At 47.6% G+C, this 71,115-nt stretch overlaps 2 protein-coding genes across 10 annotated transcripts in view; one reads left to right on the top strand and one right to left on the bottom strand.

Moving 5' to 3' along the window:
* Positions 1-2,498, top strand: part of COX4I2 (cytochrome c oxidase subunit 4I2) — a 5,913-nt gene extending 3,415 nt beyond the window's left edge. For all 3 annotated transcript variants that reach the window (XM_082432269.1, XM_082432271.1, XM_082432270.1), the window contains exons 4-5: positions 202-333; positions 2,263-2,498. In XM_082432269.1, the coding sequence (XP_082288395.1) occupies positions 202-333; positions 2,263-2,399 (269 nt within the window). In that variant the 3' untranslated portion in view covers positions 2,400-2,498. The remainder of the gene's footprint in view (positions 1-201; positions 334-2,262) is intronic.
* Positions 2,499-17,579: 15,081 nt separating this feature from the next.
* On the bottom strand, positions 17,580-69,435 carry BCL2L1 (BCL2 like 1). Of its 7 annotated transcripts, none has more exons than XM_082432249.1 (3): positions 69,284-69,435; positions 67,091-67,766; positions 17,580-19,233 (listed from the first exon to the last, which is right to left on the bottom strand). In XM_082432249.1, exons 2-3 carry the CDS (start codon positions 67,652-67,654, stop codon positions 19,096-19,098), a joined length of 702 nt encoding a protein of 233 aa, XP_082288375.1. In that variant the 5' UTR covers positions 67,655-67,766; positions 69,284-69,435; the 3' UTR covers positions 17,580-19,095. The 7 variants fall into 7 exon arrangements, with proteins under 7 accessions (XP_082288375.1, XP_082288377.1, XP_082288376.1 ...); XM_082432251.1 differs by having other exon boundaries at positions 69,170-69,377; XM_082432250.1 differs by having other exon boundaries at positions 67,091-67,784; positions 69,284-69,377.
* Between the last annotated feature and the right edge of the window lie 1,680 nt (positions 69,436-71,115).

Here is a 71,115-nt window from a genome sequence, read left to right as displayed (position 1 = left end):
AAGTGCCCCTGGGAGCCAGCTTTGCCATCAGCTCCTGGCCATGCTTTGCACATCATAGATGCTCAATAAGAATTTGCTGAATGAACAGCATCTGCTGCAGGGAGGGGGAGGCTGGAGGTCCCTGAGGCCAAGAGTTGGCCCAGGGCCCTCGGAATGGATGCACCTGAGGCCCCTCCTCCCCCACCCCTCACCTGCCTCCAGTGTACCGGCTCCAGTTCCATGAGACCTTCACAGAGATGAACCGTCGTTCCAACGAGTGGAAGACAGTGATGGGCTGTGTCTTCTTCTTCTTTGGATTCACAGGTCTGCTGATTTGGTGGCAGCGGGTCTATGGTGAGTGGCAGTGTCTCACCTGGCCGCAGCCCTCGGCCATGCCCTTGTGGCCACAGCCACCAGCCAAGCTTTGATAAGGGAACTATGCTGGCATTCATCTGAAGAGTTTTGAAAAGTCCCCCAAAGAGGTGTATGGGGAAGGGCAGAGCACGGCTGCCTGGGTTGGAATGTAGGGACCCTACCTCTCTGGGCCTCAATTCTCTCATCTGTAAAATGGGAATAATAGTGCCCACATCTCAGGGTTCTTGTGAGGATTTAATGAGAAAACTGTTGGCTAGTGCCTGGCACATAGTTATGAATGATGTTGTTACTGATTGCTGTTATTAACCATGAACATTTCAGTATATTGTTTTGGCTGCTGTAACAAAGAGTCTCCAATGTACAAGAGCTTAAACAAGATAGAAGTTTTTTTCCTCTCTCACAAAAAAGGCCAGGGGGAGTATGGGGATTCCACAATATCAGACTCCTTCTGTCTTGTTGCTCTGCCATCCTTAACATGCAGCTTCCTTCTTGACATACAAAATGGCTGCTCCAGCTCCAGCCATAAAGCCTACATTCCAGCCAAGAAGAGGGAAAGGGAGGACACACTCTCTTTAAGGTCCAGAAGTTGCACCACCACTTCTGCTCACATCCTATTGGCTAGAAGTGATCATATGACCATGCATAGCCACAAGGGAAGCTGGGAGATATAGTCTTTAGCTGAGTGGTCATGTACCCAACCGACCATTTATTACTACAGAAGAGTGATTCTCAAAGTGGGGTCTCTGGACCAACAGCTTCACTTGGGAACTTGTTAGAAATACAAATTCTCAGCCCCACTCTGGATCTACTGACTCAGACACTCTGAGGCTGGAGCCCAGCAATCTATGTTTTAATATCCCTATGGGTGATTCTGATGCACATTCAGGTTTGAGAAGCACTGCTCTGGAAGTAGAGGGGAGGATGTTGGGGATGAGGTGGCAGTCTCTGCCTCAATTGACTTCACCTCCAGGGGCCTCACTTTGTTTCTTCTTCTGTAAAAATGTGATGGGAATTCCTACCTTGCATGAGGATGAAATGAGAGAACCTTTGGGAAAAATTCTATTCTAGCCCAATGTTTGGTACTAATAGGTGCCCATAAAGATCTTTCCCTTCTTTCACACCCACTGGAATAGAAAGTACCAGGCACAAAGGTCAGGCAGGTTAAGTTGGCCTCAGGGGCAGATGGACCAGGAAGTAGGATGTGAGCGGGGCTGGGAGCTCTGGTCCCCAGGCCTTTCTTGATCCACACATCAAGGCACCTAAAATGCCTCTGTGAGTTCACCCTTTGGGTCCCCATAGTTTTAAAGTGAACACCCCTATCCTACCTCCCACTCCCAACCCCTTCAGGAAGCATAAGAAACTATCTCATCCTGGACCCTTCCCAATAAGTGGGAGCAAACTCAGTAATTATAGTTATAGTAGCTATCATGTATTAGGGGTTTTCATATCTTCCCTCATTCTGCCAATTGCATTATAAATACTAACACATTCAATCCCCACAACCCTAGTGGACAGGACCTGTTTTTGACAGGTAAGGAAACTGGGGCTCAGAGATGAAGTGACTTGTTCAAGGTCACACAGCAAGGGAGTGCTGGAGCTGGGATTTGGACCCAGAAAGACTTCAAACCAGTGCTCCTCTTACCCTTGGGTCACAGAGTAGGTGAGGAAACTGAGGCTCAGAAAGGGGAAGGACCTTGGCCCAGTTCCCACAGCAAGTCTAAGGCAGAGCGGGGATCATAACTCAAAGGTCCCCGGAGTGCAGCTTTAGTGGGGAGTCTGGTGGGGGGTGGCGAGGGGTCCTCGTGCAGGGCACCCTGGCCCTGTGCCTGGAGACCCTGGCTCAGCGGGAGGGCGTGGGCCTGGCAGGGTCCCGCATGCCCCTGTCCCTACCCGGTTCCTTCCCTGCAGTGTTCCCTAAGAAACCCATCACCCTGATGGATGAGTGGAAGGCCCAGCAGCTCCAGCGCATCCTGGACATGAAGGGCAACGCTGTGCAAGGCCTGGCCTCCCGGTGGGACTATGAGAGGAAGGAGTGGAAGAAGTGACGTGGCGTCCCAGCTGCTCACGCTGCAGCTCTGCCCTGGCCCGGAGCCTACGGAGGCCCCTCCCCGCCACTTAACCCCAATAAAGCTGGCCTGCTCTCATCTGCCTTTAGTCTCCTCCACAGTCTCTACCTGCCATAAAGCCTACGTTATACCTAAAATTGGGCAGGACAGTAGGTGAGAGGCAGTAAGCCACTTTCCAGGGCCCCACTTATCAGGGAGGGCTTCCTGGAGGAGTAGAGTTTGGGGTTGAGCCTTAAATGATAGGTGGGATTAGGAAAGGCAGGAAGGATAGGGAAGGCATTCCAGGTGGAGGGAATGGCTTGAGCAAAGGTAAGGACACTCCTATATTCGGTCAACTAACAAATACTTATTGAGTGTCTGCTGTGTGCCAGGTACTAATCTAGGCCCTGGGGATGCAGCAGTGAACAAGACACACAAAGTGTCTGGCCTCATGGAGGAGGTGTTTCTTTATGTGTGTGTGTGGGGTGGGGGGGTGGGGAGACAGAAAAAGGAATAAGTAAATATAATATACAATATGTTACACAGTAATCAGTGCTATGAAGGAACAAAACAGAGCAGGATAAAGGGACAGAGCTAAAAGGGGTTTGGGGGTGGTAGGTGAAGCCTCTTAGAAGAGGTGGCATATGAGAAGACAAAACAGCAAGTACAAAGATCCTGAGATAGGATTTTAGTTTGTCAGTTTGTGGAACATCAAGGAGGCCACAGTGACTGGAGTAGAATGACTTGGAGAATAGTAGGAAGGTGTGTGTTGTGGGAGAGGGTTGGTCTTGGGGCAGAAAGCAGATTATATAGGAATACACACACAGACACCCCAGAACCAAAGAGAGAAGCCTCCTTTCCTCTTGGGATGTCTCCTCCAGCACCCTCTACTGGAGAAGTTTAGCATCTCACTGTAAAGGGGGCGATGCTCAGCGTCCTGCTCATTCATTACCTTAGAGCAGGCACTGAGCGGGGAATTTGGGGTGGAGGGGCAATACATTGATAACTGGCACAGCATCTTTGAGAAAGTCTTGGCCAGGCCAATGGGGAGCCTTAGAGCAAAAAAAGCCCATTAGATGAGTCCTGTGTTGGGCAAAATTGACCCATCCCTAGAGTCCCCCTGTGCTCAATCCTTTGTAGTCCTTGGTTTCCTAGGGGGCTGTGGCCTTGGCATGAACACTGCAGCAGCTCTGAAAGCGCAGCAGCTGGAGGTGGTCATACACCTATCCTCTTCATAGCAGGTCCTCTTGAAGAGACATCTGAGCGGCACACCTCCAAGGACACCCTGGATGCCAATGGAGGGATTCAGCAGAGCAATTGGGACAATATTCATTCAATCAACAAATATTTATTGTGCATCCACTATGTACCAGACTCTGGGGACAGAGTGAATGAGACCTCATTCCAGTGTCGTGATTTCCAGTCCTCATGAATCTGAAAGTCTGTAATGGTCACCCTAATAAATTATAGAACAGATGAGTGCTAAGAAGGGGAGATACATGGTACTTGGACTGACCTAATCTAGAGAAGTCAGGGTGGGCTTCCCTGAAGAAGTGTCTTCATATCTGAGATATTGTTGCCGAAATTCATCCTCTGTACACTGGTGCCAGATTAAACCTCAGAGACAGAATTTTGAGTGAAGTAGAAAGAAACAGCTCTATTGCTTTGCCAGGCAAAGGGGGCCCCAGTGGGCTAATTCCCTCAAGAATGTGTGTTCCGCCCTGGAGGGGGTAGTGAGGAGTCTTATAGTATTCAAGGATCAGGGTGTGATCAGCTTGTGGACATTGTTCTGATAGGTTGGTGGGGAGGTAATCAGGAGTCAGCATCATCAGCCTCCTGGTTCCAAGTGGACTGGGGTCTACATGCTTGCGGGCAGCCTACAGTTAACTTCTCCCACCTGGTGGGGGTTTCAGTATCTGCAAAACAGCTCAAAGGACATGGCTCAGAATGTTATCTATATTCCTCGAGGAAGAACTAAAGGTCCTTGACTTTGTTTAATGGCTAAAGTATTATTATTTTGTCTTGCTTGACTGTTTTCCTTTCTTTCTGCATTTTCTCACTTCTCTGATTAACTTTATTCTTTAACACTTTGACTAAAGTTTTTCTACAGACAAAAAGCAGGTGGAGGACATGGGTGGGGATCTATTCAGGGAAGGCCTCATAGGGTCCTGCTTGGTTACAATATGAAGGATGACTGGGTGTAAACTAGATGAAAGGGGTGGTGGAACAGCATTTTAGGCAAAGAAAAGCATGTGCAAAGGCCCTGTGGTAGTGAGGACCATGGCATGAAAGAGGAAATAAAGGAAGCCAGTGGGTTGTCAGAGGAGAAGGAAGAGATGAACAAGGGGAGACGGGGAAGTGGGAGACTCATACAGGGCCTTGGAGTCTCTGCTGCCTCTACTGAAGACACAAGTCTGGGGGAAAACAGGGAAAGATGGAACTGAGGGAGTATGTGGCGGTCAGAGGATGGGGAGCCTTGAACATCCATTTTATTTTTTTTTTCTATTTTTAAAATAAATTTATTTATTTATTTATTTTTGGCTGTGTTGGGTCTTTGTTGCTGTGCGTGGGCTTTCTCTAGTTGCGGCGAGCGGGGGCCACTCTTGACTGCAGTGCACGGGCCTCTCATTGCGGTGGCTTCTCCTGTTGCAGAACACAGGCTCTAGGCGCGCAGGCTTCAGCAGCTGTGGCGCGTGGGCTCAGCAGTTGCAGCTCGCGGGCTCTAGGGTGCAGGCTCAGTAGTTGTGGCGCACAGGCTTAGTTGCCCTGCGGCATGTGAGATCTTCCCAGACCAGGGCTCAAACCCGTGCCCCCTGCATTGGCAGGCAGATTCTTAACCACTGCACCACCAGGGAAGTCCCCATTTAATTTTTATTTGAGAAAGACAGCTGCCTTAGTGCTAGGTTCTGTCTGGCCTGAGGGATCCATTTCACTGCCTTAGCATGAAAGATGCTGGGGATGCAGACATGGAGCAGAAAGGAGCCCTGGCCTTCGGGTCTCCTGGCCTGTGGGCAGGACTGGCATGAACATGGCCAGTCGGAGGCTGAGGGGCATAAGAGCTATAGAAATGTTTGATAGTATGTTTTGACCCCATTATTTTGACCCAGGCCCTGACGCTTTGCTAGAAGCAGGAGCAGTTTCGACATAACTGAAGATGTTGAACTATGCAGGCGATAAACTTTGCTTAGATTAATAAATTGCTAAGAAATTATGTTGTGGGTAATAAAGAAAATTGTCAAAATTGGCCTGGGGAAAATTAGATGTTGTACTAGTCATTTTTTCGCCTACAATAATGCTGTGTAACAAACAACCCCAAAACTTGGTGGCTTATAACTTTGAGCATTTATTTCTATCTTTCATGGGCTTGTGGGTTGGCTGAGGCTCTGCTGGGATCCGCCAGGTTTAGTTCCAGGCTCTGGGTTGGTATTTTGGTTTCCTAGGGCAGCCGAAACAAAATACCACAGACTGGGTGGCTTAAACAACAGAAATGTATTTTCTCACAGTTCTGGAGGTTAGAAGTCCAAGATTGAAGTGTTGGTAGGATTGGTTTCTTCTGATGCCTCTCTCCTTGGCTTGCAGATGGCCTCCTTCTCACTGTGTCCTCATGTGGTCATTCCTCTGTGTTTGTATCCCTGGTGTCTCCATGTGTGTCCAGATTTCCTCTTCTTATAAGGACACCAGGCAGATCAGGTTAGGGCCTTCCCTGATGACCTCATTTAAGTTTATCACCTTTTTAAAGGCCCTATCTCCAAATACTGTCACATTCTGAGGTATTAGGGGTTAGGACTTCAACATAGGAATTTGCAGGAGACACAATTGAGCCCATAACAGTTGGGTTCAGGGTTATTCATGTGTCTCCTTTTTCTGCGACCAGCAGGCACGTGTTTTTGTCATGACAGAAGTCAGAGACTCCTGAGGGTACAGAGAGACAGTGGGGACCCATGATGCCCTGAAAGCTCAGGCTCAGAACCACACACACAGAACCAGCACCGTGTTCCACCAGTCAAAGCAAGTCCTGTGGTGCTCTGGTTACAACTGCTACATTACAACCCCCCTTAAAATTTAAAGGCATGAAACAGCCATTTCCTTATGCTCACTGATTCTGTAGTTCAGGAATTTAGGCAGGGCACACTGGGAACTGCTTGCCTCTGCTCTAGACTGTCTGCGCCGCCAGCTGGAAACACTCAAGGCTGTGGTCAGAATCTTCTGGAGGTGTTTTCACTTACACATCTGGTGGTTAACGTTGGCTGTCAGCTGGGACCTCAGTTGGAGCCGTCAACCAGAACACCTCTTTGTGGCATTCCCCAGGTTTTCTCTCTGTGTGGGCTAGTTTGGGCTCCCTCAAAGCATGGTGGGTGGGTTCCAAGAGAGCAAGGGGGAGGTGTATTGTAGTTTTATGATCTAGCCGCAGAAGACGCATCACTTCTGAACCCTGTTGCTCAAGGCTCTCACAGAGATCCACTCAGGTTCAAGAGGGAGAGGACAGACACCTCCCCTACTTGATGGGAAGACATCAAGGTCAATGTAAGATGTGAGATGAATGAAACAACAAGGTCCTACTGTACAGCACAGGGAACTATAGTCAATATCCTGTGATAAACCAGAATGGAAAAGAATATGAAAAAGAACATATATATACATTTATATATAAAACTGAGTCACTTTGCCGTACAGCAGAAATTAACACCACATTGTAAATCAATTATACTTCAATAAAATTTTTTTTTAAATGTTGAGAGATGAATGTGAGATGGGAAATACACTGTGGTCATCTTTGGAAAATACAGACTGCCATCCACAGTCAAGTTCAACATCGATGAGTAGAGAAACGTCCTCCAGTAGAGGGTATGTGGAGAGCGTGAGGAGGGAAGGCAGAACTGTGAGCAAATTATACAAACTACCACAGATGTCTAGAAATAACCAACACAAAATCAAGTTGGCAGAAACGAAAACTGACATGTTAAATTAGATATTGACTCAAATTCAAACAGCAAATAAAATTTTGACATTTAGATAATCAAATGTGACCTGAAAAAATTGGACCAATTAAAAATAATGGACATAGTAGACAACGCACAATGGCAGGAAACTGGTGAAATCAGATATAGACTAAAAATGACTGAGAGAAGAATTAAATCTTCATGGTGGCATTTACCCCATGAAACTAAGTGATTTTCATGAAAAAATAATTTTGTAAAATTAAATTTAAAGTGGGAAACATTAGAAAGAATTTAACTTTGGTCATAAAATAACTGATGGAGGGATTAAATTTGTTTCATTCAGCTTGCCCAAGAAAACTCTTTCTTGATGTATTGGATTAGTGTAATTCTGATAAAAATAATTGAATTCAAAACTCATAGTCAAAATAGTCTTGGGGTAAACACATATACGAGGTCAAAACATTTGGGTCAAATTATCCTGTAATATTGAAATTTTCTGTAAAAAATGAGAAAGAAACTCAAGAGACAAATGAGGAACTAAAAAAGTATTTATCTGTATGACAGATAAAGGGCTGATTTCCTTTAAAAAAAGGTTTTTTTAAACCCATCTAACAAATCAGTAAGAAAAAAACAAGAATGCAGTAGAAAGTAAACAAAAGTCATGACCAGGGAGATTATAGAAAAAGAATAGAAATGCCCTAAACAGTTCTTAAGGAAAAGTTCAAACATACAAAAAAGAATAGTTTAATAAACCTCCATGTGTCTCCCAGGAGTCCACAATTATCTGCTCATGGTCCTTATTTTCCCACCCCTGCCCCTGAATTATTTTAATAAATCCCAGGCATCATATCATTTCATTCATAAATATTTCAGTATGTCAGTAAGGACTGTTTTAATATACATAACCAAAATACTATGACTAGACATAAAAAATCTTAATATTTCCTTAATATCAAATATCCATTCAATATGCAGATTTCCCTGATTGTCTCAAACATTTTTATTTATTTGAATTTTCTTGGAATGAGGATCAACCTTAAATCTAGATTGCAGGTGGTCATCTGAATCTTTGTCTGGTTTTGGTATCAGGGTAATTCCCTTCCCTCTATTTTCTGGAAAATGTTATCTAGAAAGAGTGTTACTTTTTCTTTAACCATTTGGTAGAATTCTCCAGTGAAATCATCTGGGCCTGGAGATTTGGGGGTGCGGTGGGGTAATTTTATATTGCAAATTCAATTATCTTAGCTTTTAAAAGGCTATCAAATTATCTATTTCATTTTGGGTAAGTTGCAGTAGGTTGTACTTTACAAGAAATTGGTCCATTCATCAAAGTTGCATTTATTGCTATAAATTTCCCAGTGAGCACTGATTTTACTGCAGCCCATAAGTTTTGGTGTGTTATGTTTCATCTGTCTCTGAGTATTTTCTAATTTCCTTTGTGATTTCTTCTTTGACTAATTGGTTATTTAACAGTGTGTTTTTTAATTTCCATGTATTTGTATATTTTCCAATTTTCCTTCTGTTACTGATTTCTAGTTTTATTTCACTGTGGTCAGAGAAGATGCATTATATTATTTCAATCTTTTAAATTTATAGAGACTTGTTTTGCAATCTAACATATAGTCTATCCTGGAGAAAATTTCATATGCACTAAAGAATGTGTATCCTGCTGTTGCTGGTAAAGCGTCCTATAGCTGTTTGTTAAGTCTAATTGGTTTGTAGTTTGCTTAAGTCCTCTATTTCTTTTCTTTTCTTTTTTTTAATATTTATTTATTTGGCTGCGTCGGGTCTTAGTTGCGGCATGTGGGATCTTTGTTGTGGCATGCGGGATCTTTTCAGTTGTGGCATGCAGGCTCTTAGTTGTGGCATGGTTCCCCGACCAGGGATTGAACCCGGGCCCCCTGCATTGGGAGTGCAGAACCTTAACCACTGGACCACCAGGGAGGTCCCAAAGTCCTCTATTTCTTCTCATTTCCTTTTGTGTATATTTTTAAGATATTTTCTTAATGGTTACAGTTAATTACAATTAACATCTTAAATTTATAACTACCTAGTTTGAATTGTTACCAGCTTAGCTTCAATAACATAAAAATTTCTCCTATACAGCTCTGTAGCTCTCCCTTTATATTTGTCAAAAATTGTATCTTTATACATTGTGTGCCCTGATAACATAGGTTTCTAATTTTTTATGCATTTGTGTTTTAAATCATGTAGGAAATAGAGTTACAAACCAAAAATACATTAATACTCCTTTTATATTACCTATGTAGCTGTCTTTATCAGAGTTCTTTATTTCTTCATATGTCTTCAAATTTCACTGATTTCTGCTTTTATCTTTATTACTTCCTTCTTTCTGTTTGCTTTGAATTTACTTTGCTCTTCTTTTTCTACATCTTGAGGTGAGAACTTAGATTAATGAGTTGAGAATTTTTCTCTTTTGTGATGTATACACTTATTGCCTAAACTTCCCGCTTGGCACTGTTTTAACTCTGCCCCACAGATTTTAATAACTTGTATTTTCATTTCATTTAGTTCAATGTATTTTTTTTATTGCCCTTGAGACTTCCTCTTTGACCAATGAGTTATTTAGAATTACGTTGTTTAGTTTCCAAGTGTGTGGACATTTTCATGTTATCTTTCTGTTACTGATTTCTAGTTTGATTCCACTGTGGTCAGAGAATACACTTTGTATGATTTCAATTCTTTTAAATTTATTGAGGTTTTTGTATGGCCCACACTATGGTCTATCTTGGTATATATTTAATGGGCACTTGGAAAGAATGTGTTAAGTGTTCTATAAATGTCAATCGAATCCTGATGATTGATGGTGTTGTTGAACTCTTTATATTTTTGGTCATTTTCTGTCTAGTTATTCTATCACTTGTTGCAAGAAGGGTATTAATTGTGATTTGTCTCTTTCTCTTTTTAGTTCCATCAGTTTTGCTGCTGTCCTTTGATTGTTGATTGCATGATATATCTTTTTATCCTTTTTCTTTCAGCCTGCCTATATCTATCTATTTATCTATATCTATCTATCTATTTTTAAAGATTAATTTTCTTTATTTTTAGCGGTGGTCTTCATTGCTGCGCATGGGCTTTCTCTAGTTGTGGCGAGCAGCTACTCTGCATTGCGGTGCACGGGCCTCTCATTGTACTGGCTTCTCTTGTTGCGGAGCATGGGCTCTGGGCGGGCTTCAGTAGTTGTGGCATGCGGACTCTAGAGCACAGGCTCAGTAGTTGTGGCACACGGGCTTAGTTGCTCCGCGGCATGTGGGATCTTCCCAGACTAGGGCTCGAACCCGTGTCCCCTGCATTGGCAGGTGGATTCTTAACCACTGCACCACCAGGGAAGTCCCTGCCTATATATTTTAAAAGGATTTCTTATAGACAACATATAGTTGGTTTTGTAAATTTACTCTGCCAATATCTGTCTTTTAATTGGTATATTTAGACCATTACACTTAATATAATTATTGATATGTTAAGACATATCTCCTAATTTTCTTTCTGTGTGTTCTCTTTGTTATTCATTTCCCTGTTTTCTTTTTTCTGCCTTCCTGTGGGTTATTTGAAGATTGTTTTTTAGAATTCCATTTTAATTTATCTATAGTGTTTTTGAGTATGTCTGTACAGTTTTTTTAGTGGTTGCTGTGGGTATTACATTACATATACATAATTTGTCACAGTCTACTGTTGTTATCATTTTCCCCATTTGAGTGAAGTGTAGAAAGCTTACCTTTCTTTATGTCTCTTTACCCACTTTCATTATTGCCAGGTAGGGGTGGAATTCCAGGCTCCCAATGTGGCCTCCACTGACATTGTGGGGAGAAGGCGTAGCAGGAGAGGGCTCATTAACTGGCCAGCAGAGATGAAAGTCCTGGCTCCCTTGGCCTTATCTCACAACACCCCACATTGGTGGGAGTGGGGTCAGGGCACCTTGAATCAGGGTGGAAGCCTAGGCTCCCCACTCAGCCTTTGCTGATGTGGCTGGCCATAGTCTTCATAGTTTTTTTAGTGGTATTTGGCTGGAGTAGAGCTGTTATTGTCTAAACCTTTTCTGTCCTGCTAGGATGATCCTTTCGTAATCCTTTGAATAGAGAGAGCCAGCTTTGGTTGGGGCTGTTGTTTTTTTTGGGGGGGGGGCTGTTTTTTCTTTTCTGTGCCCATTGGCTTTTTTGGGTAGCCCACTCCAGCTTCTTTGGCCCCAAGTCTGGGGTCTCTGAGACAGAGAGAAAAACCAGGGAACTCACCATCGTGTTGTTCCTCAGGTCCTGAGGTCCCCGTGCAGTCTGCCTTCTCTTTACCTTTCAGAGTTTTCTTTTGCTTGTTGCATATACAGTGTCCGGGGATTTTAGTTTTACCTAGCAGGAGAAATAGGGGAAAGCTCCCCTGCTCCATCTTCCCAGACATGGAAGTACAGAGGGGGGTCATCTGTCCTGAGGAGTTTCCCCCAATCTGCATTTTACTGATTGCATTCCCATGTATCATTTATTGTGTCTCTCTGTCCCCTGTATTTTCCATCAATGGTGGTCACATTTAGAGGCTTTGGTCAGATGCAGATTTGACTTTTTGGCAAGAGTATTTCATGGGTGTTCTTTTGCCAGGAGGCACATGCTGCCTCACTGTCCTTGTGTGCCATTGGCAGCCTTCGTTGGTCATTGTGTAGATTCATTAACTTATTAGGGATACAGATGGCTTTCAACTTATTAAACGATGCCAACCTCAATTAGAGGTTTGAAAATGAAATTTTAAAGTATGGGATACTATTTTTTCATCGGCCAGATTGTCAGAGATCAAAGAGTGTTAACATGGATGTTGGCAAGTGTGCAGGAGACAGGCAGTTTCACAGGATTCCGGTTTTGGGTGTCCCCTTCCAAATGACAAATGGCCCAGCAATTCTACTTCTACGACTATCCTGTGGACACACACACGCGTGTGCAAAATGATGGATCAGTGAGGTTGTTTATTGCACTTTTGTTTGGATTAGCGAAAGTGGCTAACTACCAATTGTTCCTCCCTCAAGCAGAATTTTCCAACTGATATGCTACTAAGTTTCATAAGCTGTGGTAGATGTGATGGTACCCCCGCCATGTGCCTTCAGACCACCCTCGAAGGTCAGGTGCAGCTTTGGTGGACAGTTCTCACTCAAGAAACAGGTGCCTGTGCCTCCTTGACCATAGGTTTATGCTTGGCAGGAAGGAAGTGCCAAATACTGAGGAGAAATGACCTAGGAGCAGCCCTCAGCTGATGAGGGATGGGAGTTAGTGTATAAATACCTCGTGTTCTTTCCCCTAGAATGTTCCACGGGTCTTTCAAGGATCCCCTGGGAAGGAGCCCCATTGCCTGAGTTGGGAGGTTCCTCATCACTGCATCTTCTGTTGACTTCCTGTCCTTCCCTGACTCACTGTCCCCACTACCCTGGGATCACCTTTTAAACTACTTATACCTGAATCCTTATTTTAGGCTTTGCGTTTGGGGGGTATCCATAATAAGGTTAGAATTAACCCCCAGACTAGCCACCTCAGGGGTCCCCAGAGCACTGGTGGTGAGGGGTGGGAGGTCTGACAGCATAGCCTGATGAAGTTTGTATAATATTTATGGTGCCAGAAACCCTTCTTAAGCACTTTACAAGGGTAAAATTAGCATTAAGTCTGCATAACCACCCATCAGGTAGGTATAAGTATCATTCCCATTCTACAGGTGAAGAAACTCAGGCACAGAGAGGTTAAGTCACTTGTCCCAGGGCACCCAGCTAGCCCTGGAAGTCTGGTTTTAGAGTCCAGCTACTAACCACTACACAGCCTGTCTCTCCTGCGGCTCCCGCTGTTCCACCAGGATGAGCTGAGCATGGCCAAGTTTGGGCTCTTCCTTCCTGGACACCTAACTGCAGTGATCACCTGCACAGCACGTGGCCACCCATCTGGGAGGGCCACCCACCCTCCACAAGGACCCTCCACAAAGTCCATGGAGCCACTGGAGGAGTTTGCTTTCCAGGTGCCCAGGGAGCTTGGCACGAAGCCTAGGAGAGATTGATGTTCCTAAAAGGGATGGCCAACTAGCTGCTAGGGGATGTTGCACCACATAAAGAGTTTGCAAATAAGGGCCTTATCATTGTTTTTGTTTATTGTTATTGGTTTTACACTGCAGTTGGACAGGGCACAGTTGTTTTGCTTGGTGGGTTGTAGGGGGTTGGGGTTTGGGGGGAGTATTTTTCACACCAGTGCAATTTAAGCCAAGCTGATGCGGGCACTGGTCATTTCCCACTCAGTAACAAATTTACAAACCATGTAGAACGTGTAAGACAAATGTAGCAGGCCAGGCCACTACATTATGTTATATATTTACAAATTTTATTCTTAGAAGACCGTTTTCTTTATGTCCCTATTCTCGGTACCTTAGTGTTTTAAGATTGACTTCCTCAAACTTTAAGACTGACTTGTTAAAATTCTGTAGTAAGACCATTTAAAGGCATAAGAATTCGCAAGGTTCTTTATCATGAAATTATTCAAGCTAATTATCCATGTGTGAACCTACTGAAATGGGATGGTTTAAATAATTTAGGAGGGAATTAATACTCCATATGCCCTGAATTCTAACATTAGTGCATGGATATTTATTAAACATCAAAGAGGACAAATTTGTAGGGATCATATATGTTCGTTTCTATTATTGTCTATATAGTAAGAAAAAGTTCTTGGGTTTTTTTTTTTTTTACCTCATGACAAAGGCTGTGATGGTGGAGATAGAAAAATGGAGAGCTGGATATTATGTAATGAATTTGATCATGATATAAGTTGCTGATTTTCCTGAAAAACTTGTTAATTTTTAAAAATTGCAGGGCTTCCCTGGTGGCGCAGTGGTTGAGAATCTGCCTGCCAATGCAGGGGACACGGGTTCGAGCCCTGGTCTGGGTAGATCCCACATGCCGCGGAGCAACTAGGCCCGTGAGCCACAATTACTGAGCCTGCGCGTCTGGAGCCTGTGCTCCGCAACAAGAGAGGCCGCGATAGTGAGAGGCCCGCGCACCGCGATGAAGAGTGGCCCCCGCTCGCCGCAACTAGAGAAAGCCCTCGCACAGAAACGAAGACCCAACACAGCCATAAATAAATAAATCAAATAAAAAAAAAAAAATCTCTGTGGAAAAAAAAAATTGCACAAGCAATGCACACAATCATTATCTTAAGCTTTTATGGAATTCAGAAGGGTGAAAGCTAACTTTAAACCCTTGGCTTGCTAAAAGATTTTTTTAAAATTATAAATAGGTGTGAATTTTACAAAATACTATCTTAACATCTACTGAAATACCATAACGATTTTCTTTGTGAATGTTACGGTACAATGAATTACATCAAAAGATTTTCTATATTGAGTCAATCTTGTTTACCTGGAATAAACCCTACTAGGTCATGAACTATTATTCTTTTTATATGTTGTTAGATTCCATTTGTTAATATTATACTTAGAACTTTGGCTTGCATGTTCATAAGTAAATTGGCCTAGAATGTGCTTTCCTTTCCTTGCCTTCCTGCCTTCCCTCTCTTCCTTTGTGCTATACAGCCTTGCTCAGTTTTAATAACAGTTATATAATTTTCTCAAAAAAAAAAAAAAAAAAGAGTTTGAAAGCTCTAGGTCATTTCCTGTGTTCTGGAACTCACAATTATTTTAAAATACCCAAAATGAAAAAGTTCATTTGGATTCGAAATCCACTTGATTACAACACTGTATTTGTCAATTAAAGAAAGGGAAAAACTATTAAAACATTAAAATATAATTTCAACTGTAAGTTCTGGAATGGCTTAACATTTTCTTTTGTCACCTACTTGAGGTTACAAAGTCTTGTCAATGCTGACTACCAAGAATTTGAAGAGATCATTGTTAATAAACTTTGATCAGGAACTGTGTAAACCATTTTGATCATAAAACCTCATATAAAAAAGTTGTGTTCATAGGAACAAGATCAAGTGTCTCAAGGAAAAAAATTTAAATAGTGTATTTAGATATATTAATCAAAGTTAATTCTTCATATCCGATGAAATATGTTGTATTTCATCTCTCATCATAAAAATATATAGAAATGGAATGAATTTTTCCCCAGAACCCATATAGACAGTCCAAAACCACTTCCAGCTTTTCCTCAGTGTGCATTTCCAATATTTTATGTGTGTGCCATGGCATGTTTAAGGTTGGAATCACTGAGTTCAAGGTCTGGTTAAAAAAAATGTGGAATATTACATGGCTAGAAAAAAGAATGAATCTGCCATAAGTTAACTGTTGAAGCTGCACAACAGTGGGAGATTCGTGTATGAACATGGAAACTTCTATAAGATACACTATTTAGGTGGGAAAAGCAAGGCACAGTGTGTCTGTTACCATTTTTGAAAAAAGAAAAAAAAGGATCAGAATATATTTATGTATTATGTGAAAATACATTGCTGCAAGAATCTCAAGAAGCTGGGGAGGGGACTTGACTGGCTAGGGTAAGGGATGGGGGCCAGCGTCGTGGGCCTAGAGGTGGCGGGAGCCTGGAGGCTTTGGAGAATGGTGACCTTGAGCCCCGAGAGAGCCGTGGCAAGCTGTGAATCCGGTACCCAAGGGATGGTAGTGTAGACGTCCTTCCGGTAAGCAGGACAGTGGATGGAGGGCGCCATGGAAAGCTGGTCAGGCGGGAGACAGAGGTCGTGGGCACTGCGCAAGGGCATCTGGGGTGGGAGCGGCTTTCAGCTGGCAGCCCCCGGCCACCAGGGGGCAGTCAAGCTCGCTCCTGGAAGCGGGCAGGGAGGAGCACCCGAGGCAGGTCCCCCGCCTCCAGGCCCGCCCCCCGGCCGGAGCGCCCGCCGCTGGAGTCCTGCTCCCTTTCCCAGGCCCTTCCCCGACCTCCGGCTACAGCCACGTGGAGCTCCGTGTGGAGCACCTCGTTCTTCCTCTTGGGGGTCCGCTTGATGGCGGGGTCATCGATGCCTCCCCCCTCAACTTTCAGTCTTCGTTAGGTTATCTTATTCCATTTTAACCACAATCGCTTAAGATGGGTACTGCTATCCTACCCATTTCATAGATGGGAAAGCTAGGGCATAGAGAGGATAGGTAACTTGCCCAAAGAGCAGGAATGGCGACCCAGGATACACCCCTGGCCTGTCCACTCTCAGAACTGGAGCGTTAACCTAGCCATGGCTTCTCCACTCTGCTCCCCCTCCAGAACCTTCTTCACATAGCAGCCAGAGGGGGCTTTGGGGGCTCTAAGTGGTGTAGCACTCCCTGACAACCTCTCTCTGGCTCTCACTGCCCTCAGGACCAAGTACAGTCCCCTCATCCCACCTGTCTGGCATCATATTGACCCAGGAGCCCCCAGACACACCAACTTTTCTTCAACCCGGAGAAAACTCCTGCTCATCCTGTGCATTTGCTTCTTCTTCACCAGGACCACTCTTCTTGCCTCCCTGCTGCTTCTGGATAGCTCTTATAGATTCTTCAGGCCCTGGCTCTGATATCACTTCCTCCAGGGAGCCCTCCCTGACTCCCAGACAGGCTCAGGTTCCGTATTAAATGCTGTTAGAGCACTCACTATGAGCCTCTTGTGTTGCACTGGCCTCAGATGTGTGCTTCATTTTGTGATTATAATAATATCATTATTTCAAAACCTCAAAATCACTCGTGGTTCCTCTTTCTTCCTAGAGCTCTCTCCAATACATCAGCTGATCTTGTGGGATTATCTTTAAAATGTTATCTCAAGTCTGACTCCTTCTTACCTCCTTCCCCACTAGGTCCTTCATGTCTTGCCCTGCTTCCTCAGGGTCATCCTGTTTCCACTTTTGCCCTGCAACAGCCAGCCATCCTTGTATTCGCCTGGCTGTCTCCCCGACCAGAATGGAAGCTCCATAAAGGCAAGGGCTTCGTTCCCTGCAGGATCCCCAGTGCCTAGGACTGTGCCTGCACAGAGCAGGGCTCAGTAAACACTTGCCAAGTGGCCATTTGACTGCTTCTCCCACTAGAATGTCAGTTCCTGAGGGCTGGGACTGTGTCTGTCCTGTTAACACACAGCCCCAGTGCCCAGCACACAGCAGGTGCTCAATAAAAACCCAGTGTACAGGTGGAGAAATTCAGGCCCAGAGGAAGGAAGGGACTTGTCCAAGGTCCTCCCCTAAGAGCAGCAGAGCCAGCACCGGTACCCAGCTCTCCTGCAGCCCCTCTGCCAGCCAAGCATCCCCTCCTTTCCCTGTCCTGGAGCACACAAGAGCCCAGGCCCTTTGTTCACCGAGTCAACACAGTTTATTACTGAACTGCACCTTCACTTTCACACAGACTATTTCAAAGAGCTGGAACAAGTGTGGGGTGGGGGTTGGGGGAGGGACAGGTGCCCCTCAGGAGCCAGGACCCCCGGCTGGCTTCCCCGGACCAGGGCAGGGGAGGGAGCATCAGGCCGTTCAATCTCCGGGCACCAGCTCTCCACGTGCACACGCACAGCAAGCCAGCAGCTCCTCACACATAAATACAGACACGCTTAACAAAAATAGTATATCATCTTCACAAGGAATAAAAATTAGTCTCAAATATGTACAGCAGAGAGCCCGGGGTGGCCAGGGCTAGGCCAGGACCCCCAGGGATGAGACAGGCCATGGGTGGAGCAGAGGAGAGAAGGAGGCCTGAAGAGCTCCCGGCCAGGCCACCCCGACCTTGGCAGCCCGGCTGCCCAGGCTGAACAGGGGTGGGGCACAAATCGTTCAGGCTAGGCAGGACTGGCCCCTCCAGCCAGCCCTACCTCCACCCCACGCACAAGGCTCTCTTTCCTGCCCTTCCTGCCTGAGGTAGGGAAGACCCCAGGGCTCCCACAGCTGTTCCCCGTGGCTCCCCCTCACCTCTGGGCGGAGGCCCCTGAACCCCATGGGCAGCAGCCCAAGGCAAAGGTGCCACAGGACGATCTCCTTGCAGGAAGCGAGGCAGCTGAGGCCATAAACAGCTCTGGGGCACCTATCTTGGGCCCAGTCGGTTCCTCAGTCATGGTCATGGGAGCCGGGGAAGGGGAAGGGAACTGGGGTGGTGCTCAACTGCAAGGGCCACCCGAGCTTTGGCATGGGGTGCTTCCTGCAGCTACAGCTCCCCCATCCCAGGTGGGGCTGGCCTCTAGCCAGAGGCCTCTAGAGGACACTGGGATTGAGGGTAGGGACTTTGGCCAGGCCAAAGGTGGGGAGGGGGTCCTGGTCCTTGTTTCTTTATGCCAAGCAGCCTGAATCCCTAATTAGTCAGAAGTGGCCCCTAAGCTTGGAGGGTGGGGAAAAATGGAAGGGGAGCCCAGGTCCGGGAGGAGGGAGAGACAGGAAATGATCAATTCTGAGGCCACACACATCAAAATGAAGGCAATCTAGTCTCTCTTTCTGGGGAAAAGGGTCAGAAAACTTTCCAGCTCCCTGGCAGGAAAGCATCCTCAGGGAGGCTAAGGGGGCAGGGGTTCCACCAATCAGGCAGGGCACTCCAGCCCCCAGTCACAATTCCCCCCAAACCTATGAGCTTCCACGGGGCAGATTCTGGGGAAATTTTGTGGGTTTTGAGGCCGGGAGAACTGAGGTGTCGGGGAAGGTGGCTTTCACAGAAGCATGGTAAATTCTAGAAAACTAACTGCGGGGGACCAGGTCTAGGCCCAACCCTGTGATGTGTGGGTGGCCGTGGGCTGCATGTAGTGGTTCTCCTGGTGGCGATGGTGGCTGGACGGAGGGTGTGGTGAGGGCAGGATGGGGGTGGCGGGTGAGTGGGTGGTCAGCGTCTGGTCATTTCCGACTGAAGAGCGAGCCCAGCAGAACCACGCCAGCCACAGTCATGCCCGTCAGGAACCAGCGGTTGAAGCGCTCCTGGCCCTTCCGGCTCTCGGCTGCTGCATTGTTCCCGTAGAGTTCCACGAAAGTGTCCTGCAGGGAGACAGAAGAGAAGGGAACATGCTGTTTGAGTCCTCAACAGTAATGTGGCTGGGACAAAGGGGACCATCTGCATGCGATGGCCTTGGTGAAATGAAAAACTGTAGCCATCCATGCCCACTCTGGGCTAGATAAAGGGTTAAGGGCTGCCCTTCTTCCTGACCCTCGGTTGGGGATAACCAACCCATTTTATTGCTGAGAAAACAGGTGCAGAGTGGGGAAAGAGTTTTGTCCAAGGTCAGACAGCTAGGAAGTAGTACCTCAGAACCTGAGGTGGGAAAGAGATGGGCAGGGGCAAGGAACTGACAGGAGGTCAGGGGGCTGGAGCAGGGTGGAGAGGAGGGGAGAAGGGAGATGAGCGTGCAGGGGTGAGCGAGAGCTAGACCACGTGTGGTCTGGAAGCCTCGGAGGAGCCTGGAGTTGAGCCCAAGGGTGGTGCAGAACCACCAGGCCTCGGCCTTTCCACTGCTGCAACAGAGGGAGGGAGGGAGAGAAAAGAGCCAGGGCTCAATTCCCAGAGTGGTTCAGGAGCAGAGCAGATCTGGAGGGAGCCTCTGACCAGGGCAGGCTGATGGGTGGGCAGAGCAGGGCAGAGTAGAGAGGGTAACAACAATGCAGGACTGGGATGGGGTCTATGAGGCCCTGTCCCCCACCCCAGGGGGCGTGACCCTGGGCCCAGGAGGAGGTGAGCAACAGCCCTCTCCCTGAAGCTAGTCAGGAGGGAAGCACGTGACACCGGGAAGGCGGGGCAGCGGGTTAAACGACCCAGCCTGGGGTGGAGTCAGCCTGTGGCGCAGGGAGAGGGGAGCTTGGAGCACCCTTTAATGAGTGTGCTTCGCACCCGATTTGTCCTTTAACCCTCTCAGCAATGCTGTCTCTCCCCACTGGCAGACCAGGAAGCCTGGCCTCTGAGCACTGAAGGACTTGATCAGGTCACCCAACTCTGTGGTGGAACCAGAATCCAAACCTGGTGCCTGGCGCCTAGAAATCAGTGTGCTTTGTGTGCCTAGGGAGGGAACAGATCACTGGCTGGTTCCAGAGACTGTGTTCTTGCCTCTCCACCAAGAACTCACATCGTGGGTCCACACCTCTACCTGGGCCCGACTGGTTGAGCCACCAGGCGGCTCCCTCAGACAGCGCCTGCCGTTTCTGGTTGGCCCCAGGTCCCACCCGGCCAGTTTGCTCACTGTGATATCTGCTGGGCCCTACTTCTAGTCTTGATGACATCCCCTTAACTCCACGCCAAGAAGATTTTTTAAAACATAGGTCAGATTGTGGCACACCAACAGCTTTCCCTTGCACTTAGAAAGCCAGCGTCATGTCTGTTTATATCCCTGGTACCTGGCAGAGGGCCATGCGCACTGAGCTGCCACCTTGACTCAAAGAATCTGTAACATTTATTAAGCCATTAGGGAGGTAGCAGTGATGCATGAGCCAGAGCCCTTCCAGAAAGCTCACCATCTACAGGGGAAAAGGCATTGGGAGGGGAAGGCAGGCAGGTGGGGAAAACCCCACCATCCAGACCATGTCACTCCACCATCTCAAGCTCTCCAAGGCTCCCCCTCACACACGGAATCAAGTCCTCACCACGGCCAGCGAGGTCCCAGCGAGGTCCGGTAGGACCCGGCCCCTCCCCACTGCACACTGCATTCTAGTCGCACTGGCCTCCTTGCTGTTTCTTGTACATCCGCTGAGCTCAGGACCTGCTGCCCTTGCTGCCTGGAGCACTTGACCCCAGGCTCCCTCATTTCACTCCTAACTCTGCTCAAATGCGATCTCCTCAGAGACGCCTTCCCTGGCCACCCTGTCTAAAATGGTACCCACCACCCTGATCTCTCTCTACCTATCCCCTTACCTTGCTTTATTGTCCTTCTCAGCACTTTTCAGAAGCAGAGCCTACCCTTGGTCTTTGTTTTGATTTGTCTCCTGCAATAGTCATGGCTTGATGAGGCAGACAGCCTGTCTTGTTTCTATATATCAGAACAGTGTCTGGTACATAGTTGGTGCTCAATAAGTACATGAGTAGAACAAAGGTCTTACATGTCTTCTAAGTGCCAGACATTGTCATTCCACTTCACCTTCATCAGAATCCCCAGATGTAGCGATCTGAGCCCCATTTCACAGGTGAAACAACTGAGGTTTAGAGTCAGAAAGACCTTGCCTGGGGTCACCCAGCTAACAGGTGGCAGAGCTAGGATCAAAACCCAGGACTGCCTGGCCCCAACCCAAGTGCTGCTACAGCAGGACACTTCCCTATGTGGGGGGCTGCGGTGGAGGTGGAGCGCTGGGTCTGGGGAGAGGAGGGCAGGGGTGGCAGTGGCGGCCGCCAGCGTCCTTACTCTTCGGCCTTCATCCTGGTTAGCCTCCATGGGTGTTGGCAGACCAGAAAATTCTTACAGGAATTAAAATTTTTCTGGTCCCAAGTGAAGTAGGCCCAGGTGAAGTCACGAAAAAGATTGATGTGATGAGGGAGAGTCCCGGGCTGTGGGGAGCATGGGAGAGGGAGGCCATGGCCAGAAGGCTCTGGGTTATCCCAAGGGGCCAAATGTCCCACAAGAAACCAGGGACATTGGGTTGCAGCCAAAGCGGGAGAGGCCTGGCTCCCTCGATGGGAACTTTCCTGAAGTAGAGGGCTGGCAGCCACAGGAAATTTTCGGCTCTGAGGCTGAGCTGGAGTAAACAGGCCCTGCCCCTGCAAGGCACAAAGCACTCACTGTCCAGGAACAGTTATTCTAGGGTGGCGGGAACATTCTCCTGTCGGTGCCACGGAGACAAGGCTCTGATATGCCCAGCCGGCGCCCCCCCCCCACCCGCCCCATGCATTCGCGGTTGGACAACCTTCATCTCCATTTCAGAAGCTCCTTCTCCTAGGGAGGGGGGAGAGAGGATTCTGGGATTGCTTTTGCAGAGAGAGCAAGAGCAAAACGGGGCGTGCTGTTCCAGGGCGGGTGCCGGGGAGGCAGTGGTGTGGGTATATTTAGCCCACGGTTCACACGACACACTTGGAAACAAACACAGCCATTTTCTCAGCGGGCGCCTGCTCTGGATAAATAAACAGGATTGCGGAGCTGCCCTGGTCTGGAAAAGCAGAGATAAGCCCCCACTGCTGCGAGCCAGAGCTGGCGTGGTGGACAGGGCGTCAGACGTAAGAGTGGGCTGTAGGGAGGTCTCTGATGTCACAGAGGCTTTCAGGAGACCCATCCTCAGCGTGGGTTAGGGCAAAAGTGGGGCAAGTTTCTCTTTGTAGCTGTGACCACTACCATGGGATCCATGAGGGGTTTTCAGGACCACTGGGGACAGGCAGTGGCTAATGACCTCCATGGGAGAACCGTGGACTCCTAGGCTGGCAGACCCCCAAGTCAACAAGGCCAACACATTCGCGCACTCTACAGTTTCAAACAGCCTGTTTGTGGGCTTGGACTCAACCCTCTAGCATCGGGGCCCTTCAGAGTGGCGAGACAAGAACCAGGGTCCCCAGGAGAAGCTAAGGCGGGGGCCACTTTCAAGGTCCTCCCTCCAACAGTCCTGGCCACATGCGTGGAATGGCCCAGCCCCACACTCCGGAGCGTTTCATGCCCCTGTGCCTTTGCCAGCACTGTGTCCTCTAACTGGTCACCCTCCCCACACCTCCCTTCCTCAGTCAGCCAACCCTACTCAGCTTACACGACTCCACTTTGGAGTCCTGTCTTCCGAGAAGATGTCCCTATTTATCCCTCCTTCAACTCCACGAGGAATGTCTCCTTTGTGCTCCCAGAGTTTTCGGACCTTCGTTCACACCGTTAACTACTGAGTGCCTACCATGCTCCGGGCCCAGTACTGGAGACACAGCAGTGGACAAGACAAATAAGGTTCCCACTTTCACGGAGCTTACGTTCTAGTCCATGCATTCTCCATCGGTGGGGGGTGGGGGGTATAGCACAGAAAGGGATCACAGTACAGCTGTGGTATTCAGAGTCACGGCAGGGCAATTAGGACAAACATGTCTAAAAGGACTCCTTCGTGGGAAGTGATGAAGAGAGAAAAAGGTTGAGAAACACTGTCCTAGTGGGAAGCAGAGAGAATAAGAAGCAAGACAATTTCAGATATGATGAGGTTTTGAAGACAGTAAGTCCTGGGCAGGTGATAAAGAACACCAGGGGACTGATGTAGGTGGAGTGGCCAGAAAAGGCCTCTCTGGGGAAGTGAGGTTTAAACTGAGACCTGAATGACTAGGTGGCAGTGGCCAAGGGAGGATTAAAAATCTCAGGTGAAAAAGAGCATGTTCCACCGGAAGCAACAGGTGCAAAGGCCCTGAGGCAGGAAGGAGAGGCAGGGGCGTCCCTAGGTTGAGGCCCTCTGTATGTCGGTCTCGCCCATCAGTCTGGGGGCTCAGTGCAGGCAGGGACCAAGGACCCATGTCTGAAGCCAGGGGTCCATCCAGACAGGCACAGACTGGCTTCAGCTAGATCTCTGTCCAGAGACAGCCAACTGCACAATGCAGGTTATCCTGCGGCCCCCTGCAACCCTGGAGAAGTCAGGAGAAAGGCTGGAACAGCAGTGCCCCTGGGGCAGTGGCCCAAGTGCCAGCGGACTACCCGCCCTGCCAGGGGCTGGAGCGCAGTTCCTGCTTGAATCCAGTCAGTCCTCCACTCCCCACCCTTCTCCTCTCTCACCTCCCACGTCTCCATGCTTCTTCCTAGCAGTGTGACTTTGAGCAGGTTACTTCGATTCTCCAGCCCATAGTGTTCTCACTTTTTAAATAACAATAAAATATCTGTTATTATGACAGCTGACCTTTATCACACAGCTGAATGTTTTACCTGTGCCAGGGACTGAGCTAAAGCACTTTACTCCAAGGAGGCCATACTCCCTGCACAATCACAATCACATTCACTTGAGTGATTGTTTTTTGTCCTGTCTCCCCCACTAGACTGCATGTAGTTTTTGTCACTTGTACCTCAAGAACCTGGTGCTATACCTGGAACATAGCAGGTGCCGTTCTAAATGAACCTATTTGAGATGAACAAGTGAATGACTACTTTCAGTTAATCCTCAGAACATTTATCAGAGCCTCATTCTACAGACGTGAAGATGGAGGCTTCAGCGTTTCCCCACAAGCTCTATCTAGGAAGTGGTAGGACTGGGATTTGATGGCTTCCTGCTCATTCTGATGTCCAATCCTGCCATCTTGGGTCCCTGCTGTCTCCACCCACAGAGAACTAGCCTCTTCAGTGGCGGCAGCAGTGGCTGACTTTTCCCGAGCACTTACCTTGCAAGACACTCTTCTTGGCCCTTTCTGTGGATTAGTTTACTTAACTGTCTCTACGCTCTGTCAGCCAGTGGGTACTACTATTAACCCAGCATACAGCTGATGGACCCGAGGCCCATAGATGATGTGTGACTTGCCCAAGGTCACACAGTGACCTGGTGACATGGCTGGGTTGCCTGCACCAACCATCTGGCTCCAGTGCCTTTGCTCCTAACCTCTACACAGCACTCTGCTCACTTTCAAAAGGATAATTCGCCTCAAGGCCCCATCATGGGCCAGGTGCATGCACTTCTGTTACTGAAGGAGGTCCTCACTCTAAGCCCAGGTAAGCCGAGGCTCAGAGATACTGAGAGACCTGTCCCAAGTGGATAAGTAGAGAAGCCAGTTCATATTCTGGGCCAAGCCTATAGCCCTGAGTCCCTCTAGGAGGAGGAAGGTGGCCTGAGGCCACCAGCTGAATGAATGAGTTCTGGCCCCTAGCCAGCTGAGGGGAACTGGGTGCCACAGGAAAAGGATGTGACGAAGGCGAGGAGAGAAAGTGAAACCCTTCCGTCCTGGCTTCAGTGGAGAACAAGCACCTCTGCCAGACGGGCCCTTCCTTCCTTTAGGGTGACTCTGGAGGGCCCAGGCCCACTGCTTCCTTCCTGCTTGGTTATTTCAGGAAAGAGGTAGGTGGAGAAGAGGAAGGGGCTCCTAGCAGCCCAGGGAAAGTGCCAGGGACGTCAACACTGTACCTTACCCGGCCTCACCACAGCCCTGCAGGGGCAGGCCGGGAGTCACTTTCTGCTCCTGGCCTCAGTTTCCCTGGGGGAGAGGCTGAAAAATGCCGGCTGAATAGACAAATGAGGCCTTGCTAGGAGATCCCAAGGAGATGGCAGGAAGGTGGGTGGTGGGGCAAACGAAGAGGTCTTATCACTCTCTTGGCAGGGAGCAGCAGGCGGAGACTCGGAAGAAGTGAGGTTTGTGGTTGGAATCCACTTCCCTTGGCTTTCTTGGGGGAGCTGTTGGCCTCAGCAATGTGACAGGAACACAGCCTCTCTCCTCTACCCTGGGGAACACGGGCCTGGATGTGGGCAACTCAGAGAGGCGGCTCAGTGGGGCAGGGCAAAGACATGGGTTGCCAGATTGCTGGGCTGACACCTCAGTCTAGCCAGCCCAGCTGTGGGCGGCACGGCAGGCTGCTCTACTTCTGAGCCTTAGTTTCTCCTGCTTTGACCTCACAAGGCAGTGCTGGTGAGACCAGGGGATGAAAGCACTTGGTAAAGCAAGGTGACCTTGGTGTTACTGGTTGAGGAGGGTGGCATGGGGGGCCCAAGCCATCCGGGCTGTAGGTAATATTTGGAGCATCCTCACAGCAAACTTCGTGTTAATCTTTCTCTAAGTCTGCCCCTGTCAGCTGCCAGCCTCTCCTCCCCCGCCTCCTCCCCCACCATTAGTTCTAAGAAGCTAAGCCTGACAGATGTGCTTACTTCTCAGAAAAGGAAGTGGTTGTGCCGGGAGGAGATAACACCTCCGCTGGGGAATTGAGAAAGCTATCGCGCCCAGCAGTGCGAGCGTGGGCTCTCCACCTCCTCAGCTCAGAAGTGGAGTGCTAGTCTTGGAGGCAGAGAGAGATAATTCAGAAAATCATTTACTGGGGGCACAGATGCTCATTTTGGGGCTCTCGACCACCTTCCCAGGGAGTGATGACTGCTCTTTACCAAGCACCTACCATGCACCAGGCATGGTGCTAAGAGCTTCGTCATGTATGCAAATTCACTTAATCCTCATAATAACCCCATGAAGTAAGTGCTATCATTACTCTCCATGTTACAGATGAGGAAACAGGCACGGAGAGGTCAAATGACCTCCCAAGGCCATACAGTTATAAATCGCAGAGTAGGGATTTGAATTCAGGCAGTCTGGCTCCAGAGCTCAAATGCTTAATGGCTCCTGGGCAGCTGCTATCTGCTCATAAGCATTCATTCCCTGGCAGTCTGAGAACTCCCCTCATCTCAATCCTCTCTCATCTCATCCTTGGTAACTAACTCCCTATTCTTTCATGAGTAGATGGCCACAGCCTTTCATTCCTCTCCCAGTGTCCAGGGTGAGAAGGACCAAGGTTCACCCTTGAAACAGAGTCAGAGACTCAAAAGTGACCTTACAAGATACCCATCCAACCTTCCATGTGATGCTCAAGCTCACCCCTAACTCATCCTCACTTCCCAGATGAGGTTCAGAAAGGTGGAGTGCAAATCTACAGATTCAGTGCAATCTCTATCAAAATACTAATGGCATTTTTCACAGAACAAGAACAAATAATCATAAAATTTGTATGGAAACACAAAAGACCCCCAATAGCCAAAACAATCTTGAGAAAAAAGAACAAAGCTGGAGGTATCATTCTCTCTGATTTCAAACTATATTACAAAGCTACAGTAATCAAAACAGTATGGTACCAACACAGAAACAGACACATAGATCAATGGAACAGAACAGAGAGACCAGAAATGAACCCACACTTATATGGGCAATTAATCTATGACAAAGGAGGCAAGAAGATACAACAGGGAAAGACAGCCTCTGCAACAAATGTCACTGGGAAAACTGGACAACTACATACAAAAGAGTCAAACTGGATGATTTTCTCACACCATGCACAAAAATAAATTCAAAATGGATTAAAGACTTAAATGTAAGACCTGAAACCATAAAACTCCTAGAAGAAAACATAGGTGGTATGTTCTTTGATTTGTAATGTTTTTTGGATATGTCCCCTGAGGCAAGGGAAACAAAAGCAAAAATAAACAAATGGGAGTACATTAAACTAAAAAGCTTTTGCATGGTGAAGGAAACTATCAACAAAACTAAAAGGCCACCTATTGAATGGGAGACGATATCTGCAAATGATATAGCCGATAATCAGTTAATATCCAAAATATACAAAGAATTCATACAACTCAAAAAAACAAATAACCAGATTACAAAATGGGCAGAGGATCTGAATAGACATTTTTCCAAGGAAGACATACAGATGGCCAACAGGCACATGAAAAGATGCTCAACATCACAAAACATTGGGAAATGCAAACCAAAACCACAATGAGATATCACTTCACACCTGTCAGAATGGTTATTATCGAAAAGGCAACAAATAACAACTGTTGGTGGGGACGTGGAGAAAAGGGAACCCTCATGCACTGCTGGTGGGAATGTAAACTGGTGCAGCCACTATGGAAAACAGTATGGAGATTCCTTAGAAAATTAAAACTAGAACTACCATATGATCCAGCAATACCACTCCCTGCATATTTATCTGAAGAAAACAAAAACACTAATTAGAAAAGATATATGCACCCATATGTTCACTGCAGCATTATTTGCAATAGCCAAGATATGGAAGCAACCGAAGTGCCCATTAACAGATGAATGGATAAAGAAGATGATACACACACACACACGCAACAGAATATTACCCATAAAAAAGAATGAAGTCTTGCCATTTGTGACAACATGGAGGGACCTAGAGGGTATTATGCTTAGTGAAATAAGTCAGAGAAAGGCAAATTCTATATGATTTCACTTATATGTGGAATCTCAGTCAAAACAAAACAAATGAACAAACATAACAAGACATAAACAGAGTTATAGATACAGAGAACAGGTGTCTGACAGAGGGGAGGGGGCTCGGGGGAGGAAAGAAATAGGTGAGGGAGATTAAGAGATATAAACTTCCAGTTGCAAAATAAATGAGTCTCGGGTATGAAATGTACAGCATGGGGAATATAGTCAGTAACTATATAGTATCTTTGTATGGTGACTTATCTTAACTAGACTTACTGTGGTGATCGGTTTGAATTGTATAGAAATACCGAATCACTTCGTTGTATAGCAGGAACTAATATAGCATTGTAGGTCAATTATACTTAAAAAACAAACAAACAAACTCATAGAAAAAGAGATCAGATTTGTGGTTACCAGAGGCAGGGGCCGGGGGGAGGTGAGGGGAGGGGTAAGGAAGAAGGTGGTCAAAAGGTACAAACTTCCAATTATAAGATAAATTAGTACTAGGGATGTAATGTACAACATGATAAATGTAATTAACACTGCTGTATGTTATATATTAAAGTTTTTAAGAGAATAAATCCTAAGAGTTCTCATCATAAGAAAAAAAATTTTTTTTCTATTTGATTTTGTACCTATACGAGATGACAGATGTTCACTAAACTTACTGTAGTAATCACTTTATGATGTATGTAAATCAAATCTTTATGCTATAAACCTTTTAAACTTATACAGTACTGTATGTCAAATATATTTCAATAAAACTGAAAGGAAAAAAACAAAAAGAAAGGTGGAGCATCCAGATCCAGATGAGTTAGGGGCGAGCTTGAGCATCACATGGAAGGTTGGATGGGTATCTCGTATAGTAGGTCTGTTTCACTCCAGATGGTCCATACTCATGGAGTATCTCCAGGGCATTCTCTGCTTACACACTTGTGAGAAGGGGCTCCTTCCCTCCTGTGTGGAGCATTTCATCTTTGGACAGCTCTTTTGGAAAAGTTTTCCCTTTGATCAGCTCTCCTGGAAAACTTTTGCCTCTTTCCCTCTACCTCCTGCCATGGCTGGGCCTTAGTTCTGGTTCTCTCTCCTCTGCTGCTCTCCTCCAACTCTGTCCCAAGGGCTACCCAAGAAGGCAACATGAGCTGGCAGAGGAAGCTATGCCAGCCTTGCCCTGGACCAGGTCCTGCTGCTCTCTGAGTATCAGCTTCCTCATTTGTAAAATGGCAGTGCTATCCGGATGAGGCCAAGGTTGGTGACAAATTAACTTCTTTTTCTCCACCAAACTGGGCTGCCAGAGCAAAGAATAGGCAGGTACCCCAAAAGTCTTGCAATTAGACTAAGATGTTTAGCTTTGGACCTCATCTATAACATGGGGATTAAAAATGTACTTATTTCACAAGAACATTGTGAAAATTCAATAGTAATACATATAAAGGGCTTAGAACTATACGTGACACATAGTAGACTTTAAGTAAATGTCAGCTATTATACTGCTCTTATTATTAGACCAAGGCTCAGCTTGAGTCTTAGAGCTTTCTCCATGGTCTGCAGGGTTTCCTTAGCTTTGTCTAGGGCCAGGCTGCTTATTCCTCACATGCCATGTTCTGTTCGGCCTCAGGACCTTTGCTCATGTTGGTCCCTATGCCGAACTCTCTCCTGCTTATCTCTTAGGTCTTAACCTACAGGCCACTTCCTCAAGGAGGCCTCCTGCTCTCCCCTTCCAAGTCTCCTTCGGCTCTCTCACCAGTTTGCTGAGCTGCTCATTTCTGACCATGAGCTCTGTCCCCCAGGCCTAGCCCAGCGCTGGGCCCAGAGAAGGTGCTGATGAGTACGGCTGACTGGTGGGAAGGGAAGCAGGCCAGTTCCCTCTCTCTTCATCCCCACCCTCATTGCCTGGCAAAACTAGGAGGAGGCCCCAAGGCACCAGGTGATTGGGCAGGGTACCTGGGGCTCCCCAGACACCAAGTTCTCCCAGGCTCATGAGAAAGTTCTGGAAAAGGCATCTTCTGCATTGTGTTGAGGCAACAGGCAGGAGGGACTAGGGTAGCAATCTACAAAAGGAACAGGGGCTTGGTCTCTGGGGCCAACCCCTCCCTAAAACTCTGCTGCTTTCTGGGGTCTGTGCCTCCAAATACTCCATGGTCCAAAGCAGCCACTCCCTCCTCCTTTCTGCCCAGAGCTGCCCCCACTCCCTCATCTGGTGCTGATCAATGCTGCATGCTGTGAAAAAAAGAGCAATGGGCTGAGCATCAGCAGGTGTGGGTTTCGTGTCCTAGCTCTGTCACTGGCTTGCTTGGGGTGAGTCCATTCCGCTGTCTGGGATGCTGGGAAAGTCTGGGACTTTCCTCATCTGTAAAATGAAGGGGATCATCTCAAAGGACTCTTACCAGTGCTGCAGCATGAGGAGGATGAAAATAATTCACACACGGGCAAGTAAGTGACTACCTGTGTTCTCTCTCAGGGTTTCCAAAAGATCCAATAATTTAGTGCAGAAGGTGAGAGGCAACATTCTGGAGTAGAAGAACTTGTTGCCTCCACTTTAAAGCCTGCTGAGCCTTGCCCTCAAACCTGCAGATTCCAGGGGTAAAGGGCAATGGGCATGTCTGTGACCAGGGCCAGCTCCTCAGAGGGCCAGACCTTGCCGGGCTGCGCCCCAGTGGCCTCAACCTCCTCACCCCAGCACCGCCTCCAACTAGTCCAGACAAGTCCCGGGTATTTTCAGCCACCTTTATCTGATGGGAAATGTTTGGAATTCCACAGCAGAAGGCAACGGCTCTGGAGGATTTGGGGACGGGAGCAAATCCCTGCAGCCCCCACCACATACGAATGGTCACGCACACACCCTTGTAACCAAAACCTCAGAGCTGAAGGCTCCCTCAGGGTGCATTTCCTACATTCTGGTTCCTTCTAGTCTCCCCGTTTCATCTTCACCCCAGTCCACCAGCCCCCTCAAGGTACAGAACAGCAAGATGCCTGAGACGGTGCCAGGAGAGCTGAAGTACTCTTGTAGCCATGACGCTGAGGAGGGGCCACCTGGAGGTTTGCTGTTCACGGTCAGTGCCCACAGCACCAACAAACTGCAGAAGATCACCACCACCATCACCAGGCAAGCCCAGAAGTAACTCACTGTCCCACCTGATGTGGCATGACCTGTGGTTCACAGAGATGTCTAGCTCAACCCCCACCCTAAACAGATGGAAAACTGAGACCTGACGAGGTGAAGGGACTCCCCCGCAAGGCCTCTTGACCCCTGGCGCACAAAAGTGCGGGTTCCAAGCCCAGCTCTGTGACTGTCTACTTGTGGGACCTGGGGCAAGACTTTACCTTTCCTTTCCAAGCCCAGGGGCCTGTCTACAAAGTGAGAACGCTGTCCTTACATCACAGGATTAGCAGCAAGAATTAAATGGCCCATGGAAAGTGCTCAATAAATGTTAGCTGTTATTTTTTTATAGCTAAAAATGAATGGCTCCATTTGTGCTTCTCATGTGGTATTCTCATTATTTATAGCTACAAACAAACAAAAAAAACCCCAAAAAACAACAAAAAACCCCCAAAAACAGCTCATACTGACTCAGCCTCTGCTTGAATTCTCAAAATCTTCCAAGTAGGTGTTGTCCCCATCATTTTACCAACGAGGAAACTAAGGCTCAGAGAGCTGAGGAGACTTTGCCTGAGATCTCTGGTTACCAAGTGAGGGTGTCTGACTCCACAGCTCGTTAGATCTGCCAGCGCAATAGGACAGATGCAGAAGGATGTGACTAAGCTCTTCCTTCCTTCCCCTTTCACCCACCCACTGCCCACTACTTACTGAGAATCTTGGGCCTTGCATCAGAGATGACTTTGAGGACAGGGCAGAGGCATGTCTCTTGGTTCCCCCCGGGGGTGCCTTGGGGGTGGGAAGGACAGAGGTATGCGGATGGCTGCTCTGTGCTTCCCCACTGCCCCCCAACTCAGCCCCTGCAAGGTCAGTCCTTGCAGAGTCCCTCCCTCCCCCTGGTCATTATCTTGGAAACAAAAGCCATGCCAAAAAGCTTTGGTGGAGCTGTTAGCTGAGTTTTTAAAGACAGACCATGACCCCTTTGTGGGCTGACCTGTGGGGTTGTAGGAGGATTCCCTGCTTAGCTCTGGACACTCATTCATTCCATAAATCTTTATTAAGAGCCCACTAAATGCCAGGCACCATGTTAAGTGCTGGGGATAAAGCAGTGACTAAATTAGAAGAAAATTCCTACCTGCATAAGTTTATCATTTAACGGGAAGAGACAGGCAACAAACAAATGTCAGATGGTGATAAGTGCTAAAGAGAAAACTAAATGAGAGAAAGGGGTTAGCGAGAAACATGGAAGAGGGCAGAATTAAAACCCTGGTCAGGGAAAGCTTCTTTAGGAGGTGACATCTGATCAGAACCCTGAATGAAATGAGGAACCGACACTGCAAGGATCTGAGGAAAGGCAGAGAGAAGAGCAAGTGCCAGGCCCTGAGGCAGGAACACACCTGGGGTACTCCAGGAACAGGAAAGATGTCAGTGTGGCTGAAGCTGAGTGAATGAGGGGAGAATGATAGCGTGGGGTCTGGCAGTAGCCAAGGGCCAGATTGTGCAGGGCCTGTAAGGCCATTTAAAGACTTGAGCCTGTCCTTCGAGTGACATGGGAACACTGCAGGGTTCTGAGCAGGGGAGGGACATGATCTGACTTTGATTTTAACAGACTCCCTCTGGTTGCTGGGTGGAGATCTCCAGGGGTAAGGGTGGAAGCAAGAGGTCTGGTGAGGAGCTGATGCAGTCATCTGGGAAAAACATGAGGGTGGCTTAACCAGGATGGTGCCAGGGAAGCTGGAGAGAAGCAGTCAGATTCAGAATTTATTAAGTAGAGCTGAGGACTTCCCTGGTGGCGCAGTGGTTAAGAATCCGCCTGCCAATGCAGGGGACACAGGTTCGAGCCCTGGTCCGGGAAGATCCCACATGCCGCGGAGCAACTAAGCCCGTGCGCCACAACTACTGAGCCTGCGCTCTAGAGCCCGCGAGTCACAACTACTGAGCCCTTGCGCCACAACTACTGAAGCCCGCACACCTAGAGCCCATGCTCCGCAACAAGAGAAGCCACTGCAACGAGAAGCCTGCGCACCACAACGAAGAGTAGCCCCCGCTCACCACAACTAGAGAAAGCCTGCGTGCAGCAACGAAGACCCAACGCAGCCAAAATTAAATAAATAAATTTTTAAAAAAAGTAGAGCTGAAAGGATTTGCTAATGGATTGGATGTGGACTATGCGAGTTGCTTTCTTCTCTGGCCTTGTTTCTCATCTACAAAAGGCAGGGGATTTTTTTCCAGCTTGATAACTATGGGAACCCTGTGGGATGAAGAAAGAGACAAAACCATTTCTGCTATCAAAGCCATTTGCTCACCTGACCTCCAGGCATGTGCAGGATCATGGAGTAGCTAGGCCCAGGGTAGGGGTGGGGATAGCTTGATTTCTATGGGGAGGGAAGGGGCATTAGAGCTGTGTTGTGTGTGTCCAGGGCCTGCTAGGCAGAAAGTGCTCAGTGAGTGAGTGAATGAGGCAATGCTAGGAGGCCAGGATGTGTGCAAGAACTTTCCAAGTCCTTCCAAATTAACAACAGGTAAGCCTAGCCTAAGGGATTCCTCTCCTGTCATTCCTTCTGCATCCATTACATTCTAGGCTGAGTGTCAAGTTCCCATTCTTCATGAATGGGAGACTCAGAGGTCTGAAATCACCAAAGCAGAATTTTAGAACTGGAAGGAAGCACAGACACATCTGGCCCACTCTATGCACAATTTTAGCTGTCACTGTTTTGGCCTTACCCATGTGTCATGATTATTATTAACATTTTTCTATCAATTGACTCACTTTTTAAACACTTAAATGTATTGAAAATTCTTAACCCATCCCCCAACTTGTTCTTTCTGCATCTTTCCCCCTTTTACTGAATGGTAGCAGCTTCATCTGTCCAGGTACTGAAGCCTGGAACACCTTGGAGTCAAGATCCTTAAGTCCTCTCTAGCTCTGATCTGTCAGCAAATTCCTCTGGATACATACTCAGAATTTATCCAAAATCCCACCACTTCTCACCACCCCCATGTCCAAGACAACATCATCTTCTGCCTGTATTGTTATAACAACCTCCTTACTGATCTCCCAGCTTCTTACTTCCCTCTCTGGTCCCTCACACAGCAGCCAGAAGGGTCCTTCTAAAAGCAGTCGGGGGACTTCCTCTGGTGGTCTGGTGGTTAAGACTCTGTGCTCCCGGTGCAGGGGGCACAGGTTCGATCCCTGGTCGGGGAACTAGGATCCCGCGTGCCACACAGCGTGGTCAAAAAATAAAAATTAAAAAAAAATTAGGGCTTCCCTGGTGGCACAGTGGTTAAGAATCCACCTGCCAATGCAGGGGACACGGGTTCAAGCCCTGGTCCGGGAAGATCCCACAGGCCGCAGAGCAACTAAGCCCGTGCACCACAACTACTGAGCCTGTGCTCTAGAGCCCGCAAGCCACAACTACTGAGCCCACGTACCACAACTACTGAAGCCCACGTGCCTAGAGCCCGTGCTCCACAACAAGAGAAGCCACCGCAATGAGAAGCCTGCGCACTGCAACAAAGAGTAGCCCCCGCTCACTGCAACTAGAGAAAATCCGCACGTAGCAACGAAGACCCAATGCAGCCGAAAATAAATAAATAAATAATTTAAAAAAATTAAATAAAAATAAATAAATAAAAGCAGTTGGACCCGAGCCTGTCTGGTCAAAACACTCCCCCGCCTTCCCATCTCACCCAGAGGAAGAGCCACAGTGTCTCGCCATGGCTCACACAAACCTCTGTCTTCTACCACTCTCTCCTCTGCTCACTCTGTTCCAGCCACCCTGGTCTCCTCTGCTCTTCCTCAAACATGCCAAGAACACCCTTCTCACCTTGGGGTCTCTGTACCTGTACCCTCTGTCTAGAATGTCCTTACCACAGATTGTTGCCTGGTTTACTCCTTCAGGTCATGCAGGTCTCTCCTCACATGGCTCCTCCTCAGAGAAGCTTTTCCCAATCACTCTTTATTAAAACAAACAAATACCAAAAGATACCTAGCCACCCTCCACCCCCACCATCATTCCCTGTCTTTTTAGAATGTAAACTCCATGAAGGCAGATATCCCCAGTAGCTAGAACGGTGCTTGGCACAGAGCAGACACTCAGTAAGTATTTGCTAAATGAATAAATGGAATGAAAAGGCAACTTATATTATTATGAACACTACTATAAATAGAAAACCAGTATCATTTGCCACAGATGGAAATCAACATAAAATAAAAACACTATTAAAAATCTTAAATGTTTATCTGCATATCAACTATAAGTTACCGTAAAGATCAATGGTACAGGTACTGATCTTGGTCCCACATCTTTACAAAGGAGATACACGAAGTCTAGGGCAGCAGAAAGCTCAGGACAAAATCAACCAGCCCATTAGAGGCCGGTCCAGAGCAGCCACACAGGTGCCCCTTCCCTGCCTTGGAACCACAGCCCCGCCCCCCAGAGTGCAGGCAGAGAGATTGAATCTCGGGACGGGTACAGCTAGGATGGACCAACAGAGCCTATCTGAGGGGACAAGAAAGCTCTCCCCTTGGCCAGGCACAGAACTGGCAGCTCTGCTGAAGAGAACAAAGGCCAAAGAGGAGTATGCCAGGCAGGAGGAGCCTCGTGGGGCTGCATCGTGGGGGACGGGCATGCATAAACCTGTAGGTGAGGCCTGCGGAGACCAGACAGCTGAGAGCAGAAATGAAAACAGGCTAGGTCCCAAAGGGTGGCAGCTTCAATCCCGTAAACACCAGACAGGCATGGGGGTTCAGGTGCAGGCCTAGGGGCCCAGCTGAGCCCAGGGTGAAGCTGAGACCTTCCCAGCCTCCTCCATCAGTGATGATGGTGCTAAGCTGTGCTGAGCAGAGGACCACAACCCTGCTACTACTAACCGCAGCAGGCATTAGACATTACGGGGCAAAGAGACAGAGACACCCTCCTAGCCCCCACATTCCAAATGGTCTCTTCCAGCACCCTCCTAAGTCCCAGCCAGCTCCGCCTACATGGGCCCTTGAGGATTTGATCCCTGTTTGGAGGGGAACATCCTTCTCCCATCCCCACAGGGCTTAGCAAACATGGCTGCAGGTGCAGGGGGTAGAGATAGAGCTGTTGTAACTGCCAGGCCAGCAATGCCTGACCTACATCTCCACGGTTGGTCGCATGCAAAGAAAAATACCAGGGATTTCCGTTGGTGTTCACCAGATGCAGCTGCCAAGGGAAGGCTGGGTCTTCTGAAGGCCTATTATGAGTTGGGCGGGACCAGTGGTGAGCTGGCTGGGATAGGCTGGGGGCTGCCCTCTAAGTTATTTCCTGGCTTTGAGGACCTCCCTAGATTTCAGAGAATCTATCCAATTTTTACCTTTTTTCTACCAAGGTCTTCCACTGAACTTCCCCCCTGCTCCCCCTTCTAGTATATCATCCTTAATAAGAATTGAGAGAGAGAGAGAAAATGAGAATGAGATTCTGTTTGGGAAAAAACTCCCCAAACTAAACAGCTGTTCTAATTGTAAACTGCTGGCATTTGGAGTGAGGTTTAGATTTGCATAGAAAAAAAGCAATTTGGAATCCAGTTTTGCAAGGTAGTATGAAAAGGACCTGGGACCTTAGTGTCAGGACGCTGGGTTTACTACTGCTCTGTGGTGACAGAGACATGTCTGGCTCTGGACATGTCAGTTAATCACCCTGGCCTCATTCTTCTCATCTGTCAAGTGTGGAGGATGGACCAGAGGATCTCTAAGGCTCTCTCTCCAGCTCCAAAGTGCTATGATCCCATCCCTAGGCCTTCCTCCAGCACCCCCGTACCCCTGCGGGGGAGCAGTATTGTATAGGGAAAAAGTAAACTCTCTTAGGTGACAAGAGACACGAGTTCTAACCCCAGTGTTGCTGTTTATTAACTCACTGTGTGGTCTTGGGCAAGTCACTTTACCTCTGGGGGCACATCACTTTCTTCACATGTAAACCAAAGACTTGAAAGTTCCTTGAAAAAAGCACTATAGGAACTTCGGCGCATTATTATGCCTCCCTTATGTCATTCACCCCTTAAGAGTATGCCTGCCTCCCAAAGGGCATGTTCTTCACCTGCAATTGCCTCTACCTGCAAATCTTAAGATCCTAGAGACACAAAATGGAGGACAGGGGTTAGAATCCCCTTCTAATCCCCTTCTGTCTGATCGCAGAGCCTGTGTTCTCCCGCTACAGAAATGTGGAGGTGGCACGGATGGTGGAAAGGACTTGGGATTTGGAGTCAAGACCTCAGTAGCTTCCATGGTAAGAGGAAGACCTCCTCTACACCTCCTGGCATAAACAGAGGCTCAATGAGATAATATATGAATACAAAGCAGCACTGGACAAACCTTAGTCAATGTCTCCAGGCCACCCAGCATAGAGCCCACAGTGCTCTCCCTAAGAGGCCATGGAGGGGCTCAGAGTCCTAAATCTGACACTTATTTGCGGTGTACTCTGGGCTGATCACTTAAACTCTGAGTCTCAGGGTCCTTGTTTATAAAATGGGCATAAGACCTACCCCATAGTACTCAATAAATGTTTGCCACGATTCTAATTATGTTACGCTTCCTCCCTCCTCTGAACTCTTCTAATCCTGTAGTCCTTTCCATTGACTTTGGTACTTGCAGTCTCATGACCTAAGTTGTTGAGAGCTAGGCCCGTACTTTATACGTCTCTTCTCTCCCATGGGAGCAGTGAGCACATGACAGGTGTGCAAAGAGCACCTGTTATACCATTGGGAGATGGGTTCTTTCTGAGGCAATATCAGTGGGGGCCACTGCCAATGAGCACCAACCAATCCTCGGGCATCACATTGCGGCACACTCTTTGCTACCCTGTGCTGAATAGTGGGGACAGGGGCGGGGAGTATGAGGTAAATGGAAGCTATAGGCCCTCTCCTCTAAAGCAGACAGTGTGAGGTGGAGAAGCCAGATTCACCATCTGGAGAGGGCACCAAGCAATACAGAAAAGTGGAAGAGGCAGAGAGAGCCAAGGGAAATCCATGGACACCAGAGGGAGTGAGTGAGTGTGTCTGAGTCTAACAGATTGTATTTGGATTCTGTCCTTATTAGCATCTGACCTGTCTTACTCTCAGTTCACTAATCTGGACAATGGGGACAATAATATGTTTCCCAAGCAGGATTATTGTGAGGGTTAAAAATACGACATAGTGCACCTTACAGCACATAACAGGTACTTAATAAATGGGGTTATTTCTATGGGCCCCTCTGACGTCCAATAGATTGCACACCAAGAACCAGTACGACTTATGGCTCTCTATAGCAACTGGAGCTCTGGATGGAGAAAGTTCTCTTGACAGAATCCTGATTAGATTTGGAAACTCTTTCTATAGAAGGAAGGGAGGCAACTCAGTACAGACCAGAGGCCTCAGATCAGACATATGTGGGTCCCCACTGGGGACTCCATAGCTTCCTGGCTATGTGTTCTTTTGGCCAGTTACTGTGAGTCTGATTCCTCATCTGTGTTAGACTCTAAGACCATGTGTTACTCCTTCCAAGAGGCAGCCAGGGTGTTCTTTAAGAGCACAGAGCACAGGTGTTAGAGGATTCAAACCTGGGTTTAAATCCCAGCTCCGCAACTTCCTAGCTTGGGTGAGTGACCACAGCACACTATTTAACCTTCCTGAGCGTCAATTTTCTCATCTAAAAACCTTCCTCCTTGGGTGGCTGTATTACCAGATAATGTGCTTTTGTCTGGCACACGGTAACAATTTCACTTGATACATGAAAGTGTTATCTTTGTATCCAGAGCCTGGCACTGGAAAGCACTCAATAAATGTGCTGAATCAAACCCTGCCCAGCGGAAGGGGTGCAGGGAGGAAAGATGCTCCTGTAAGCTGACACTGCTGCTACCAGCCCAGGTTGGTGATATCTATCAAAATCACAAGTGCACATGCCCTTTGACCCTGCAATTCCACATCTAGGGATTTATCCTCCACAGATACCCTGTAGTCATACATGGGCCAAATGACAAATATATCGGGCTCTTCACTGAGTATCCTAATGGCAAAAGACTGCAAAAAAGTGTTTACCACTGGAAACTGGTTAAATAAAGTAGAGGACGGTACCATGTATGGAATACTCTGTAGCTATTAAGAATGAGAAAGCTCTTGATGGACTGATACAGAGTGATCTCTAAGAGACACTGTTAAGTGAGAAAATCAAGGTACCAAATAGTATTTATAGCACACAACCATTTGTATAAAAACCAGAGGAAACATACGTGTTTGCTTATGTCTACAGAGTCCATTCTCCCAGGAAGGGAACTGGGTGGCTAGGAGAAAAAAGTGGGAGGGAGACATTTATTCCTTTCAAAATTTGAACCCCATGAATGTATTATCTATTCCAAGAAAACTAATAAAAAGTTAAAGGGGGGGGGGTGGTTTCAGAGAGGAGAGAAGAGAGAGAGAGAAATTAATTCTCCCACGAGAAGCAGCTGGGACTCCCCAAAGACAGACCCTTTGGCCAGTTATCACACTATCAGAAAAAAAAGACGACTCTGGTATTTGCATCCTGTGACAGCAAAATAACACCACTGCTGTGTGACCAACTGCACTAGGGTTGCCAACATCTCTGATCCTTTGGCCCTAGGAGAGGACCAGGATCCATGATGAGGTCCCTCTATCCTCTGGGTTAAGTCTGTCCAGGTAGAATAACAGGGAAAGAAGGTTCTGGTTAAAGTAAAAATTATCCCTGGTAGTCTCAGAAGAAAAAAGGGAAAGGAGGGAACCTAGTCCTGGAGGGAGCCCTCTTCCCACCTTTCTTTCTTTCTTTTTTTTTTTTTTAAAGAAGGCATTGGGTCTTTTTTTTTAAATTTTATTTATTTATTTTTGGTTGCGTTGGGTCTTCGTTGCTGCGCAGGGGCTTTCTCCAGTTGCAGTGAGTGAGCGGGGGCTACTCTTCGTTGCAGCGCACGGGCTTCTCATTGCAGTGGCTTCTCTTGTTGTGGAGCACGGGCTCTAGGCATGTGGGCTTCAGCAGTTGTGGCACACGGGCTCAGTAGTTGTGGCACATGGGCTCAGTAGTTGTGGCATGCGGGTGGCTTAGTTGCTCCGCGGCATGTGGGATCTTCCCGGACCAGGGCTCGAACCCGTGTCCCTTGCATTGGCAGGCGGATTCTAAACCACTGTGCCACCAGGGAAGCCCCACCTTTCTTCCCCTAAGGCCCCTACTACTCCTTCTCCTCCTGTTTTCCTTAACAATCTGCCTGCATTCTAAAAACACTGTATCAGGGACTCCTGGAAGTAGATGGAGACCCAGCTGGCTCTGTAAGATATATACCTGGCTAATAAAATATAAGAAAAGATGCTTTACCTCATAAGTAACCCTGGAAATAGTCCTTGGATATTTTTAACTTTTTATGAGAATATTTAAACATGTACAAAGGTAGACAGAATGATAAAATGAGCCACCATCACTCAGCTTCAACAATTATCAACTCAGTATCAATCTGATTTCATGTGTTTCAACTCTCCCTCACCTCTATTATTCTGAAGCAAATTCTAGACATAGTTTAGCATGTATTTCTAAAAGAGAAAAAAAAATCCATAATCACAATACCATTATCATATCTAAATTTGAAAAATCCAACAGAAGTCTTAGAAGGGTTTTAAATGTGATCAAAACTCTTTCCCAAAGAGGGCACCTGTGTTCAATATGAAATATTAATGCAGTGTATATAATAAGCTCTAGGTACAACTCAAGTTATAAATAATTCAGATCTGTAGATGTTTAAAACCTATCGAAATAAAGGTATTCCACCAACAAAAATACTAAGATGACACAAGAGTCAATTCCAGATCTATTAAGAACTTAAACGTGAGAGGCAAAACTTTAAAACTTTTAGAAGAAAATATAGACAAATGTCTTTAGGACTACAGATTAAGGAAGTATTTCTTCAACATAACATAAAGGGTGTAAATCATGGAAGAAAAGATTCAACTACATTAAAATTAAGAAATTCTAGCCATCAGAAGACATCATATATAAAGTGAAAAGGCAAACTGCAAGCCTATATTCATAACACATGCAGACAAAAGATTAGTATTCAGAATACAGACTTCCCTGGTGGTGCAGTAGTTAAGAATCCGCCTGCCAATGCAGGGGATACGGGTTCGATCCCTGGTCCGGGAAGATCCCACGTGCCGCTGAGCAACTAAGCCCGTGTGCCACAACTACTGAAGCCCGCATGCCTAGAGCCCGTGCTCCGCAACAAGAGAAGCCACCACAATGAGATGCCCGCACACCGCAACAAAGCGTAGCCCCTGCTCACCGCAACTAGAGAAAGCCCATGTGCAGCAACAAAGACCCAAGGCAGCCAAAAATAAATAAATAAATAAATAAATTTATATATAAAAAAGATTAGTATTCAGAATATATAAAGAATTTCTACAAATCCATAAGAAAAAGGCATATGAAAAGAAAACAGAGCAAAGACTTCTACAGGTATTTTACAAAAGAATAAACATGGTCAATAGATGTAAGGAAAGATTCTCAACTCCGTTGAGAAATGCAAATTAAAAACCCAAGATACCATCTCACACCCACCAGCTATACAAAAATTTTAAAGTCTGACCATATCAAGTATTAAGATGTAAAGCAATGGAAATTCATATGCTGCTGTTTCCAGCATAAATTCTTACAAACACATAGAGAAACATTTGGGCATTACTTTCCATCAAGCAATTCCACTCCTGAGTATATACCCTACAGCAATGTTTCCCACAGTGTGGTTCCTGGACCCGCAGTAGCGGTATCACCTGGGAACTTGTTAGAAATGCAAATTCTCAGGGCCCCAACCCCAGACATACAGAATCAAACACTGTGGTGGTGGAGCCCAGCAATCTGTGGTTTAACAAGCCCTCCAGGTGATTCTGATAAGCAGCTGAAGTCTCGGAACCACTGCCCAGGAGAGACTCTTGAACGTGTGCATGTGAGGGAGACACACACAGAATGTTCAAAACCACATTGTTTGAAATAGCAAAAGCAAGGGAACAACCCAAATAATCACTGACAGTAGAATGGATACATAATCTGAGACATAATCATACAGAGGGATATGAAAATGAATGAACTACAACTATACACATAACATCAAGGGATCTCACAATGTTCAATGAAAAAAGAAAACTGCAGATGAATACACACAGTATGATATTTAAATGAAATTTAAAAGCATGCAGAAGCATACACACACACACACACACACACACACACACACACACAAAAAACTTTTTTTTAAAGGCAAGGGAATGACAGACACAAATCTCAGGAGAATGGGTAGGGTGTGGCTGTAATTGGAGGGGACACACACGGGGCTCTAAGGTATTCATAAACTGGGTTATGAGTTTACAGGTGATCGTTTTCCTATTCTTGAAACTTTACATACGCATAAGATATTCTGTTGTATTTATGATAAATTTCTTAAAAAAAAAAAAAAGGTATACTGGAACAGTGCATACTTGGAGCCAGAACTGCAACCACTAACTCTGGCTACATGTGTGGTGTCCAAAGAGTTAAGCCTGTTTCTCAGCCTGTGGGTGGGAGGGCAGGCAGCAGCTGGGGCACAGTGGGAGTCTCTGGCTCCAGCTGGCTCCAGCCTAGATCTGCCTGGATCAAGCACCACGCCCAGGAACTGGCACCTGTGGGGGCAGGGCCCTCTGGACAGGTGGCACCTGAAGCCCCTGATGACCTGCACATGTAAGGGACTGGGCCCAGTCAGATGGATGGCAGCCTCCTCCTTTAGGAGCCCCTCCATCTGGTAAGAAAGTGTGCTGGTGGCAGCTTAGAGATGGTGAGAAGGGGGAAGAGGGTCTGGGACTCAGCGTGGAGGCGGGGAAGGAACTGGGTGGGCTGGGCTCAGATACCAAGGGAGGCTGCTGGGATTAGCACCTGCTGAGAATGAGATTAGGTTTCTTGGGAAGGGCTCATCTATCTAATGCCCCCCAAAAGCTGTCTCCCTACAGCTTTTCTCTGCTGGACAGATGGTGTCTGAGCTGCCTCCTTGAGAGGGTGGTGGAGGTGGGGTGGGAGCTGATGCCTCCTTGGTCTTGGGCTTCCCTGTCTTCCACAATAGTAATGATCAGATACCTACTATACGCCAGGCACTGTCCTAAAAGCCCTTCACACAAATTACCCCCATTCAGTTTTCACAGCACCAGACTGCCTATGGCCTAGAGAGCAGGTTTACATTCGAGGAGACCTAGGCTTGGTATACTTAAACACTTGCCCAAAAGTCAAAGAGTGAACAAACTAGGACTTGCATGCAGGAGCCTTCGCAGGAAACTACTGGCCGTGACATCTTCCCCTTCTCATTAAAGGGCAGCAAGCTCCTTCCTGTTGCGCAGGCCAAAAACCTGGACTCCTTTTTCTCTCACATACCCCTTATCCAATCATTAGCAGATCCAGTGGCCCTGACCTTCAAATTATATCTACGCTCTGACCACTGCTCACCACTTTGGCCACATCTCCACCCTCGTACAAACCACCATCATCACCTGCCCAGCTTCTTACTGGTCTCCTGCTCCCACCTTTGCTCATATAATGAATACAGGGACTCTGGTTTGTTTACACTGTATGCCCAACCTATAGCTCAGTGTCTAACACATGGCAGGTACTCAATAACTATTTGTTAATGAACAAATGAATGAATGACCAACATCTCTCAGGAAATGACTCAGATTCAGAAGGGAGGAAGACCTGCCTAAGTGCCCGTAGCTTTCTCAGCCCAGATGACCTTTGGTACCCCAAAGCAGTGGTCAACGTCCTTCCCTATTATGAAATGTCCTGGGTGTATAGCATTACCACTGTGTCATCTGCTTGTGCCTGTACACATGCACACACACACAGGGACAAAGGTGCTGGAACAGGGCTGCTTCTGATTAGGAATGAGCCTAGGGCACCTATTTCTAGGGGACCATCCCTGTACTGTATACACGTTGGTTTTTATTCTCATGAATGAACAGTCACTGGAGGGTTCTGAAGTGAAGAATGACAGGATCTGACCTCTACTTTAGAAGAATCACTGGTTGCTACGTGGCTAACAGATTGGTTGCGGGGGGGTGGGGGGCGGTGTGCAAGGGCAGAAGCATGAAGGTGGCTGTAGAGTTGTCCAGGTGAGAGAGGGAATGAGCAATAGTTCTGCCCTCAGCCAAAGCAATCTTGAGAAAGAAAAACGGAGCTGGAGGAATCAGGCACCCTGACTTCAGACTATACTACAAAGCTACAGTAATCAAGACAATATGGTACTGGCACAAAAACAGAAATATAGATCAATGGAACAGGATTAAAAGCCCAGAGATAAACCTACACACATATGGCCACCTTATCTTTGATAAAGGAGGTAAGAATATACAGTGGAGAAAAGACAGCCTCTTCAATAAGTGGTCCTGGGAAAACTGGACAGCTACATGTAAAAGAATGAAATTAGAACATTCCCTAACACCGTACACAAAAATAAACTCAAAATGGATTAAAGACCTAAATGTAAGGTCAGACACTATCAAACTCTTAGAGGAAAACATAGGCAGAACACTATGACATAAATCACAGCAAGATCCTTTTTGACCCACCTCCTAGAGAAATGGAAATAAAAACAAAAATAAACAAATGGGACTTAATGAAACTTAAAAGCTTTTGCACAGCAAAGGAAACCATAAACAAGACTAAAAGACAACCCTCGGGGGCTTCCCTGGTGGCGCAGTGGTTGAGAATCTGCCTGCCAATGCAGGGGACACGGGTTCGAGCCCTGGTCTGGGAAGATCCCACATGCCGCGGAGCAATTAGGCCCATGAGCCACAACTACTGAGCCTGCGCGTCTGGAGCCTGTGCTCCGCAACAAGAGAAGCCTCAATAGTGAGAGGCCCGCGCACCACGATGAAGAGTGGCCCCCGCTTGCCCCAACTAGAGAAAGCCCTCGCACAGAAACGAAGACCCAACACAGCCAAAAATAAATAAATTAATTAATTAAAAAAAAAAAAAAGACAACCCTCGGAATGGGAGAAAATATTTGCAAATGAAGCAACTGACAAAGGATTAATCTCCAAAGTATACAAGCAGCTCATGCAGCTCAATATCAAAAAAACAAACAACCTAATCCAAAATTGGGCAGAAGACCTAAATAGACATTTCTCCAAAGAAGATAAACAGATTGCCAACAAACACATGAAAGGATGCTCAACATCACTAATCATCAGAGAAATGCAAATCAAAACTACAATGAGGTATCACCTCACACTGGTCAGAATGGCCATCATCAAAAAATCTAAAAACAATAAATGCTGGAGAGGGTGTGGAGAAAAGGGAACCCTCTTGCACCGTTGGTGGGAATGTAAATTGATACAACCACTATGGAGAACAGTATGGAGGTTCCTTAAAAAACGAAAAATAGAACTACCATACGACCCAGCAATCCCACTACTGGGCATATACCCTGAGAAAACCATAATTCAAAAAGAGTCATGTACCACAATGTTCATTGCAGCACTATTTACAATAGCCAGGACATGGACGCAACCTAAGTGTCCATCGACAGATGAATGGATAAAGAAGATGTGGCACATATATACAATGGAGTATTACTCAGCCATAAAAAGAAATGAAATTGAGTTATTTGTAGTGAGGTGGATGGACCTAGAGTCTGTCATACAGAGTGAAGTAAGTCAGAAAGAGAAAAACAAATACAGTATGCTAACACATATATATGGAATCTAAAAAAACAAAGAAGAAAAAAAAATGGTCAGAAGAACCTAGGGGCAAGACGGGAATAAAGATGCAGACCTAATAGAGAATGGACTTGAGGATATGGGGAGGGGGAAGGGTAAGCTGGGACGAAGTGAGAGAGTGGCAATGACATATATACACTACCAAATGTAAAATAGATAGCTAGTGGGAAGCAGCCGCATAGCACGGGGGCGATCAGCTCGGTGTTTTGTGACGACCTAGAGGGGTGGGATAGGGAGGGTGGGAAGGAGATGCAAGAGGGAGGGGATATGGGGATATATGTATACGTATAGCTGATTCACTTTGTTATACAGCAGAAACACAACATTGTAAAGCAATTATACTCCAATAAAGATGTTTAAAAAAAAAATAGCTCTGCCCTCTCACATCCCACTTCTACCTTTTTCTTTTTTTTTTTAATTTTTAAAATTTTGGCTGTGCTGCGTCTTAGTTGTGGCATGGCATGCGGGCTCTTTCGTTGCGGCATGCGGGCTCAGTAGTTGTGGTGCGCAGGCTTAGCTGCCCCGCAGCATGTGGAATCTTAGTTCCCCGACCAGGGATCAAACCCGCCTGCCCTTCATTGGAAGGCAGATTCTTAACCACTGGACCACCAGGGAAGTCCCCCCACTTCCAGCCATTAACCAGGCTAGTTCTCCTGCCAAATGAGAAACAACAACAGCACATGCTGGGGACTCCCTCAGCAGTTTCCATTATCAAGATAGCACCTCACTAACCCCCTCAACAGTCCTGTGAAGCAGGTTCTAGCAGTACCCAGGTTTTACAGAGAAGAAAACGGAGGCTCTAAGAGGTAAAGTCACCTGTCAAGACTCCACAGCAGACTGTCAGCATCCAAAGTTTGTCCTCTTCTCATCTGAATAGGCTGCTTCCAGCCAGCATCCATCCACAGCCTATCCAGACTCCAAACCCCAGTTCCCCTTACTCAATGGCCTTCTTTTGAGAACCTATCTACAGGGCTACCATTCACTGAGTACTCCCTGGGTGCTGCGTGCACTGCTGAATGCTGTACATGTGCTGCGTAATATTCCAATGAGCAAGTAAGCTGTCTATTGTCCTAGTCGCCTGGCCCTGAGCCATCTTATTACTTTTCTTTTTCTTTATTTTCTTCCTTTTCAGTCATCGGGTCAAGGGAGGATATCCAATAGATCATAGTGTGGTGGATGCTCTGCTCTAAAATATAAGCTGTCTTTTTGTCCCTTTGACCCGACTCTACATGCCTTAAGGTCAAAGTCCACAAATAACATTTGTTTGCCCATCCTACAGTGCTGGACCTGAGCCTTGGACTTGGGCAAAGGAGATGAGAAGGTCCGGAATTCTCGTCAAAGTCACAGGGATAAATGAAGGTGGAGGAGAAGGATGGAGGCCTTCCTGTGAATCCTACCCCTCAAGGGCACTGTTCCTTTTAGCTTGAGAAGCCTTGAGGACACCTTTGTCCAGGAAAATGCACCTTCTAGCTCTTTAAAAGCGGGGAGCACTGTTCCAGCTAAGACCCTGCAGACAGGTGGAATGTCTGTACCCCAGCCTCGTTCTGAAGAGACTTGCAGAGCGGGAAGGAAGGGGCAATGACTTTCAGTTCCCGTTAATGTGTCTAGAAGCAGCAGCTGATTCAGCTAGATGATGTCACCTTCCTAAACCTCCTGACCAGCAGCTGAGATGGTAAAAGCAGGAAACTGGGGGACACTCAGCTGGCTAAACCCGAACATGCCTCTGGCAAAGGCCAATAGTAACCCCGGGCTCTGGGAGCATCCTCCTGAAGTTGAGCAAAAAGAGTCCTATCAGGTGAGAGGACAGTAGGTGTCCTTCAAGACCCTCATTCCAAGATGCTGCCCTAACTCTCCTTTTGCTCAGCAGCTTTCTGCACGTCCTGAACTAACAATGCTTCGCTTATTTGAGGGTGGAGCACTGGAAAGAAGCCTGGCTTTTGGAGCCAGACCAACGTGGGTCTGAATCCAGGTTCCACTGTGTCCAAGCTGCAGGACCCTGGGCATGGAACTTCGTCTCTCTCAATCTCAATTTCCTCATGGAAAAGAAACTGGGGCCGATTGCCCACTCATCACACAGGCTGGGTGGGAGAATAAATGAGAAAATGGATGTAGAGTGCCTGATTTGGGAAAGGTGCTCAGTAAGTGGTAGTCGCCATTACTCCCTTTGGATCCCTGGGAGGGAGGAGTGAAAGACCCATAACACAAAGGGAAAGCAAGGCCCACAGTGGGCCCACCAGTGTCAGAGCCGAGTATCTGCGTGGGCCCAAAGTCTGGATGAGCCAAGTTCAATCTGCCTTGCTTTTCTGTTTGCAAAATCTTTGCTTCAAATCTTCCCAGGCCAGCTTGCTCCTTAATCTACTCTCGGGTCAAAAGTCACCTCCTCAGAGACGCCTTCTTGATCTCCTCATATAAAGTTGGTTCCCTAGATACTGCATTACTCAGTTTCATTTTCTTTAAATTATTTAACCCTCTATCTGAAATCATCTTATTTGTTTCTCAGGCTAGCTGCCTCCCCAGCTCACATATATGAAAGCAGTGTCCTTGACTGTCTGGTTCATCACAGCACCCCCAGCACTTAGCACAGGGCCTGGCATGTGGTGGTGCTCAATAAACATCTGCTGAATCAACAAATGAATGAATGCACCTGGGATAGCCACAGGCGAAACTGACAAGGACCCTACACTTACTCCTCTGCACACTGTCAGTTTTAGGTCCTGGCTCTCATTCCAGATGCTGGCATTGCTACCTGGGAATCAGTGGACCAGAAGGTGGCCAGGATGGGCATCTGTACCTGGCAATGGGATATATATATTGGGATACCAGGACTGCCGAGGAGGGCCTCGGACTCTCTCCCTGGCACTTGAGACTCCCACAAATCTGGCTCCAGCTGACCTTTCTGGCTTTATCACCTAATAAGTGACCCTTTCACACACACTCCAAAATGGCCTGCCACTCCTATGGGTCTCTTCTTGAGAGTCCATGCCAGTCTGCACAACTTAGCTCACATGGAGCACCAGCTCCTCTTTTCCCTGTCTCTGCGGTAAGTCCCAGCACAAAAGTCACCTCTTCTGTGAAGTGCTGCTCTTATTTGGCATTTAGCATTTATTGTTGGCTTTCACAAGATCTCTTTTCATGTGCATTATGTCTTTTCTAATTCAACTGGAAGTATTTCAAGGATAGAACTGGGTCTTCAAATGGCGATATCTCAATTAATAAATCTGGAAAAAAGGCTCTCTCTCTTTTTTATTTTAATTAGTTTACTTATTTATTTATTTTTGGCTGCATTGGGTCTTTGTTGCTGCACGTGGGCTTTCTCTAGTTGAGGCGAGCGGGGGCTACTCTTCGTTGCGGTGCGCAGGCTTCTCATTGAGGTGGCTTCTCTTGTTGTGGGGCACAGGCTCTAGGCTCACGGGCTTCAGTAGTTGTGGTGCACCAGGTTAGCTGCTCCGCGGCATGTGGGATCTTCCTGGCCCAGGGCTCGAACCTGTGTCCCCAGCATTGGCAGGTGGATTCTTAACCACTGTGCCACCAGGGAAGCTCCCAAAAGGCTCTCTTTGAAACAAAGTTGGCTGGGTCCCGAAAGGGTTGGGGAGTGGGCCAGGCTCCTTCCTGCTGCACTGGCCCTTCTGGTGAAGGAGGAGGAAGATCATCATGCTGCCTCAGCCCAGGAGCCCAGGTATGAGGCAGCGAGGGAGCCAACAAATCCTGGACTATCACATGCGGTCTGGGACAATCCCAAGGTCAATGTGTGTGACTGGATTTTTAAAACTCCATCATTTTCACGAATCTGGGCATAATTTACTTATCAATCATAAAGAATGATAGAAAAACTTTGCTCAGTTCAACCGGACTTCCATGCTGTCTGCTTCTGTGAACTAAGCTTATCCATCTTATCATCTTCTTATCCATATTTTCCTTTCCCTTGACTCCCCCTGCTATTTTATCCTTTTGATCATATGAATTTTCCTAAGTTGCCTCCAACTCTTTGTAAAACAGAGTGAGGCTCCAATAAAATACGAGTTGGCTCCAATAAAATATGAGTTGGTCTTTTAAATGCTACAATGGTGTACAAAAATGATGTCCCAAACAATTCATTATAACAAAGATAAGTGACAAAAATAATGCATGTGAATCACCAAGTATAGTACATGGCACTTAGCATTCAAAAGGTAAGTTGAAAGAACACTCACAATTCTTACTAGCTTCTCTGGGCTGACTCAGTTTTCTCATGTGTAAAATAAAAACAACGTCTTAGGTTTATTCACTTGTTCAATCATTCATTCCAAAATCATTCACTGAATGTTTACTACCTATAAGGAACAGTTTTAGGTATTAGAGATAAAATGATGAGCCATCTTAAAGTCCTTATAATCGTGGGGCTTATATTCTAGTAGAAGAGTGACAAAAACCAAATAAACAAATAAAAAGAAAATTTCAGATAGAGGTTGGTGCTGTGACAAAAATACAAGAAAGTAAAAGACTAGGGACTACCCTGGTGGCACAGTGGTTAAGAATCGCCTGCCAATGCAGGGGACACAGGTTCAAGCCCTGGTCTGGGAAGATCCCACATGTCGTGGAGCAACTAAGCCTGTGCACCACAGCTACTGAGCCCGTGCACCTAGAGCCCATGCTCCACAACAAGAGAAGCCACCGCAATGAGAAGCCCGTGCACCACAACAAAGAGTAGCCCTCGCTTGCTGCAAATAGAGAAAGCCCACGTGCAGCAACGAAGACCCAACGCAGCCAAAAATATAAATAAATAAATAAATAAATAAATAAATAAAAATTAAAAAAAAAAAAAAAAAAAGAAAGCCAAAGACTAGAGGGTGATTTCGAAGTACCTTGGCTACTTTAGACCAAAGGTCAAAGAGAACCTCTCAGAGGAGGTGACCTGTGTGTGAGCTGAGTCAACTGAAAGAACCAGCAAGGCAAACACCAGGGGCAGAGCACTCCAGGCAGAGGGAACAGCAACTACACAGACCCTCAGGGCAAGTGAGCCAGGAACCAGGAAGAGCAGGAGCCCCTGAGCCACGAGTGCAGAGAGGGAAGGGGGAGTGCTGAAGGATGCAGAGGCAGCCAGTACCAGATCATGCAGGCCTTAGAGGCCTCGGTAAGGACTGGGTTTTATTCCAATTGGGTGGAGGGTTGTAAGCAAGAATGTGCCAATGGGACTTCCCTGGTGGCGCAGTGGTTGAGAATCTGCCTGCCAATGCAGGGGACACAGGTTCGAGTCCTGGTCCAGGAAGATCGCACATGCCGCGGAGCAACTAAGCCCGTGTGCCACAACTACCGAGCCTGCGCTCTAAGGCCCGTGAGCCACAAGTACTGAGCCTACGTGCCACAGCTACTGAAGCCCGCGCACCTAGAGCCCGTGCTCCGCAACAAGAGAAGCCGCCGCAATGAAAAGCCTGCGCACCGCAACAAAGAGTAGTCCCCGCTCGCCGCAACTAAAGAAAGCCCGCGTGCAGCAATGAAGAACCAATGCAGCCAAAAATAATAATAAAAAAAAAAAAAAAAAAAGAATGTGCCAAGATCTGAACTGGTTTTCAAAAGACCACTCTGCCTGCAGTGTTGGGGCAGAAGTGATTTTTTAAGGTCCCTTCTTAGCTCCAAATAGCTGACTTTTCCTCCTGTCATTATTCTAGGCTCCCACAAACTGGCTGCCAGAGCAAGAAAGATGCATCCTCCTCAATAAAGAGGGAGCAAAGAGAAGCAGTTTCTACCCCGGGCAGAAGCAAGGAATCTGTGTCACCTTGTTCTGCAGGAGATGGAGGGAGTGGCCCCATCAGGGAGGGGTGGGAATCCCAGCTTGGAAAACATCCCCAAGCCACCTGTATTGTTTCTGCCTCCTGTGTGGAAGTTTCTGCCATGACACAGTGCTCTGGAATGCTCTCCCCACCCACCCCCCCACACCCAATCTTCCGTTTACAGAGGCAGAGTTGTACTTTGCATTCCTCCCAGGATTTAGCTCAAATCTAGCCTACAGGAAATGGTCGATAAAGAGCTATTGACTGATTAATGAAGAGAGGGAATATTCTCAGCCATTAGGCAAATATTAATGAGTACTATGAGTACTATGTTGGTCTCTGGGGATACAAAGTGATTAAGATGGGTTTCTTGCCTTCACTGAGCTCAGAAGTCAGCAGATAGACCAAAAACCACAGACAGCTACAATGCTGGGTATAAGAGTAACAGCAGCAACATTTACTAGGCCCTCTTTATCCACAAGCAGAACACTGTGGGCTTTGGAGCCAGACTAAGGTTCAAATCACGACTTTACCACTTACCAACCTAGCATCTTTGTACAAACTCCTTAACTTCCCTATGCTTCACTCTTCTCCTCTGTAAAATGAGAATTATAGTAAGAATGCCTACCTCAATGGTAGTGTTTTGAGAATTCAATGAATTAACACATATGAAATACTTAAGGGTAAGTGCTCTATAAATGTTAGCTATTATTAAAATTACTGTAACATCTGTGCCAAGCTCGACATGTATGATCTCATTTCATCCTTACAAAAACCCTACAAGGCAGGTACTACCATCTCCATTTTCGAGATAGGGGAACTGAGGCTCAGAAAGGGGGAGGAATGAGCCCAAGATCAAACGGCTGGTACGTGATGGAGCCAGATTCAAACTCAGCTCTGTCCCACTCCAGAGGCCATACTTCCAATAATGAAATGATCCCATTCTCTTCAGAAGCTCACAGCACAGTGCCCCAAACACAGCAGAGGCCCCGTAAAGGGAGCTATGGTTATTATTCCATTGTTCCTGGAGATCTTCCAGTAGTAGGTGCTGTGGCGCCTAGAGGAAGCACCTCTTTTACCCTGAAGGGGTCTGAGAAGGGCTCAAAGGAAACTGACCAGGGTGCCAAAAGGGCTCAAAGGAAACTGACCTGGGTGCCAACTGCAGGCTTTGCTCTGGAGTCCTATGGGTTCCCCTCACTGAAGTGTGGTCTACTAACTTGGAACCCTACCTTCCACCACTAAATCAGACCCAGAAACTGCTCCCAGGTGCCTGGACACCTGCATGGACAGGCAGGCAGTTTCCTCTGGGCTGACTTCTTGTCTGGCTCTACACATCTCTCAGTTTCATCACTTAGCCACCAGCCTGGGGCCTCTTGCCTGCACCTGCTGCTGGACCCAGTCCCAGGGGACCCTGCCCAAAGGGCCATTTCTGAGTGACTCCCTGGAGACTTCCTTGATATGGTAACCCCTAGGGTTCCATATGAATGTGGGTGCTGTGAGCAAAGGGAAATTTTTCTCACTGAGCAGCAGACGGAGAGTGGATAGAACAAGGGGTGGTTGTTCTTGTTTTGAATCAGAGGTGAGTGTGGAGTGAGGCCCACTGTGCCTCCCAGTTTTATATTTAAGCAGCACTGATTCTGGCCAGTCAGAGCTCCCACTCAGCAGTCTGTGGAGCCTAGAGGTGGGTGAGAACATCCGAGGGTGAGGAGTTAATAGTCATTTCTACTTCCCATTTGAGTCTTACTCATAGATCTGGCCTTGCCGAGTAATTAGATTGCAGAAGGCAACCAATGGCTGAATTCATGAATGACTAAACCTCACAGTGAGAGGAAAAGGAAAGACCCAGCATTTGGTAAAGGACCCAGCTTTTACTCCATACCAGGCTCTGTGCTGGGGCACTTTACATACACCGTTCATCATTATGAATGTTCATTAACTTGGACACTAAACACTCAGCCACCAAGCGCTAGGCACAAGAGTAGCTGATGGCAGTGAATGAGATGCAGTTGCCACCTTCAATAAGCTCAGAGCACCTTGCTTAGTCTTTCTCCCAACAGTCCTGTGAAGTGATTATTATTTCCATTTTATAGATGTTCAGGCTTAGAGAAGTAAAGTAACCTGTCCGAATTCATGAAGCTAGATAAGTGAGAGAGCTAGGATATTGCTTCCACTCAAAAAGTGCTTGTTGGTTGAATGAACTAATGAGTGAAAGAATGAATGAAAGACACAGGGTTTTGACCTCAGTCAAGGAGCAGCAACAAGACCAAACAGTTATAGTTCTCAAAGTGCTTTTTCATCTATCATCTCCTTGGGCCTCTCAGATAGCCCATGAGGGAGGCAAGGCGGGTGTTATCTTTCTTCAGCAGATGAGGCAATAGGCTTACAGTCACACAGCAAACATGGAGTGGGGCCATCCTGGAAAACTCCAGAGTCCCCACGGCACCTTGTTTAATCATTCAGATGCATGTCAAGCACCTACTATATGCTAGGCATGCTCCTACGCTCTTTAAATATTCAATTCATTAAGTCTTCCACTCAGTCAACAAATAATGATTGAATGTCTTCTATGTTCCAGGTTCTGTGGCAGGATCTAGGGATAGAGCAGTGAATAAAGCAGAGGAGGAGATCCCTGCCTTCCTGGAGGCACTTGGCAAAGTGCTGAAGAAAATATGCCCCATTACCAAATGCCCAGCCAGCAACAATGGCCAAACCCTCACTGTGTGCAGCATGATTTGGGGCCCTTGTGGAGGAGGTGTGGGACAAGGTTATGAGCTACAGCCTCCAGCTTCAGGAGTCTTAAAATCTCCAAGTTCTTGGTTCAAAGGATATCCATATACTCTGTCAGCCTAAAAGTCTGCCCTTGGAGTGTAGCTCCGATAGTGATCACAGCTTCTTGATCACCTGTGAAGGCAATCTGCTAATAACAGCTGTAATAGTAGCTATCATACTGAGTAATTACATATGCCAGGCTCCATGATAAATGTTCCCTGTATCTTACCACTTATTTTTATGATCAAAAGAGTCTTTCAAGAAAAGTACTGCATTATTTTCGTCTTTTAACAGATGAGGAAACTAAGGCTGAGACAGATTAAGTAATTTGTCCAAGGATAACTATAGAGCAAGTAGGATTCAGCACTGGTTTGTCAAATTTTGTATCTGGCTCTGAACAGTGATGGAATTTCTCCCAGGGAGGCACTGGAGTGGCAAACATCAAGAATACCAAGAGCAGCTGCTTCCTGGGAGGGCTGGGACCTCCAGAGCCCCTAACAGATTCTTCCTCACCCACTTTTATCAGGTCTGAACATCAGACAGAGAGGGAAAGGTTAAGTAAGCTCAAGCTATCCCTAGGGCAACAGGAGTCTCTCTCCCTCTCTGCTGAACCTCCAGGGAAGAAGTCTGTGACCTTCATCTGCCACCACCAACCCCCCACAAGAGAGACAGAAGGAAGGAGGGGATGGGGGCAGGGGAGTCTCTTCCCTGGGTTGGGGAGGGGTGGGGCACACCAGGGAAGAAGGGAAAAAGCATGACTGGTTCTTTCCTCTCTTGGACAAGAAGTCTGTACATGTGATGTGGTGTGTGTCCTGCACATGGAGCCCCAAAGGGGAATGCCAGGGTACCTTTTGGACCCAAGAAGACTCAGAGAGGAGAGACTGGCACAGCCCTGAACTGCAAGCTAAGCTAACAATTTCTAAGCATTGTAACTAGGTCATCAGGTTCCTGGAGAAGCCAGCTGTGTCTGGGGATGGGGGATGGGGAGGGAAATTTTTGCAGTTTACCAAGATCCCTACTTCCCTTCAGGCCCCGCCCTCCCTGAAATCTGCACCTGCTCCCAAACTGACCCCTCCCCCTAGCTGGGCCCAGCTGTCAACTGCTCCCAATGCCCCACCCCTGCCTTCCATGGGCCGGAACTATGGGGGCCTCTTGGACAGGAGGTACCTTATTGCCACCTTAGCCCTTCGGAAAGGGAGCTGTGGGGCAGGGAAGGAGTGGCCTCTCCTGGGGGGTATTTCTTACTCCATGAGGGTAGCAAGAAAGCTGGGTCCCTTTGGGCCTGCCCAGGGTACCTTCCTGGCATTGTTGCCACAGGTGGCAGGAGACAGATGATGTTTACCCTGCTGAGACCAGAGTTGCCAAAAGGCTTCAATCAAGCCTTTGAATCTGCACCTGGCCTGGAGCCCCAAAATAACAACCATGGCAGCCTACCTGATCCACAGGTCGCAGGTGCATCTGGCTTTTTTTCTCCCTGCAGCTCTGCCTGCTGAGCCCTGGCTGGCAAGGGATCCTCTCTGCCAGTGATAACTAGAGACCTGGCTGCACGGCTCTGCTGTTGGGCCTCTCCCCATTGGGCCCACCTCTACCAGCAACTATCCCCATCCCTCTGCCCAGGGGCCTCCACCATCAGTCACCATTCGCTTCTCCCTGACCAGCTTTACTGACAGCCCAGACCCTCTTCCGCCAGTCTGCCTCTTCACTGTCTCCCAAATGCTTCATACACATTCCACCCTCCAGCTCTGTCTGGATCTTTCTTACCTATCAAGGCTGCCCTTGCCACATTCGTTTCACCTACTGAAAGCCTTCATGGTCCACATCTTCCTAGTAGGTAGTAATGATGCCTGACACCGACTGAGCATACTGTATTCAGGCACTGTGCTAGGTAGGCTACAGAGTCACTCACTCATTCAGCAAGTATTCGCCGAGTGGATCCCATGTGCCAAGCACTCTGCTAGATGCTGGGGATGAAGGAAACTTGAAACAAACCCCCTACACTCTGGGAGCTTAGCTTTTACAAGAGGACTCAGGCAGTAAAGAGGTAAACAAAGGTGGCCTCTTTACTCTTTAGGAGAGGTGATATTTGAGTTGAGACCTAAATGCTAAGGCAGCCCTGATCAGATCTAGGGAAAGAGTGATCCAGGTAAGCCTATGCCAAAGAGATTACTACCACTATCTTCATTAAGGGATGATTACTACCTTCACTTTACAGATGAGAAAACTGAGGACTCGGTGGGAACTGCACAAAGGCACACTGCTGAGAAAGCTATTATTCAAGCCTCTAGTGACCTTTCTCCTTCCTGACACTATGGTTTGGGTTGGTAATGCAGTTGGTGAGGGAGAAGGTGCATAGGGTGATGCAGGCTAAGGGTGGAGGTCCCTGGACTGAGCCACCAATTGAGTAGCTAGCTGATGGTGGAAGTGGGCTGGTTTGGCAGGGGTCCAGGGCACCTGTGGGATGCAGCCAGGGGGTCTGTTCTCTTCCATTTCTGGAGTCTACAATACAGATTTGGCACAGTTTGCCTGGAGCCATTCACGAAGGGTTGTGAGTCTATTCCTACTGCTTTAAATGAGTTTCCTTCTTTAAGGACAGAGACATTTTTGTAGCCTAACCTGCATCTAATAATAACAACCCTTCATGTTCATTGAGCAGATCCTGGCTGAGCCCTTGCCCAACCCCAGGTCCTGTGCCAGGTACTCAGAGTAAAGTAAGCCAGTCCAGGCCTGCAAAGAAGCAATGATAGCGTGACTTGAGGGTAGGCTCTGGCATGAGATACAGAGCTGGGTGCAAGACCCAGCTCTGCCTCTTACAAGGTGTGGTACTGTGGACATGTTATAAAGCCTCTTGAAGCTCTGGATTCTCCATCTTCACACCAAAGCAGTTGTGAGGACCAAACAAGATGATTATGTCAGGGGCATAAACATAGCACCTGGCACAGAGCAAGCACTCAACACATAGCACCTGTCATTATTACTAAAAAAACACTTTTGCATTTCACTTTCTCATTTGAGCCTCGCTTACTCTGGTATGGATGAGAATTTAAAGCTGATTTGTCTAGTGCTACACCACCAGCAAGAAATTAAGCTAAGTTTCAAATCTGAGTGCAGAGTTTTATCTATGGGTATGTAGAAAGTGATCAATACATACTACCATGACCCTTGCCTGGTGTGTCTGGGAGCTGAGGGGACGGATGGGTGAGGCACACAGCCTGACTCAGATGGCAGAAAGACACCAGCAAGGCCCAAGGTGTGGGGCATAGAAACAGACAACTGAGGGATGGGACCCGGTCCCCCTCATTGCAGTACCCACAGTATCCCCAGCCCTTAGCGCAAATGAAGTATTCACCAGTATTTGCTGATTTAAGAAATGAAACAAAACTCTGAAGACAGCTCCAAGCAATGAATCCCGCTTTAGGGAAGGCAGGCAACATCGATAACACTGAGTTAAAAGCTAGAATTCTAAGCCATTTACTGTGGGACAAGGCCCCTTGCCTTAGTTTCCTCCCTGAAATGGACTGAACATACCCACCTCACTGTGAAATGATGTATACAAAGAAGTCTGGTAAGTTATAAAGTGTTATCATGCATATAAAAGCAATTATCATCAGGCTACAGACCACTAAGGCAATGAAGTGCTGTGAAGACAAGCACCTCAGGTTTGAAGCCCGGGTCGTCCTGGCACTAGCCTGTGTGGCCCTGAGCATGTCACTTTTCTCTGAGTCTCAGTCTTCTCAACTATAAAATGAAGATGACACCACCTACCTTGTAGGGTTTTTTAAGATGGCTTAGAGATAACGAACACAGGCTTGGAGTAAGACAGACTTGGTTTCAAATCCTGACTCTGCTTCCCACTGAGTCCCCCCAAATCTCATTGTCCTATAATGCTGAGGTTGTCGGACAGTAACACAGAGATGAAACTGATGAAAGCCCCGTCACATAGTGAGCACTGAATAAATGCCAACAATCATTTAGACACTGGTACAGTCAGGGGAGGGGGCACGATGTAGTGTTTAAAAGTGGGAGCTTGGAAGCTACCCTCACAGGCTTTGCCACTTACTAAGCGTGCTACCCTTCATAAGTTGCTTAACATCTCTGTACCTCAGTTTCCTCATTTGTAAAACAGGGATAATAATAGTAGCAACTTCAGAGTGTTGCTCTGCAAATGGAATAAATTAATACATGTAAAGCATTTTGAACAACGCCTGGCATAGAATAAGCACTTGATAAATGTTAGGTGCTATTAATAGTAACATTAACAATAATATTAATCACCAAGTGGAATAAGAGGGAGGGACTGTGTAATCCTGGGACACGGGTATCCCATGGAAGAATTCTAGGGAAGTCCCTGGGCAGCTGTTTGTAGGCAAGTTCTCAGCCTCTGGGAGAAAGACTCTCCTATGGAAAGGACATGAGGCTGGGGGCTCCTGAGCAAAAGTCTCAGTCCCAATGACCAGGAGGCCAGTCTCTGGGGAGGCAAGTCAGGCTCCTTGGAAGGACACAGTGTTCCTGGCCCCGCCTGACTCGGGGGAACAAAGGCACGTGTGTGGCCAGGGAGGAGGGAGGGGAATGTTTCCCTTTCAAGAGCGGAACAAAGGATCTGAGGCATAGTTGAGTGCGTTCCAATCCCCTCCCAGGCTAGCTCCCATTCCTCAGATGATTGTCCAACAAGGTTTTCAACCTTCTAGCTTCCTCCTGAAAGGTGACCTCGGGGAGGGAGTGGCAGGCCCCACTTCACTCTACCCTCTGTCATCGGTCTCCACGAGGCAGGATTTCTATGCGCCAACCTCTAAGACCTCTCTTAGGAGTCCCAGGCCTGTGCGGGGTGTGGAGTGGGGACCCCAGGGGAACCCAGGGTTAATGGATGACACAAGGCACTGCGACAGGTTTAATGTCCCTCTAGGGGGAGTCCAAGACTAAAACTGCTACTTAGTGTGGAGCCAGGAGAGAACCCAGGAGTTCTGACCAACCCCCGGTGTGGGGTGGGTGGAAAACTCTGACAGAACTCAGTGGAAATGCATTTTCTAAACCTTAAAGGGATGATCACAGGCTGGAGAGAGAAGCTAGGTGAAGGGTGAAGGGGGAGGAAGCAAAGAAAGTAACTGACAAGAGGAAAGGGAGAGACATGGCCAAAAAAAGGAGTTTGTGTGAGGGGGGAGCCTTTAGGAATATTACTTTCCAATTTCCACACTCTAGCCAGCAAGAATCCAACTGCAGGGCTGGGACAGGAAGCAGTCCATGGAAGTCATTGCAATGGCATTTCCTGAAGAGTGAGAGAAAAACCTCCAGTTCCGAGGGGAGCTCTGGAGTCTGCCCAAAAAGCCCTGTAGCTTGGAGCTAGCCTTAAGGCCCCCGCTTGGCCTGAGAGTCTCATCAGGGATGAAACCAAGTAGCAGAAGGTCTCAAAGGCAGTTTCTTTCTGCAAAAACACTATTTACAAAAATCAGTATGTAATAAACGGGAAGCCAGATGATGTGGCTGAAGGAGCCCTTGGTTGCGGCTGCTGGTTGCTGCTGATACCGACAGTCACTATTCTGAGAGCCTTTTGACAGGAATTAACTCACTCAATCTTCAGAGCAAAGCGCTATTATTATAGCCATTTACAAGTTAAAAGACTTGCCCAAGGTCACAGAGGACATAAGTGGCCTAGTCCAGATTTGAAAGCCCAAACCCTGCATCTTCCTCCTGATGTAACCTTGGGCAAGTCACTTATCTTTCTCAGCCTGATTTCTCTCTGCTCACCTCCCTGGGTGGTTGGTTATAAGCATCAGAAAGGCAAGGTGGGGGGAATTCCCTGGCAGTCGGTGGTTAGGACTCCCACTGCAGGGGCAAAGGTTCGATCCCTCTTCAGGAAACTAAGATCCTGCATGCTGCATGGCCAAAAAAATACAAAGTATCTGGGAACACTGGAACCACAGTCCCTCAGGGAAATAATGAGCAGAACTCACTCCATTAAAAAAAATTAAAAAAAAATTTTAAAGGCAAGGTGGATATGAAAGTGTAAGCTGTAAAGTGCTACATAAACGTGGAGTAGAAATATTGTGGGGTCAGTGATAAACTACCCTACATTAACACTGGGATTAGTTAATTTTTAGCAATTAAAGTGCTGCAGCTGTTGATAAGAAAGAGCCATCCTAAAGCATGACTATCATGAAATATGCCATAATGGTGGAATCCACAAGGCCTAGGGCCAGTGAGAAGCAGGATTCCTAGACTCAACTTCAACCCTCCATCTTACAGAAGGGAAAACTGGGGCCTAGGGGTAAAATGATTTGGCCAAGGTGAGACAGTGAGTCAAGGCAGATTTGAGACTAGAACTGGGATCCTGACTAAGACCAGTGCTTGACCAACATGGAAAGGAACACTACGGAGCTCCTGGCAGGACAGAACACTGCTAGGGCCTGCCTGCCCTAAGGATGTGCCCAAAGGTCACTATGGAGTCCAAACAAGGGAGAATAGATGCTGTAGATTCTGTGAATGGGTCTCTGGCACGAGTTCTGTGGCAAAGATGATCAGAATCATGATACCAACCTGTGCTGGGCTCTATGTATCTCAGGCAGACAGATCTCATTAGGTCTTCGCCATGGCCTTGTGAGGCAGGTAATATTTGCCCCAAGGTTCAGAGAGTTCAAGGAGCTTGCCCAAGGTCATAGAGCTAGACATGGGTGATGTGGGACCTCAACCCAGACATGGTGCAGTTATTCACCAGAAATAGCCCTAGAGTGGAGGAGGACCATTCAGGACACCACATTTGAAGAGACTATCCCAGAAGAACATCTAGCTTATTTAGCCCTGATTCTATGTTCTCCAAGTGGTTAAAAAATATGGCTTTCAAGGTGGCCAGACCCATCAATATGCCATGTGCAAGCCTGGTCTTGGTCCCTTTTCACCATTTCCACCTCTACCTCTTGATTCAAGCCACTATTCTTTCTACTTGACAGCTTTCACCGGCCTCTTCATTGGGCTCCTGGCTGCCACCCTTGCAGAATTCAGATCATTTCACCCCTGCTCCTAATCTTCTCCTGGCCTCTCTCTCATTCTACCAAAGCCAAGTCCTCACCATCACCTGTAAAGGGCCATGTGATTGGGCCCCTGGCTACCTCTCCCCCCTCAATCCCAACCACTCTCCCCTCTCACCTCCTACCGCTCTCCCTCTTACTGTTTCTTCTCCAGCTACACTGGTCTTCTTGCTCATCCTTGAGCATGCCAAGCACACTCCCTCCTGAGTCCATCCCTCTGCTTATAACATTCTTTCTACAGGTACCCACATCGACCACCACCTTACCTTCTTCAGGCCTTGGCTCAAATATTACCTTTTGGTGATGCCTTCCCTACGCACTCTTTTAAAATTGCAGCCTTACCTCCTTTGCTAGGCATGCCCTATGCCTCAATGTGCTTTATTTTCTTCATAGCACTTAGTATCACCTGATATATGTTATGTATGTATGTAATTACATGTTGTCTGTTTCTCCCCACTAGAATGTAAGCTCCACAATGCAGAAACTTAATTTTATTTAATGCTGTACTGCTAGTGCCTAGGACAGCCTGACACACAGTAGGAGCTCAATTAATATTATCTGAATCAATGAATGAATGTTTAGGGACCTCCCTGGTGGCACAGTGGTTGAGAATCCGCCTGCCAATACAGGGGACACGGGTTCGAGCCCTGGTCCAGGAAGATCCCACGTGCCACGGAGCAAGTAAGCCCGTGTGCCACAACTACTGAGCCTGTGCTCTAGAGCCCGCGAGCCACAACTACTGAAGCCCGCACGCCTAGAGCCTGTGCCCCGCAACGAGAGAAGCCACCACAATGAGAAGGCCGCGCACCCAATGAAGAGTAGCCCCTGCTCTCCACCAACTAGAGAAAGCCCACGCGCAGCAACAAAGACCCAATGCAGCCAAAAATAAAAAAAATTAAAAAAAAGAATGAATGATTAGATAAAGGGCAATTCCTATTACTATTACTCTGGTTTGATAAGTGTCTGTTTCTTCAGAAATTTAGAAGGCTCTCTTTCATTAGGTACCTGCTATGCCTTAGACCTCTGCTCAGTGCCGATTAAACAAGTATGCACAAGATGTGGACTCCGCCCTCAGAAAGTTCCTAAACCTGGTAGAGGTATGGTAGTGTCAGAAATGTCTTCTTTATACTCATTTAAACTCTACCACTGTGATTTACCTATCCAAGTTCTGCTGGGTACTATACCAATAAAAAAGGCTTAGCCCCTCTTCCTGCAGATATTTGAAACCAGCGACCATGGTCTCCTGGGTCTTCTCTTCCCCAGGCTAAACAAAAAGACCCAGTGGGATTGTCTGACTCAGATCTGCCAACTGGGAAAGGGGAAGACAGACTGTCGGCTGGAGAGACAGAAGAGAAGCGGATCCAGGAGCAGAGTGGCTCCTTCAAAGAAAAGAGAGGGAGTCCTTGGGGAGGAACTCCATGGAATTAGGTTGAAGGTTGGGGGTGGGGACAGAGCCCTGCTCATTAGGTAGTAGGAGATTATGTTTCTGTAGAAGAGCAGCTCACTGGGAATTACCCCTAAATCTATCCATGCTAAACCCAGACAAAACCATGGCTGCTAAAAGAAAGCCCTGCAATGGAAGGCTGAGGGCACTGGAAAAACCAGGGAGGACGCTCAAGCCACTGGCCTCGAGACAGATACCTGCTGGGGAAGGGACAAGTAACAACTGCTGCTTCCTGTAGCCCAAACAAATCTGGTGACTACCCACACAAAAGCCAAGAAAACCCTCTAGGTTCCGTTGGGGGCCCCTGAAAAAATACTTGGGTATTTTCTACCAGAAGCTGAAGGGCTCTGTGGGGCTACTGGGGAAATCAGTCTCAGGAAGCCTGGAAAACCCTGTGATGGTGATGGCATTTTAAGGGCAACTTCAAACGTACATCCAGAAGAACCGGGTGTTTTGAGGGGGAGCCCCTGAGACACTTCTACCTCACTTTGGGACCTGAATGAGATTACTAAAAATTTCCACGTTTGGGGTTTCTAATGGGGTTTCCCCAAGAAAACCGCAGAATTGCGAACAGCTGCTGAGATCTGCAAAAGTCGCTGAGGTGCTTCAGCGAAGCATACATCAGTGCCAAAGAAGACAGAACAGGCAAGAAGAAACCTACAGAAACTAGAAGACCACAGAGCTATGCAGCCTGGGAAAGGCCAAATTATGGTTTCTCCGCCCCCCCCAACAACTGTTTATTGCTTTCAACAACGGTGTTTCCATCAAGCTAAGGGGTTTCCCAGGGACAGTGATAACAAAATGGCCTGGCCCACCGGGGTCCCCACCACATAACTGTCCACATTCCCACTGGAAAGCCCCAGAAACACTCTGTCCCTATCATTCTAGTAAACATCTCAGCGGCTGGCTTTGTTTCTCGAGAAACTCTGGGGCAAAGTTCAGTTTTCATAGGCAGATAGCCCATTCATTAAAAGAGGTGCCTCCATCCTACAATTAAGGCCCAAGGAGAGCCTTTGTTCTAGATCCTTTACTAGAGTCAAGCTATGGCAGGTGGCTATCATTATTTCATTTTACAGGTGGGAGAGATGGATGGACAAGAGAGACAAACAGGTTCAGCATCTTGGCAGGTGACTCCAGGCAGGCGGTGGTGTGGTTATATGTGTGGAATTCCAGTCCTTGGAGCACCACCCACAATTAAGTAGACATACCTGGAGCAGGCCATCTTCTCCCTTTATGCACACAATTCTTACCTACTGGTAGGGCCTGAGAAAGTTTTATCAATGAAAAATTAACAAGAAGCCCACTCTCATTGGGCAAAACCCTGATACCCACTTGAGTTTTGCCAGTGCCAGAATCTGCGGAGGCTACACACATGCCTTTGGCAGCCCGCTACTGCCAACAAAGGTGCTGTTCTTCCTGTGACTCCTGAACAAGGCCAGCATCACAGACTCGAGTGAGCACCTCCACAGGCATGTTTTGCTTGGCCCAACAGCACCTCTGGCTCACATTATTACTCCTAGGACAACCTGAAATGGAGGGAAAGAGTTTAGGCTTTGGAGTCAGGCCCACCTAGGTGTAAATTCTCACTCAGTCACTTAAGTGGCTGAGGAAGACCTGGGGCCAGTCACTTAGCTACCAGGAGCTTCATATGTAAACTGGGAATAAACCCACCTACCTTAGAAGGTTATTGTGTGGAGTATATGAAATAGCATGTCATTTCCATGAAAGAAAGTACCATGTTTTGCTTATGGCCAGCACCTAGCACGTGCCTGCCTCATAGTAGATGCTCAGTGAATTTTGGTTGCATAAGTAAAATACCTAACATAATGCCTCATGCATAAAATGTACTCTGTAAAGGCTCATTTCCTTTTCCTTTCCTGTAGGGATGCTAAATTTAGAGCATATCCCAGGGTGGAATGGCCCGTAACTCCTACACTCATGGATCCCCCAGCCACAGCCTCCAGGAAGGTTATGAGATGCCACTGCAGTAGCCAGTCGGTAAGTCAAACAGAATGGTCCCTGAGAGGGAAGTGGGCGGGTACCTTCTACCCAAAGGATCCCATGTCACATGTTCTTTACCTCCTGGCCTCAGGGAGAATGCGTGCCCAGAAATGGTTCTGACATAACTGGCTCTTCTGCACACATCCTCTCTGTTCACCAAGAGGAAGTAACATATGGTATGCTGTCCAACGGGCTCTGATAATTCTTGGGCAAAGAGACAGAAGATGGAATTTCAATCCAGTGGTGATCTAACGAACTTGCCCAGTGCTGCTGTGTCTAAAACCTCTTTTTACGTGCAACACTGGGTGACTAGCAATTCTCTGGTCCAGGTAGCCCTCTCAGAGGCTGTCTGGCAGGCCAGGGACCTCTCGCACATTGCCTTTTGTTAATAGCTAGCAATAACCCACCTGTATTAGGACCACCGGCCAAAGACAACAGTCAGGCAAAGTGGGCAAATGGCCCAAGTCTCTACTTGGAGATGCCTCAGAGGGTGTGTCAGAAATGCTGGAATCCTGTCCCTCCTGTAATAAGCTAAACAAATATTTGCCCCCAAAGAGAATCAAAGCAGGAGGGAATAGGAGAGGTCATCCCACAAACCAACAGGAACTATTTAATCATTTATCCCCCCAGGGAGTTCATTTACAGAAAAGCTTTCAAGTCTGATCAGCCTTAGCTAAAGAAAGCCCTCCACCTTTACCTTCCGCAACCCCACCCCAGTCTTCTGACCTCTACTGACTTGACCCCTTTGCCTTTTACAAGAACTGGCAGTGGGAAGAGTTGATGAAGTTGCAAAGAAATGGGAAATAAGACAGGGGGTGGGGTTCCAGGAGGTCCCTTGCTCTGTGGTAAACTGAAGTGCCTACCACACCCTAGGCCCAGCCTCTGGATAATTGCATTCTTAACATTCCTGAGTCCATGATGCATGGCCCTTTCCACCTCAGCTCCTTCAATCAATGACTTATTTTCCACAGGCTGCTTGATTTTCTGGGTTTTCTGAGGGGACAAAATACCTCTCATAAGCCCTGCCCCTCCCCGAGGCAGGGAGATAAGCAAGGAGATAGAACTGAGTTCACTGCAGAAAAGCAAAAACTGCCTACAATGACAGCCAGTAAAGAATCTCTCACCACTAGCTCATCCTGACTTGGTGATGGGCAAGGGAATTCTCTTCCCTGGCAAAGGAATGAGGCACAACTGCTGGGCCCAGAAAGTGTACCTGGGACCGACGACAACTACTACAGCAAACTTGCTGGTGTCCATCACTGTGCTCACATTAGCTCCAAGGACTGCAAGGCAAGGACGGCATGCCACATTTTTTTAGTGGAAGAAGCTGAGGCTCAAGGTAAAGTGGCCTGTCCAAGGTCACACGGCTAGTTACGTGAAAGGGCTGGGACTCACACCTGCGTCAGTTTGCTTCTGAAGTCTGTCACTGAATCTCAATGTTCCAAGGAGGCCCACAGACCAGGTTCTTGCTTTGCCAGCAAACAGTGCTCAGTGAAGAGGCCCCAGGGCCCCAGCCGGAAAGCAACAGGCGTAACAGCTGGAGCTCCCCAACCGACCCCAGGCAGTGAGGTGCAAAGTCCCTGGGCTTAATGAGTGACACAGCAAGAGCTCCGCAAACTGGCCAACCACACAGAAGGTTGCACACTTTAGAGCCAATGAACATAGGAGCGCAGCACAAACACAACTGGCCCACTGGCACGGCTTACACCCTAAAATCAGACAATCCTCAGCCATCCAAACCAGTGGGATGCAAAGTCTGGTCATGCAAACTCTGAAATAAAGGGAACTTGATTTGGGGGAGGGAAGCCCGGGACAGGATTGACAGCCCAGGGGAGTAAGATTGAAGGGGCTGGTGGGTCACTGATACTATCTTCTCCAGGCACTACACTCAGCACCCCTTAGCATGGTGAGCCATTATGTCAGAGTGAGGGGAACACTGGACTAACTTCCCACTCTCAAAGCTTTGGGGCCAAATGAACACACAGGCTATATTTTCCTCTGCAGAGAAACTGGAACACAAGTATGAAAGAGTAGGGTCATGGGGATGACCATAATGAAGATGTCTGGTCCTTGCAGAACTAGGTCATCTGTATTTCAGAACAGTTAACCTCTTGTGGTACAATGAGGCCAGTCACGTCTCCTTAACAAACAACGTCTCCAATAATCACCGAGCACAAGAGAAAGAGACATAGGGGAAAGGCTGTTGGGAATCTGACCAGAGGCCAAGGAAAAGGGACACACAAGGGGCGTGGTCCTTACCCAGCCGCCGTTCTCCTGGATCCAAGGCTCTAGGTGGTCATTCAGGTAAGTGGCCATCCAAGCTGCGATCCGACTCACCAATACCTGCATCTCCTTGTCTACGCTTTCCACGCACAGTGCCCCACCGAAGGAGAAAAAGGCCACAATGCGACCCCAGTTCACCCCATCCCGGAAGAGTTCGTTCACTACCTGCTCAAAGCTCTGATATGCCGTCCCTGGGGTGATGTGGAGCTGGGATGTCAGGTCGCTGAATGCCCGCCGGTACCTCAGTTCAAACTCATCGCCTGCCTCCCTCAGCGCTTGCTTCACCGCTGCCATGGGGATCACCTCCCGGGCATCCAAGCTGCTGCTGTGGCCAGTGGCTCCATTCACCGCAGGGCTGTCTGCCAGGTGCCAGGACGGGTTGCCATTGATGGCACTGGGGGTTTCCATGTCTGATTCAGTCCCTTCTGGGGCCTCAGTTCTGTTCTCGTCCACATCACTAAACTGACTCCAGCTGTATCCTTTCTGGGAAAGCTTGTAGGAGAGAAAGTCAACCACCAGCTCCCGGTTGCTCTGAGACATTTTTATAATAGGGATGGGCTCCACCAGTCCATTGTCCAAAACACCTGCTCACTCACTGAGTCTGGTCTCTGCTTAGTGGTTCTCTTCTGAGATCCAAAGCCAAGATAAGGTTCTGAAGGGAGAGAAAGAGCTTCAGGAAAAAAAAATTAATATGCATGCCATTTACCCTACAACATCCCATTCCCCCTCCAGGTACCAGCACTGGGTTCTTTGTGGCTCTTATGAAGGTCTGGGTCTAGCTTCCAAGGGACTTCAATGAAGTCAAATTGAAAGCACCAGTGGGCTCTGAATCATCACACCGGCTTTTTTTTTTTTTTTTACCTCAGCCAATCCATTTTCCCCAAAATGTCTTCCTCAGAAAGTCACCCCCATGGGCAGTCTGCCCCTCAACCCCACCCCCGCACCACCTACATTCAAATGTCTCGGGCAACGGCAGGCAGGTGCAGCCCCCGGAAGATCTTTTGTATCATAGGTCGGGCTAGGAGGTGGCAGCCGGGATGCCGGTAACTCAACCGGCCTCGCGGCGGCTGGCAAAAAAAGCAGCTCCGGCTGGAGGGATCATGCGACCCGGCGGAATGAGAGCTCACAAGGCGACACAGGAATTACAAAGCTCAAGAACTGGCCCCCTCGCTTGCTTCCTCCTCCATCGCCCAGATCGAGGGCGGCCGCTCAGCAGCCGCGGCCTCCTGCCACCCGGGAGCCCAGCCCCCTCGCTCTTGCACGCCCCTTGGCTCTCCGCCTCCTACTGGGAGCAACGAGAACTCTCTCGGAGATGGCTGGTGTGAGGTTTAGTTTTTGTTTTTTTCTATTTAAGTACCAGCCCAGGGTGAGGCTTCCGAAGAAACCCTGAAGGGACTTCTCAATGGGGCTCAAGATTTCGATGAGGGGCGGAGAGAGGGAAAAACTGCCTCAGATCTGCGCTCTGACTTTGGAAAGGCCATCCCCGGGCCTTTCTGGGCGGCTGAAAGCCGGGGACCCCCCAGAAACGCCGCTGGTTTTCTATGAATTCCCCAAAGGCCCTGGACGTGGCGGTGGCGGTGCGGGATTGCCGGGTCCTCCATTCCCCGCACGGACACAATGGCCGCCGGCGCCCTGCACAAAGACCGGGCGAGGGTGAGGCGCCGGGCCTCTTCTCGTGTCAGAGAGAGGGATCGAGGCCAGCTCGAGACCCCCCACAGCTGAGACCACGTTTTCCTGAGGACAGGCGGCTTCCTGGCGCCCCCGGGAGGGATTGGGGGCCGGGGGCTGCACCTCTCCGGAGCCCGGGGTGGGTGGGCTGCGGCCTCGCGGCTTCCTCCGCGCGTTAGGCCGGGTACCCGCCCGGCCACCGCCCCGTTGCTAGGCAACTGCTCTCCCTCAGGGGCGCCCCCTAGACCTTTCTGGGAGGAGGGGTCTGGCCCCCGGCGGCCCGCCCCGGCGTAGCCAATCAGCGAGCCCAGGTAGCACGCAAGCAGGACGGCGAGGGCTCCCATTGGGCGCAGCGCCTGCCACGCACAGGGGAGGCGGCGCTCTCACCTGCGAGCCCCGCGAACCGTGGGGGGCCACATACCCCCTTCATGGGCCAGGTCGTTTTCGGACGCGAGCGCTCTTCGCGGCCAAGTTCCGCGCCGTGGACCTGGGCCGGCCTACCTGGCTGAAGGCTCGCGCTGTCTCTTCCGAACGAGTCGGCCTCAGTTTCCCCTGAAGAGACCGGGAGAACTTGCAAGCTCAGTCACTTCCGGTGCCGCGGCAGCGCGCGCGAGCCCGAGACGCAAGGGGAGTGCGCGCCTTGAGGACTGGCGTCAAGAACTGGGCGAGAGCGCCCCCTTGCGGTAGAGCTGGGGAACCCGGAGACGCAAGAAAAACAAAAAGCAACGTTTACATTCACATTTCCATTCGTTCATTCATTTAGCCACTTTCATCCACCCGTCAGTTTATATATCGAAAAAGCATCGCGTTGTGGCTGAGAACCTGTGTCTGGGATTCCAGCTTTGCCGGTTGGGCAAGTTACTCAACTGCTGCGTGCCTCAATTATCCTTAACTGCAAAATGAGTAAAAACCAACTTCCCTCATTGAGTTATTGTGATGATTAAAAAAGTTGTTATTTGTGAAGTCCCTAGTATATGCTGCATAATTTCTCTCAGCAAATGTTTATTGTTTGGATTGCTGAAGATAGAGTTAGGAACAAGGCAAGACATGGCCCGTGCTTTCATAGAGACTTAAACCCTTGAGATGGAGAGAGACAGTAAACAACTAAGAAAACGAACACGGTAATTTCAAATAGTGACTAGTGCTCTTAAGAAAGCAAATCAGGGTATTGTCGTAAAGAGGGTGAAGGAAGAGGTGCTCCTTTAGAGTGGGTGGTCAGAGATGTAAGCCTTGTCCTCTCTGCCCAGTGAGGAAGAGAGGCATTTTTTCAACTGTTTCGATTGTTTGTGTAGGGTGCCAGAGACGGCCTCTTTGAAGAGATGACATAGGACCCAAGACCTGAAGTGTAGGAAGATGCCAACTCATCGGAAGAGTTTAGAGAACATCAACCTTGGCAGAGGGACTGGCTTGTACAAAGTGTCCTGAGGCAGTAAGATCTTGGCATGTCCCAGAAACTGAAGGAGAAGCAGTGTGACTGAGGGAGGGCAAATGTGGGGTGAGAGGAGGTTGAAAAGTTGACCATGGAAGTGAGTTAGACTTGATTCTAAACAGTCAAAGGTGTCTTATTTTGTGGTAATTTAATTGATTAAAAATAGGATGTTAAAAATACACCAAAGAGCATAGAATTAAGTCCTCTTCCCACACCTGCTTTCCATTCCCTAGTTCCCCTCACAGAGGTTGTCACTCTTAAGCCCTTTCCTCTGTAGTCTTTCAGAGAGGGTCACTGTATTCACAAGCAAATTTATATGTATAAACGTTTTTACACAACCAGTCGTTTGTTACAGACACTTCTACATCTTGCTTTTTTTTGCTGAGCTCTATGTTTTTAGTCGGCCTTCATTTTTTAAATTAACACACAACTTTATAAAGATATGCCATAATTTACTTGCCCAATCCCCTATTTGGGAACACTTAGGTAGTTTCCAGTCCTATCTTATTATAAATAAAGCTATAACTTATCCATTCGTTATTTTGCATATGTGGGAGTTTATCTGTTAAGTAAATTCCTGAAAGTGGAATTACCAGTAACTGAGTATATGATTTGTTTTTTGTTTCATTTTAATGCATATTGGCAACATGCTCTACATAGCAGCTGTACCAGTTTGTCCTCCCATCAGTAAAGTATGAGACTGCCTATTTCCTCACATCCTGAGCTACACAGTGTGTTATCAAACCTTTTTATCCTCACCAATCAGATAAAAACTGAGAGACACTTTTATTTTGATTTCTTTTTATTAAGAGTGAAGTTGAGCGATTTTTCATATTTATGAGTCTCTTTTGGGGGGAAGGTCTTGTTCTGATGAATTCTCTATTCATTTCATTTGCCCTTTTTT

Source organism: Balaenoptera physalus (assembly GCF_965194825.1).
Source record: "Balaenoptera physalus genome assembly, chromosome: 16".
NCBI classification, from domain to species: domain Eukaryota; kingdom Metazoa; phylum Chordata; class Mammalia; order Artiodactyla; family Balaenopteridae; genus Balaenoptera; species Balaenoptera physalus.
Note: the sequence above shows the minus strand (reverse complement) of the source record. Positions and strands in the feature narration are given on the sequence as shown.

Bases quoted from the DNA above. Each gene is read 5' to 3' on its own strand.
- BCL2L1 (XM_082432249.1), bottom strand. From the start codon at position 67,654: ATGTCTCAGAGCAACCGGGAGCTGGTGGTTGACTTTCTCTCCTACAAG. The intron at 19,234-67,090 runs GTAAGGACCACG...GTCTCCCTGCAG, and splicing joins TCCAGGAGAACGGCGGCTGG to GACACTTTCGTGGAACTCTA.